The following is a 71,884-nucleotide window of genomic DNA, read 5'->3' as shown; positions in this document are numbered from 1 at the left end:
GTTTCTTTATATTGCCTTGACCTCTTCTCCGTATGAAAAATCTATGTTTACATTTTTTAGTCCCTCTTTTTTGTTTTGATGCTGTCAACTTTTACATATTGACATCTCTGTTTCCCTATTTTCAGTGTTTTAGATTTGATTTATTTTTGTGACTTCCCTATCTGGGTGGATATCCGGTTGCTCTGTCATGTGATCTAGTCTTGGGTTGTTATCTGATGTTACTGATTTTCTAACTGGAGGACTCCCTTTAGTATTTCTTGTAATTTTGTTTTGGTTTTTGCAAATTCCCTCAACTTCTGTTTATCTGGAAATGCCCTAATTTTGCCATCATATTTGAGAGACAGTTTTGATGGATGTGTAATTCTTGGTGACAATTTTTTTCCTTCAAGGCTTTATATAGGTCATCCCCTTGCCTTCTTGCCTGTATGGTTTCTGCGAGTAGTCCGAGCTTAGTCTTATTGACTTTCCTTTGTAGATTGCTTTTCATTTATCTCTAGCCACTCTTAAAATTCTCTTTTTATCTGTGCTTTTCATTTATCTCTAGTCACTCTTAAAATTCTCTCTTTATCTGTGGTTTTAGCAAGTTTGACTATAATATGTCTTGGTGACTTTCTTTTGGGATCTACCTTATGTGGTGTTTGATAAGCATCTTGGATAGATATCTTCTCATCTTTCATGATATCAGGGAAGTTTGCTGTCAACAAATCTCTAACAATTTTCTCTGTATTTTCTGTTATCCCCCCCCTTTCTGGTACTCTAAACACTCGTAAGTTATTTCTCTTGACAGAGACCCACATAATTCTTAGAGTTTCTTTGTTTTTTAAAATTCTTTAATCTGATTTTTCCTCAAATAGTTTGGTGTCAAGTGTTTTATCTTCAGTCTCACTAATTCTGACTTCTATGGCCTCATTTCTGCTCCTATGACTTTCTATTGAGTTGTCTAATTCTGAAATTTTATTGTTAACCTTCTGGATTTCTGATTGCTGTCTCTCTATGGATTCTTGCAGCCTATTAAATTTGTCATTATGCTCTTGAATAACCTTCTTAAGTTCCTCTGTTGCTTTGTCTGTGTTTTCTTTGGCTTCTTCTGTGTTTTGCCAGATATCCTTCCTCATCTCCTGAAAGGTTCTGTAAATTAATCTTTTGTATTCTGTCTTTGGTAATTCCAAGAAATTCTCTTCCTCTGGAAAATTTACTGATTCTTTATTTTGGGAGCTTGCTGAAGCCATCATAATTTGCCTCTTTATGTGATTTGATATTGACTGTTGTCTCCATGACATCAATAAGTTATTATAATTTATTTATTTGATGTTTGCTTACTGTGTCCTAGCTTCTTGGTGTGTTTTGTTTTGATATGCCCAAATAGGCTGCTTATGTGAGCTAGTTTGATTATTGGCATCTTTGAAGCTCTAATGTCCTGTCACCAGGTTGTTAGACCTGTTACTAAGTATGTGAGCCCAGGAGTCCGTTAACTTTTCTTCTATGGATTCAGCTCAGGTGTCCAGGTAGTCTGTCACCAAGTGTGTGATGCAGGCTCTCACCTACAGTCCTAGACAGGCATGGGTGATTGGTGTAGGCACGAGTATCTGGCTGCAGTAGGGGTTCATGTGTGGAGCAAGGCAGGGGGCTGCCACCTGCCCCTGAGTGTCTGCAAGGTAAGTGTGTCCCTGTTCCATAAAGTGCGTAGATGGGTGGGTTTTGCAGCTGGACTATGGGCATCCAATGTTGTTGGCTGTAAGGACTGGGGGACTTATTCTTGGACCCCTGTCATGGGTGGCTAGGTGGCGTAGGTGGAGCCACCAGTCCTCAGGCCCCTGATGTGGGCAGGTGAGTAACCTGCTTAATGGGCAGAGCAGTATCAAATGTCACAAACATGACACTTCACAGCTGAAACAGTTGAAGTTAGATTTCAGGTATATACCCTGTTGTACTGTGGTAATGAGGGCCTATGCTTTTGAAATGGGCCTACACAAGTCTATGCAGGGGTGAAAGGCATTCAAATTCTGTGGACCCCTTCTGCCTGTGCCTAGGCTACGAGCTGTGCCAACCCTGATTTCCTGGCTATGGGGAGCTGGCAGCTTATTTTTCCCCTGTTAGTTAATTTGTTCCCTTTTCAAAGCCAGGAGAATGGCTCAGGGCGCATGACGGGTCTTACTTCCACCCACTGGACTCAGAAATTGCTGAAGCCAGCCTGGGACCCTATGCAAAGCAGGGAAGGGGGAGGTAAATGGGAGAGAGGTTTTTCCCAAATGGGATGTTTTTTGATCAGTGTGATAGGCCAGACACAAGTACTTATCTTTAGTGGCTAGAGTGCTGCTTTTCACTGTTTCTGGATGGCTGAGTAGACTCTCTGCTGCTGTGTCTCTCCCGATGTGGAAAATGCCTCCTGAGTGCTACTGCTTGCCTCACCATGTACACAAGCTGATCCAGCCTGAGGGGCTCTGGCTTCTGCCAGATCAGTTCTGGCAACTCCTGGCTACTTCTGAACTGTCTCTCCCTCCCTGCCACTCAGTCCAATTCCTCAACTTTGCCTTTGATGTTCAGGGCTCCTAGATTGTCATATATAATTAATTCACTTGTTTTTTTTGGTCTTTGTTGTAAGAGGGACCACAGGAAGCGTATGACTACTCCACCATCTTGGCCCCCACCTCCACAATTGTATTTCTTTAGGATAAATCCCTAAAATTGTAATTTTTCAGTCAGAGAGGTCCATATTTCAAAATTGTTATCAATTAGTACTCTTAGCAGAAATGTGTGTCTGTTTCTTAAACTCTTACCAACACTGAACATCATCAGTATTTTCTTCTGGTTTTGACCATGCTCACTCATAAGCACATAAGAATACAAAATACATATTATAAATAATATTAATTTGTGTGCTTAAGGGCCAAACACTGTGGTAGATCTGAGGATCCAGAGAAGGACACACAATCACCTGGCCTTGAAGATTCGCAGGAGGAAGACAATCCCATAAATACCAAGAAACAGATGAAAGTTGTCTAGAATGGGACTACAAGAAAAAAATAAAAAAATTACATGGGGGGGTGGGGAAGGAGATATAGAGTAAGTGCATGGTAAAATACAGTTTCCAGTATCATGATTTGTGCAATGACATTGAATATCAATTGAATGTCATTAAATGTGAATGACAATGAATTAACACTGCTTTATTAAGCTCCTACTGAATGCAAGGTGCTTTACTAAGTAATTACATAATCTCATTGTATCTTTTTAACAACCTTCTGAGAGGGACATTATTATGCTCACTTTGAAGATGAGGAAACTGAGTTACAGATTTAAATGTTTGCCCAAGGCCCAATACATCTTGGTAAGCATCTGAGCCAAACAGATCCACAGAATTCTGCCTATGATTAGAATGAAGAAGTTTTTGGACTCACAGATGATTTTGCAAATTGCCTCTAAGCAGTCCTAACAGAGGAGTGAGATAAATGGAAACTCAACGAAGAAGCAGTTATGGTGCCTTTGTCTTGGAGAAAAGCAACCTCCATCTCCAGCTTGGAAATGCCCTTTGAGATAGGCTGGGGCTGAGGCTCAGCAGTCCCACCAGGGGCTTATTACTAAAGGAAGGTAGGTAGGGAATAGCTGCCGATTGTGCTTTCTCATCTCTCAGAGTTTCTCAAAACTTCCGGCACATAATGATAAACAAACCAAATGAAACCCACTGCCATCAAGTCAATTCCGACTCATAGCGACCCTATAAGACAGAGTATAACTGCCCCATAGGGTTTCCAAGGCTGTAAATCTTTATGGAAACAGACTGCCACGTCTTTCTCCCTCAGAGCTGCTGGTGATTTCTAACAGCTGACCTTTCCGTTAGCAGTTGAGTGCTTTCACCCTTGTGTCACCAGGGCTCCTCCAACGATAGACAAGGGCCTGTCAAAATGCAGATTCCTGGGGCAACCCTAAGGCATTCTGGTTCAGAGGGTCTGGAGTGGTGTTATGGAAAAACGCAAGTCTGAGCCACCTGCTGCAAAAGCCAATACTGAGACAGGCGTGAGGTGAGCAGCAAGGGTGTTTTATTGTATATCAACATACAGGAGACAGAGGGGAATCAGCTCCTCCAAAATCTGCCTCCTCTTCTGGAGGCTGATCAGAGGATTTTATCAGGACAGGGTCAGGGTCCGAAGAATCTATGGAATGTTATTTCCCCTTTGAGGTGGGCACAATGATGTCGTTCCAGACATGTTGACCTTCTGGGGGTAGTCTTGAAGATCCTTTGTTCAGTTGTGTCACCTTCAGATTTCATCACTTGTTGTTCTACCTCCCAAAGAGGAACTTAGATTAATTTTTAAACTTTTACAAAATCACGAGAAAACAGGAGGAAAGAGTGAAGGAAAATAAATCAGAATCATAGGAACATGCAGAAGTGAACTATGCAAGCTTTGCATTAACAATAGCACAATACCCAGGATGCTAGGCCTACACAGCTGACAATAAATGTGAAATTCCCATGCAGCCCCTTTCAATCCCCGCTTTTATTGAAAGTTTCTCAATCTTGGGAAACAGGGTGCCCCTTCTTCTCTAACTACTTCCTGCTGATTAGGGCTGTCGACTTAGCTGAGAAACCTCCAGGTATCAACTAAGGGCTGTAGATGGAGGTGAGTTAAAGTGGAAGTTGGTTGCATCTTGGTGAATTAGATGACATGCATCTCCAGAGCCCGGAAAAGGGGTGTCCTGACTTACCAAGGTAAAAATTTGTCTAGCCCTAAGAGTATTTATAGTTTCTTTTGCTAATATTCTCATAAAACAGGGAACACAAAAACAAACTAGAATAATCACTATTCTTAAGATTCCTTTTTCGGGCTGTTCTATGGCCCACTTAACTGGACCTACTGGAGTTAGGGTTGAGACTATACGCAGGAGGGTTAGAGTGTCCCCAGCTTTCAGAGTCAGTGTCCCCTTTGCCTGTAGGATCACTGGCACCTTTTCTGTCCAGGTCTCCTGGAAAAATAGATAGAGGGAAATAAGGTTAAAATCATTGTACTGTAAGCTTCTTGAACTTGTACTTCAGGCTCTGAATTGGAGTTCAAGAATATGGTGGCTCTCTGTTTTCTGCTTCTTTCTCTTCCTCTGGCTGGGCTGTTTTTACTCTTGACTGATGCACACATGCGGCTACTCCTGCTAATTTCAGAGACAAGTTGGTGATCAGGAGAATTTCAAAACATCCCTCCCACTGAGGCGCAAGTTAATCTTCTGCATGTTGATTCTTCCAGGTTTCCAACAGGACCTGATCTCTGGGCTGGAAGCTGTGGTGGGGAGTGTCAGAAGGAAAAGACAAGCGAGAAGAAACATACTGATTAACAGTGTTTATGACAGCTGCCAGAGAATGGACCCAGTCTCTTTTCTCCACCTCGGTCATTACTGAGGTGGGCAAAGTTGACTTTTTAGGAATGGTCTCCCAAATATTAATTTATAAGGGCTCAATTTGAGCCCACTTTGAGGCGCTACCCAGATTCTGAGCGGGGCTGTGGGCAAAACTTGTATTCAAGTGGAGTTTGTCTCTTGGTAAAGTTTTGCCAAGGACTTTTTCAGAGTATGGTTCCCTTATGTAGAGCCCACACTGTACTGTATACTTGAGTTTCTGGTAACAACACTTTCCCTTCAGAGTTCAGCAGCCACTTCGAATGAGCAGTGGGATAATAACCCCATTCTTTAGCTCTATCCAAGTCCTGGGTGGTGTAGACAGGTGTGGGGAGGTCGGCAGGATCTCGATGAGGGATCAAGGCCATCTCTGTCCCTATCCCATCTCCTCACATTGCCATCTTCTTTGCCTCTGTGTCCGCCTTCCGGTTCTCTATTGGCTCAGGATATTGCCCCCTCTGGTGTCCAGGACAATATACCACTGCCACCTGAAGGGGATCATTAATTGCCTTCAGGAGTTCCAAGATTTCTGGTACATGTTTTATTTCCTTGTTGGCAGATGTTACAAGTCCTCTCTCTTTCCTCAAGTCACCATGTGAGTGAAGAACCAGATGGACATATTTACTATCAGTATACACAGTTATGTGTCTTCCTGCTCCTAGTCACAGGGCCCGCCCGAGGGCTATGAGTTCGGCCTTTTGAGCCAAAGTCCCAGCAGGAAGTGGCGCTGTCTCTAAAACTTTAGTTTATGTTACCACCGCATATCCTGCCTTGTGGTGTCCTTCATATCGAAAACAACTGCCATTCTATTTGGGTTACTCCAATAAGGGGGATTATGATTCTTCCAGTTATACAAGTTGGAGGTAGAGAAAGGAGTGTACACTAACATTGCTTCTTCTCTGGCTAGAACTTCTCTCAGAAGCAATTGCCCTGACTGAGCCCCGGCAGCACCCTCACCGGAAACAGTACCCTGATGGGTGTGGGGGAGGGGAGACAATAACTGATAAAGTCGGACTCTTACTTCTCGATTCTCTTTCTCATTAGTTACATAATTTAGGTGAAAGGAAAATGGTTTCTTATATCCAGAAAGTAGGGCCTTAAAACATTAGCAATATTTCCGTGTAAAACCCATAGTATTCTTTCATTTACTCAGTCTTATGTAGTCAATTTCTGTTCCACATTATTCTGGATCAGCAGCAGGCAGCAAACTCATTAGCTTCTGCATAAGAGTTCTGGAAACCTTGAGAGTCTAGTCACAGTCCTTTTTATAAGTCCAATATAGTTTGTCTTTTTTGTTGAGATATTTTGATCAAACGTTTTTAGCAAATCAGCAAAGTAAAAACTTATTTGCAGATGACAAAACTTTACACGGCCATGATTAACTTATAAAAATAATACTCTTATAGTGAAAGACCTGATAGAAATTAATTATAAGCCCAACGTAAAGGCCAAATAAAATTAGTTAAAAATATTTCTAAATATAATCATTAATCGTATTTTTAAAGAACTTTAGATATAATACATAATAATCTCGAGACAAAATACCATATAGTCAGGATGTATTAAGAATATACCAAGTCTCTAAATACCCCAGTAAAAAAAAGTTTCGTAGGTAAATGATGTGAACTCCTTAACCAAACTATTGGCTTTGATAATGCTAGATTCAAAAAAATAAATTTGTGACCAAGTTAACAATAAAGAGATAATAATAAAATTATGACATACTATTATGTATTTGCTGTCTAATGCCAGGCAAAAACATAAGAGGAAATACTAGCATATAAATTTTAACCCAATGAGAATCAGGCATGTCTATTGATTTTGACAACACTTTTTGTATAATTTATAGCGTGTTAAATAAACCTTTTTAGCACTTTTCCTTTGTAAAATTTTCTGTGGCTTTTCATGAAGTTTCATTAGGAGTTGATTACAGGTTACTGTGAAACAATACTTAAGTTATTTAACCAAAGTTCTTAAAGGTAAAAATCTTAGCTTTTTTTTTCCCCTAAAGCCCTGTGGCTTGGTTTTTTACTCAGGAATCTTATTCTAATGAGAAATCGAACCTTTGTCTTTGAGGCAGATTACACAAAGAATAAATTAACCCTTCATCTTGGAAATCAAAGAATATTTTGTTATTATAACACCAAGAAACTTGATTCTTTGTTTTATATGCTATTTAACATTAAAGCTTGTAAAAATCTCATAAATTATAAATTAAACCATTAAATTTTAGTCAGACAGATAAAACTTTTGACCATATTAAATAAATTTCTTTTTCAATAAATCTCTTAAGCATTGTCTCTGTTGCATACCTCTTACATTGCATTCTTTTAAAATGGCAAAAATGAACACGCTCCTTAGCAGCCTTAAGTATATATGCGTTCTTCCTCTTGTGGCATAAAAAACCAAAGTATGTAAGCTTAAATTATGACATATATCTGTTAACTCAGTTCAATATTAATAAGTTACATAAAATGTCTTAGGAATTATTTTAAGCCTGTATATAATAAAACATAACTGTTGTTGAAAGGAAGTCTGTTTAAATATTCTAATTTTCATTTAACTTTTACTATTTCTCATATTTTTCCCAATCTAATTTTAGCTCTTAAAGATTTTATTAACTGGTTTTGGAAATCACAAAGTCTCTGCTCAGTTGACCAATTCATTGATATGGATATAACCTTAAGTCTCTGACTACTGCTGGAAACATTTTTCCAGGCAATTTTAGGTGTGTCTCATTGTGATTTCTTTTTGACTTCTTAGAGGTCCCCGATAATAGGAAGAACTTGTTCACAGTTCTTTTATGACTAGGATCTACCCAGTTTCTGGTAACTATTGCAAAGCAGCAGTTTTTCTAATCTTTCGTCTCAAAAGGGTCTCCGCCTAGTTGGCAAAAGGTCTTTCAAAGTTTCCCTGGAGCTCAGCTGGGGGCTGAGGAGTCCTATAATCTTGTCCCACCCTCACTCTCTTGACTTATAGAAGACATTTATATATGTTTAAGTTGACCTAGGCATTTTGAAGAGCAAAAGGTAACTAATTTCATTCTTTTTTACTATTTTGGAACTGTTACTTTTACTTTAAGACAAAATTATTCTTTTTTTTTTAAATAAAACATATTTCATATAATATCTAGCTTAGGTCACTTCCTATTCTGGGCCCCCAACCTCCTTGGAGATGTTTTTCTCAGAACTAAAAAAACTGGAACCAAAAATATTCACAAATTTGGTGACAGGTTTTATACAGGTAAGGGTTAATGAGACGACGACACAAGAACACTGGGCTTCACAGGGACAAGTACACATACGCACAAACAGTGAACAAACACAAACCGGAGTGAATCCTTCCATCTCACACCTGGCCAGCCCTACACCAGAAAGCAGCTCTAGCCACTTCAGCCTCTCAGATACTCTCTGAGGGAATCATACACTACACACTGCAGACAAACAAATCCCTGAAAGAGTGAGGGAGGTAATCTCTGCAGCCTCAACCTCTCAGACAGCCTTTTTGGGTGACAAAGGTGATCTTGGCAGCCTCAACCTCGCAGACAATCCCAGGAGCATTCACACACCCTGAAACCAAGACTCTACAGTCACCAGGAGTCCCTTCTTGTGATCCTACTCATGGGGTCGATCAACTGAGGCACCTCCCACCTCAGAAACCAAGGCTCAGGTCCTGCTCTGGAAACCTCATGCCTGCCCTATCCACCCCACCCTGAGTGCAACTGGGAGAGGAGTTGTGCACTCACCTTGGGATCCCTCCTATGCCAGTCTTTCTTTCTTTCACTCACCTCTTTGGGCGCGGTTGGGGACTGGCAGTGCCATGGCAGGCCGAGGGCTGGCTGATGGCCCCTCCCAGAGGTAAATGAAACCTTTTGTGGCTGCTTGTCTGGAAGACTGTCGATCAGCCCCAGGCCCTGCCCCAGGGCCGCTGTGTATCAAGTGGCTGGGTCCCCATACGGGCCACCAAATTAGTTACCTCAAAATGCAAGTCTGAGCCACCTGCAGCAAAAGCCAATACTGAGATAGGTGTGAGGTGAGCAGCAAGAGTTTTTTATTGTATATCGATTTACAGGAGACAGAGAGAAATGAACTCCTCCAAAATCTGCCTCCCCCTCTGGAGGCTGATCAGAGGATTTTATCGGGACAGGGTCAGGGTCCGAAGAATCTGTGGAATGTTATTTCCCCTTTGAGGTGGGCACAATGATGTCGTTCCAGACATGTTGACCTTCTGCGGGTAGTCTTGAAGATCCTTTGTTCAGTTGTGTCACCTTCAGATTTCATCACTCGTTGTTCTACCTCCCAAAGAGGAACTTAGGTTAATTTTTAAACTTCTATAAAATCACGGGAAAACAGGAAGGAAGAGAGAAGAAAAATAAATCAGAATCATAGGAGCATGCAGGAGTGGATAATAAATCAGAATCATAGGAGCATGCAGAAATGAACTATGCAAGCTTTGCATTAACAACAGAACAATATCCAGGATGCTAGGCCTACGTAACAGACAATAAATGTGAAATTCCCACGCAGCCCCTTTCAGTGGGGCCCTGGAATCTGTATCTGTAGCCATCTGGAGAGACTGATGTAGGTGGTCCTTAGATCAAGCTTTGAGATTCACATCAAGTCTATTGTGCTGAAATACATGATCCTGAGATGAATGTGAGACGCCAGACCCTTCCCTGCCACAAGTGACCCAAAAGAAAGTCCATAGGAGTTGGGAGTTGAGCCCTTTATACTGATGTGTGTCCAGCTGATGGCTAGGCCATCTTACCTGGAGATAGCAATGGCCTCCTGAGGGTCCTGCCATCCTTGTAATACTTCATATAATAAAGAGCTGTCCCCAGTTCCTTGCCCTGACCTGTGCAGAGGGAGGGTTAGAATTCATGCATCAGTGACCTCTCCCTAGTTACTGCTCCAGGTTGTTGGTGACAAACCATATTAATTCTCCTGGAACCCAGATTTCAGGGTCCATGGAGTTGGGGTGACCCACCCAGGCTATTTGTCCTTAGGTGTCCTTTTAGACCTTGATCCTTGAAGAAACTGGTTTCCTAAAGTCACTTTTAAGTCAAACCATAGCCTAATAAACAACTTAGTGGAAACCATTTTGCCTTGGGCATTGGGCTCTTTTGAGGAATTATCTATGTACAGTCAGTTTTAAGAAACAGGAACTCCAGGGTCAGACTGGAAGTTGTGCTTTAAGGTGAATTGTTATTATAAAAACACTGTTCTGGCCCTGTTTCCATGACAATGTTGACGGGGTGGAATATAAGAGTCTTTGGAGGTTTTCTCATCTTCAGAACAGTTTTGACTCCCTAGTTGAAACGTTACCCCAATTTGCAAATCATATATTCAAAAAACTTCAATTAATTTCTTTTCTAGGCTTAATACGATTTTTATTTTAACATCACTAAGCCCTCTCATACGATTGTGAGGATGGTGCAGGACCGGGCAGTGTTTTGTTCTGTTGTACATAGGGTCGCTATGAGTCACAACTGACTCGACAGCACCTAACAACAACAACATATCACTTTAAGGAAGATTCCATTACAGTTTTATCCCCATTTTACGGATCAGGAGATGAAGGCATAGAGAGGGGAAATAATATGTCACAGGTCACACAACTAATAAGCAGTGGGGTAAGAATTCTACACAGGCCATCACTGGTGAAGAGGCGCAGAGGGGTCCGATGACTTGTAGTGGTGTCACTGGATCAATAACCAGGGCCTCTCCCTGTCTCAGCCTTTTCCACAGCCTCTGCTGATTCTAGACTGTGTTAGAAGTGACTCTGAAAAGGGGGGGTTTTGATTAATTAACGGCACTGGATAGGAAGCAAGCTGTGGTCCTTAGGGAACTAGGGCACTGTCATGTAAGCTCCTGGCCTGAGTGGTCAGGAAGCTGAGCCGCTCAGAGTTCTGCAGTTACATAGGTGTTAGATGCCTTCCATGGCTCCCAGAATGGGTTGTAAGGCCCCATCCAGCTCTGGTCTCTGTCTGGGCGCTGAGTGCCATGCTGCCCACCCTACGGTATTTTTGATGCTCTTTGCCAGCATGCTGGTGACTTGGCTTGAGGCTACTAAACTCATTGTGAGCTTCCAGTCCCCCTGGAACATCTCCCATCCATTCAGTGTGCAAAGACTGGGTGCGGGCCTCCAGATGGCCGTTGACAAGGTCAACTCAGAGCTGGCTCACCTGGAAAACTTCAGTTGGGAGTTCACTTACACCAGCTCAGGCTGCAGTGCCAAGGAGTCCCTTACTATTTTCATCAACCAGGTCCAGAGAAAACAGATTTCTGCTCTGTTTGGACCAGCATGCCCAGAAGCAGCAGAGGTAGAGTATACAGCCTTTTATAAACTTTGGTGGAGTTTCCATTGGAAGGGGGTGACCTTAAAGATGATGGCACAGATGAAAATAATCTCCTGACAAGGATACATTATTATAAGAATAACTGTGTAGCTCTTGGTACTGTTTCTTAGAGGTGTGATTAGACTACATAATTAGAACAGTTAACATTCTCTTTAAAGAAAGACTTTCAAATCAATAATTGTTAGCTCACATACTCTTTCTCCTTTTGTTGATTGTGTGAACTTGAGGTTGTGTGCAGACTCTTTTTATGATTCACATTAACATTGTCAGCCATATGACTCAGAAAAATTAAAAAGAAAACTAATGCTTGGTTTTAAATAGAAAACTATCATTTGTTTATGGTAGTTTGGTGCATATAATAAATTATGCACCCTTTGGTGCGTATAATAAATTATTCAGTGATGGTGAAAGTAAATGGGAAAAAACAAAACATGACAGATTGCAATAAGCTAGAGCAAGAAAATGAGGGAAATAAATGACTTGTATTTGTTGGCTAATGGGATTCAGTTTGTTGATGTCCTTGCGTACCACACGATCTGAGGGGTGTTGATGGGAAGTCTAAATGGGAAGGAATATCACAGTTCTCATCCTCCAAAATACTGTCAAACTGTCATTAATGTTGGTGCATTGTGGAGTTAAGTTACATTTGAATTTGAATCTTGGTTTCTCCTAGAATTCTCTGTTGGACACATCTATAACTGTCCAAAGCCTACCCATTCTTCAAAGTTAAGCTCCAATGTCATGAAGTCTTTTTTATCCCTCTATCTCTACCCTCCCCATCTCTAATTCCCAAATCAGAAGCAATTTCTTTATTCTCTAAACTACTATATGCCTATTGTCTATAAATCTTGAAGGTATATTTAATTCTAGAGATATTTTTATATGTACTAGCTCCCTTAAATGAAGTTCTTCAAAATTCCTTGTAAATAGTTGGCTCCTAATGAACAATGAATGAGAAATGAACAAGGAATGCATTAAGAAAGAATGCCCAAGAGAGTGAGCAGTGCTTATTTATGAGTGTGGGCTCTGAAACCAGATTGTCTGAGTTTTGATCCTGGCTCTATTATTTACCAGCTACGTGGCCTTAGGCAGGTAACTTACACCATGCCTCCATGTTTTCATTTATAAAATGGGGTAATGATAATACCTACCGCATAGAAATGTTAAGAATTGAGATGATATATGTAAGCTCTTAGTACAGTGCTTGACAAATAGTAAGAGCTCAACAGACACTTATTATTGTGATCCTTGCCCTCTGAGGTCTTGCATCTTCAAATTGTATCCAAACCATTACATCAATATTCCAAAAGATAGAGCCCAGTATGACTCATTGACTCATTGAATTCATGATCTATGCACACACTTTACTATGGGGCGTGAGTGTAGCATAAATTCAATTATGGAAAAACATTTTTTGGTTACTTTCAAGGTTGTCGGTTTGCTGGTCTCTGAATGGAACATCCCCACGTTTGACTTTGTTGGACAAACGGCAAAACTGGAGAACCACTTCTTGTATGACGCCTGTGTGAAACTTGTGTCACCTGTGCAGGAAATTGGTGATGTGTTCCAGAAAAGTCTCCAGTACTTGGGTTGGAAACATATTGGGGTGTTTGGAGGCCACTCCGGGGCTTCCTCTTGGGATGGAGTGGGTGAGCTGTGGAGGGTTGTAGAAAATAAACTCAAATCCCATTTCACCCTCACTGCCCACGTGAGATATACCAACATTGATCCAGCGCTCCTTCAAGAGAATCTTAGAAGTGTGTCATCAGTTGCCAGAGGTGAGTAGGAAAAAGTCTTCTGTTGGTTATGTTTGAAGAGTCAAACAGGAAAAGCAAATTGGAAAAACTAAGAAATCTTGATTTAACTATGGGTGGTAAAAACAGATGGAAATTGTCCAAAATTAATGATAAGCAATTTCCTTCTTCGCTCTACATCACCAAGAGAAAGTTGCTTTTTGTTTAAAGTGAGACTCCAGCTGCTTTAGTGTTATGATGCACAGAATAAGTTCTGGAAGCACCTCCCAGGTGGGCTGGGCCCTGGACTTCAGTAGTTGTTCAGAGCATGGGCTGTGAGCTCCTGGGCAATACCTTAACCTCTCTGTGCTTCAGGTAACTTATCTGTCAAACAGAGACAATCATCCTACCTACCTCATACAAGTATGAGGGCTAAATAAGATCATGCCTGTAAAGCACTGTGTCTAGACATAATACTTTGTCAACATTTATGTTAGCAATTATTTTTGTTGTGGTGCTTATAAGGCTCTACATTCTAGCGTGAATTAGCAACTGACTCCTTTCTGTTCCTTAAATAAACTAAAGTTGGTCCAGTCTTGGGAAGTTTGGACTGTGGATCCCTCAGGTGGAGTGCCTCCTACAGCCCCACTCCACCCCACCCTGTCCTCTTTCCATGAGTATCTTCCTCTCATCTTTCCAGACTCAGCCCAGAGTCGCCTCCTCAGAGAGGCCTTCTCTGACTGCTTGATGCAGAGTAGTTCTCCTTCCCCCGCTGGTATCCCAGCATGCTTGCCCCTCACTTATTAGAATCTTAAGTGATCTCTTTAGTCTGTTTATGTGTATATTGTCCTTCTGACTGTCTGCTGGAATGTCAGCTCCCTGAGGGCAGGGGCCTTTCTGCCTTGCTCACTGCTATATCCTGTGTCTAGCACAGTGCCTGGTACATGTTCAGAGCTCAGATAAACAGATTGTAATTTACCTAATTTAAAAATCAATTGCTACTTCATTTGCATGTCCTTAAAATGAGTGCTGGCGTGTTTGGGTGGAAGATAAGTACCATGGCCTCCTCCTTTTTTGCCTACCTTATCCCAGCTTAGAAAGTCTGAGTGCCCCTGATTCCAAGCCCTCTGCAAACTCCTCCTAATATGTGAACGACGAGTCACAAGCCAGGTCTGTTTTTCTGATTTTTTGGAGTCAATTTAACTAAAGAAACTAGAGCGCAAAAATGCTCTCAAACTTTTTTTGGCTTGTACGCTGGGAAGACTTCAGCTCAGTAGGGCAAAAGCTGCCAGTTTGTATACTGCTGGCTTGCTTCAAGAAGTATACACTCAGGGACTAGTTTAGACATTCCTGTTTCCTAAAGCATGCTCAAGGAGAGAAAAAGCGCACGTCTCATTTAGAGTGGCTTCAGGCTAGACTTAAAAAAAATGTGTGTGTGCGCGTGCACATGTGAGCGTGTGCAGTAGGCTGACTGTTTTCCCTTCCTACAGTCATTATACTGATCTGTGGCTCAGAGGATGCAAATATTATCCTGCTGGCTGCAGAGAGCCTGGGACTGAACACAGGAGAATTTGTCTTCATCATTTTGCAGCCATTTGAGGTGGGTGTTGCTGACCACTCTAGCTCTGGTAATAACAGGTTTGGAGTGCTTGCTACGTGCCAGGATGCATTAGCTCATTGAATATTCTCTATAACCCTGCGACGGAGGTGATCTTGATTCATGTCTTAAGATCAGGGGACTGAGACTGAGCTGAAAGGACTTGCCCAATGTTCTTTGCGCAACTAGTGAGTTATTCTTCCCTTTTGATTTTCTAACTTCAGGCCTTTGAACATTTCATTATAATACTTTATTTTGTCTTCTTGAGCTGCACTTTGAAATCTTTTGTTTAACTCTTTTACTTCATCATTTCTTCTGTTTGCTTTAGCTGTTCTATGTTCAAGAGCAAGTTTTAGAGTCTCTTCTGACATCCATTTTGGTCTTTTCTTTCTTTCCTGTCTTTTAAATGACCTTTTCCTTTCTTCACGAACCAACAAATCTGTCCTGGAAGAAGTACAGCCAGAATGCTCCTTAGAAGTGAGGATGGCGAGATTTCATCTCACGTCCTTTGGATGTGTTGTCAGAAGGAATCAGTCCCTGGAGAAGAACACTACAGTTGGTAAAGTAGAGGGTCAACAAAAAAGAGGAAGACCCTAGATAAGATGGAATGACACAGTGGCTGCAACAATGGGCTCAAACATAGCAACAATTATGAGGATAGTGCAGGACTGGGCAGCATTTCGTACTGTTGTACATGGGGTTGCTATGAGTTGGAACCCACTCCGTGGCACCTAACAACATCATTGCACTTGATATTCCCAACAGCCTTGTGAGACAGATAGTATCAGCATCCCATTTTAAAGATGGAAAAATTGAGGCTTAGATAAGTAAGATACTCTACCCAAGACTTCAGAGCTCCCAAGTGGCATAGCTGGTATTCCAAACCAGTCTGCTAGACTCTGGGGGCTGAGACTTTCACCCCTCACAGTTCTGCCTTATGCAGTGCTTACTGGGTGCCAGGTCTGCTGTGAGAACTTTACATATTAAAACCTCATTTCATGTTCACAATGACCCTATGGGGTAGATACTTTTATCATCCTCATTTTACAGATGAGGAAACTGAGGCTCAGAGAGGTGAAATAGCAGGCCCATGGTCACACAACTAGTAGTATGTTGTTATTGCTGTCAGGTGCAATCAAGTTAGTTCCAACTCATAGCGACCCTATAGGTAGGGATAACATTCCAACCCAGGTGGGCTGGTGTCAGTGTCTGTGCATGTAACCCCCACTAGCAGGCCCTAACTACACTAGCAAGCCATTTAAAAAGGCTGCTTGCATTTAGTTAGGGACACATTGTATAAATTCTCCAGTAGTTTTATCTCTCTAAAGTCAACTTGTTTTATATGATCATAAGAAGCTGAAATGAGACAAAAGGGAGGAAAGGAAGAAGTATACTAATGTTCCAGATTTCTTTTCTTTTTCATTAGGAAGTATATCACTTTGCCAACAGTGTCTGTCTCAGGTTTCTTTGGGCAGTTGCTGGAATTCTAAACATATGCTAAACTTCCCAGAATGCCCTCCCACCTGCCCTTTTCACTGCTGTCTGCCCTCTTTCTCTTCACATTTCTTCTCAGACAGATAAGACTAGGAGACCATGGACCAAGTCTTAGTATTGGCAGATAAACTCTTCTAACCCACTTGTCTCTTTCTCCTCAACTCTTGATCAAACTGATTGGTTTGTAGTGGCAGAGATAATATAGAACTAAGAATATACCACAGAATGTCTATGCAATTGAAATCCATGCCGCTTTAAAAAGAAGAGCATAAATCCACTCTATAGATGTCTTTCCAATATAGGTTAAGGGGGTGGGAAACCAAGCTGCAGAACAGCATTATAGTGTGATACCATTTATATAAAACACACCCACCCACAAGTAGACATGCATCCACTTCCACATGCAGACACACACCCACACCCACATGCAGACACACACCCACACCCACATGCAGACACCCACACCCACATGCAGACACACACACCCACATGCAGACACACACCCATATGCAAACACACCCATACCCACATGCAGACACACACCCACATGCGCACACACCCACACACCCACATGCAGACACACACCGACACCCACACGCAGACACACACCTACACCCACGTGCACACACCCACCCACCCACATGTACACGCACACACACACTCACATGCACACCCACACCCACACGCAGATACACACCCACACCCACATGCAGACACCTACCTCTGTACATGCCTACAACTGTATGGACACCTCAGAGTGGGAAAGGAGACGGAGAGAGGGAATCAGGAAGGGTCTTACTGTCTTTCATATACAGTAAAACCTGCGAAAGCTGGAACCAGTGTAAGGCATAAACCTGTCAAAGAAAGAAAATTTAAATATTTTCCACTAATAGAGAGCAATAGAAAAGTGCACCCTGTCAAAGGTGGAAAACTTGAGAGATCCGGAAAAACATGGCAGTCCTGGCGAGCTCTGGCTCTCACAGGTTTCACTGTATATACATCCAATGAGTGGGTGTTACTTTCATTATAGTAGTGATATAGATAATAATGATAATAACAAAACACATAAGCTGCAAGCAGAATCAAGAATCGACAGTCCTAAATGTTTCATGTTTTTGCCACCTATTCTTAGAAAATAAGCTTTCTGAATCTTAGCTGCTTAGAGCCCCAGATAAGTTTTTTATTTTGTGCTTACTTATTTTTTGGCTTCCTATCCACTGCTTCTATGCTAGCTAGTGACCCTTGTATTGCAGGTCTTTTGAAATCCAAGGATTAGAACGTGGTGGTTCAAATTCAACACTGATATCAAATGCCGTTATGTTTCCCAGGTTATTTCATACAGAAAGTTTACATTTATGTCATTACTTTTTAGGACAGCTTTTGGAAGGAGGTCTTGACAAATCAGAAGGTGACACATTTCCCAAAAGTCTATGAGTCAGTGTTTCTCATCGCCCTCAGTTCCTATGGTGAAAGCCCTGGAAATGCAGGTTTCCAGAAACAAGTCTACCGAAGGCTGAGGAGGCCGCCCTTCAACAGCTCCATCTCCTCAGAGGAGCAGGTCTGACTCGGGGTCTTCCTCCCTCCAGCCTCCCTTTCCTGGAGGATGAGATATTTGTGTTTGGCTTTTGCATTTCTCCCTCTTATTCCCCCTCTTCCCTCACCACCACCCTCCACCTCCACTGCAGACGCACGAGCACTTCCCATTCCTCCACAGCACAAAATAAATAGCACTTTGATGCTCTCTTGGGGGCAGAGGTTACTAGATGAAAGGCCACATGGCCTTCGGATGAGAGATCTGGGCTCCCATCCGAGTTCTGCTATTTACTAACCAGGGGACCTTGGAGTGAATTGCTTAACCTCCCTACACCTCGATCGCTTCGCTGTAGAATGGGACTGATGATGGCATCAACCTCCCCGGCTGTGGGGTTGAGTATCTAATAACTTACTGTACATGAAAATATCAGAGTGGATACTGGTGGGCCATGACAGTGACGCTGCCTAGAACAATCCCAGGACCAGGAACCGGAACAGAGTGTGCAAGCATGTAGAGTAGAGCAGGTCAAGGCAAAGAGATGTGCTGGAGTAGGGAAAAGACAGTTGAGAGAGATGAGCAGCCTGTGGTGATCCAGGTATGTGTGGGGTGATGGGCAGAGTTCCTAGAACCTTCAGAGAATCCCTTCCCAAGGGCCCATCAGCCAGAGCTGAGATACTTCCAGCGTGGGGCCCAAAGGTGATGACAGGCCACTGATGACGGGGGTTCGATGAGGAGTTGGGGATCTGTGGATCCCAAAACACAGGACAAGATGATCAATCATCAAATATCTGGGAAGCTGTTTATTAAGTGTCAGCTCGATTCCAGGTGCTGTGGGGAGAACAGTGCCTGGCACGTAGTAATTACTCATGTTTTGTTGAGTAAACAAACAGAAGAGGATAAATACATATTTAAGGCCTACTATGTGCCAGGTATTGCAATAGGTACTTTACCCAGTGTGCTTCATTTTTCCACCCTTATACTCACCATGACAGCTGGTTTTATCCCCATTTTATACATGAGGGAGCTGAGATTCAGAGAGGTTATGGAACTTAACCCGGGTCTCAGAGCCAGTAAGCAGCGGTAGGGGGTCAGGAGTTGAATCCAGTTTGTCTGGATCCAACGTCTACACTATTTCACATAAGTCATACTGCCTCCCAACTCTGTCCTCAAGAGCTTTCCTGACCTGAAGGATTACAGCGAAATCTAAGTTAATGGCGCAGGCCCTGGCTCACGGCAGCCCTCCCCTACTTGCTGGCTGGAAGAACAGGTGCTATGTTATACCATTAAGAGGATGGAGAGAGATTTCTCCTGACTCAGTGGTGACTGTGACTCAGGGGGCATGGGCCTTCTTAAAGCCCGCATTATGCTTTCCTTCTTGAAGGTGAGCCCTTACTCTGCCTACCTTCACGACGCAGCCCTGCTCTATGCTCAGACCGTGGAGGAGATGATAAATGCCGGGAGAGATTTCCGGGATGGGAGGCAGCTGGTCCACACTCTGAAGGGTTCTGATCAGACTGTACTGCAGGGTAAGTGGCTTTGACTGCTGGGGGCTTGGCTTTCTGACCTCAGGCCTGCTGCCCTGGCCCATGGTGCTTTGAGATGCCAGGCATGTGATTAAAGGCCTCCTTATGACTTGCCTCCCACCGAACTACAGAATTAATCTTTCTCATGGAGACTCTGGTCTTCTATAAGGGGTGATTGAGGTTAAACCTCTCAGCTGCCACAGTCAACTCATTCTTCTCTGCCTAGAGGGCCGCCTTGACCAGGTGGAGAGGCCACTGGGGCACCATGCCTCTCTGGAAAGTCTCCCCACAGCAGCTTTCAAATCGAATCCATCAAGAATAAAACTCAAGACTGTGAGACCTGCCTCCTGGGGTCATGCCCATGATCCTTCCACTCCTGCATTCCCTAATTGGGGGCCTGGGCATGACTTGTGACATAGGAACCTCTAAAGATGGGACCCATGCCCATCTTACTTTCCTCGCAGAGGCGAGTGTAGACTTAGAAGTGAGTTACTTTGACCTCTGTGTGGAAGCTGACCAACTACTTTAGCCTTTCTGCATACAAGTTTTTTTATTTGTAAGACAGAGATAACACCTCCTATCATATAGAATGGAGTCCCTGGGTGGTGCAAACAGTTAATGCCCTTGGCTGTTGACTGAAATGCTTGCAGTGCAAGTCCACCCAGAGGCACCTTGGAAGAAAGGCCTGGTGATCTACTTTCAATCAGCCATTGAAAACCCTATGGAACACAGTTGTACTCTGACACACATGGGGCCACCATGGGTTGGAGTTGGCTCAATGGCAACTGGTATTACCATGTTATGGTTGGGTGCTGTTGAGTGGATTCTAATCCACAGCAATCCTGTGTGACAGAGTAGAACTTCTCCATAAGGTTTTCTTGGCTGTCATTTTTACGGAAGCGTATTGTCAGGTCTTTTTCCTGTGGAGCTGCTAGGTGGTTTCACACCACCGACCTTTCTGTTAGTAGCCGAGTACTTAACTGTTGCACTACCAGGGCTCCTTGGTCTTACCATATATAATAATAAGAACCAGCATTTACTGAGGGCTTACCTTATACCAAGCTGTGTGCCAAGAGCTTAATGTATTCTCTCATTTAATCCTCACACAACTTATTAGGCAAGTAGTATTACTATTCCTATTGTAATATAGGTGAGTAAACTAGGGGTAGAAAGGTTCTGTTCCTTGTCCAAGATCACAATATTATTAGGTGGTGGAGCCAGGATTCCAAATGTGTTGTTGTTGCTGTTTGGCACTGAGTCAATTCCCACTCATAGCGACCCTATAGGATGGAGTAGAACTGCTGTAATCTTTATGGAAGCAGATGTCCAGATCTTTTCTTCTGCAGTGCAGCTGGTGGGTTCGAACTGCAAATCTTTCAGTGAGCAGCTGAGCTGCTTAATCATTGCACAACCAGGGCTCCTCGGATTCAAAATAAGACCTGCCTGTCTCCAGGCTCATGCTCTCCATGGCTGTGTGAAACATATCATGTGCCTGGCACATAGTGGGTGCTCATTATCTTTTCTTTGGCTTATCAGTGGCTTAATAAATCATGTCCTAAAATTTGTCCTATAATTTAAAGAGGACAGTCAAGGCCTGTTGTTTGGAGTTTTTAGAGACTTAGTTCATGTTTACCCTGTCAATATGCTTTGCAAGTGGAAGTATTAAACTGCCTCCCTCCCCTCCCTTCCTTCCATACCCTGAAGCATTTGCTTTAAAAATATGGGGTCATCCTTCCTGCTCTCAGTTTGATCTTCTCTGCCAGATCAATGTATTTCCTCTCTCCTGCCCTTTTAGAAACTCCTAACGCTGGAATAGATGAGGGTGTGAAGGACAGCGAAGCCGTTTAACAGGGTCGGAGTTTCCTCAGATGGCAAGAACCTCAAATGTGGTTGATGGCTATTTGAAGGGAGGGGGAAGGGGTTCTGTTGATCTGAGGCAGCAAGTTGGCGTTCTGAGCTCAAAGTTCACCTTTGCCCTCCTTACCTTGTTCATTCAATCTTCCTTCTTTCCAGGAATTACAGGCCCCGTGTTTGTGGACTCCCGGGGAGAAAGGCACATGGATTACCTGGTCTATGTCTTACGGAAATCCAGAAATGGGTCCACTCTTCTTCCCTTTCTTCATTATGACAGCTATCAGAAAGTGATCAGGTACCGGTGGGATATATATGCGAGCTTCAAACAGTTAACGAGCTTGACCACTAACTGAGAAGTTGGAGGTTCAAGCCCACCCAGGGATGCCGTGGAAGAAAGGCATGGCAATCTACTTCCGAAAAAAATCAGCCATTTAAACCCTATGGAGCACAGTACTACTCTGGCACACATGAGGCTGCCATGAGTTGGAATCAACTGATGGCAACTGGTAGAGAGGTAGAGAGAGATCACATTACAGGAAGATGCCTGGGGGGGGGGGGGGTCCTGCTGGGGCCCGGGGATACTTTTCATCCATTTGGGATCCAGCTCCCAGAATCTGTCATCGAGTTGTCCCCTAGTGCTCAAACTCATCATGACTGATGTTGGGCCTTTAAGGAGGTCTTGCCCTTGATTGTGGGTGAGGCTTGGCCACTTCAGATGATAGTTTAGAACACAGCACCCATAACTGCACCTCCGCTGGGCCTGGGCCTGCTGTAATGCTCCAGCCTGGGCTGGTCCCCATTGGCCTGTTGTCTTGGGGCTTCTTTACCACACAGAGAGGCCCTGGGCCCAGAGGGGGTGATGGAGTACAGTGCCCCTACAGGGCTGGCAGTCAGAGAAACGGATTCACCTAGACAGCCTGATGCCAAACTGGACACATGGACACCAGGACCTGAATGCCATCCTGGGCTCTCCACCCCACAAAAAACCCAAACCCACTGCCCTCCAGCCAATTCCAGTCATGGCAACCCCATGTGTTACAGAGTAGACCTGCTCCGTAGGGTTTTCTGGTCTGTAATCTTTATGGAAGCAGATCTCCAAGCCTTTCCTCTGCAGTGCCACTGGGTGGGTTTGAAACTCCAACCTTTCGGTTAGTAGGTGAACGCAAACAGTTTGTGCCACCTGGAGACCCTGGAAAAAAATCTCTGTTTTTGTTCTTTCAGCTATAAATCAATTAGAAGACAAAAAGAAACCTAAAACTTCATTCAATTTATAATTGCTGCCACTGCCACCACCCCCGATTCCGATCAATTTGAGACTCCCTCTACCTTACTCGTATGGAATTTTAATGTACCAAAATGGGTCAGCCCAGGAAACAAAATAAACCAAAAACCAATTGCTGTGGAGCCAACTTGACTCAGAGCGACCCTATTAGGGCAGAACAGAACTGCCCCATAGGGTTTCCAAGGAGCAGCTGGTGAATTCGAACTGCCGATGTTTTGGTTAGCAGCCGTAGCTCTTAAGCACTGCACCACCAGGGTTCCATAGGAAACAAAATAACCATGGCAAATAGATCCCCAGTATTACAGGAACAGGCATACAGCACAGGCTTTGGTCTGTGAAATGTCAAGATGCTATACAACAAGATTTGTCTATATCAAGCATGCATGAAAATCGCAGCAACACTGGAGAATTGGCATGACCTCTTTTAAATTGGGAGAGACATGCTTTCAATCAAAAGATTGCGTCAGCTATTCTACCCGGCAAGAAGATGTTGCTCTTCTGTGAATTAGATTATCTGAAGGCTGGATTTGGAGAGTTTAGGTGAGACGGAAAAACTGGATGGGTCAGTAAAAGTTTGAATTAAGGACCAAGGTCCACTTTTTTGCAAATGACATGTGTATTTCAGTTGTCCCTGCCACACCTGGGGTAGCGACAACTGGAATAAATTAAGTGGGCTCTGTCTTTTGTTTGTTTTTTTCTAAGACCCATGAGGAATTTCTCCAATATTACTTGGCCCCATGGCTCCCTTCCTGAAGACAGACCTGGCTGTGGATTTTACAATGAGCTCTGTGATACTGAACCTGCTTTTACAGGTAAGTGTGGCCACTTAGAGAAGGTAGCAGGAAGGGCAAGATTTCTCAACAGAAGCACTGTTGACATCTGCGGCTGGATGATTCTTCGTTATGTGTATAGGGGCTGTCCTGTGTATTATAGGATGTTTAGCCGCATCCTGGGTCTCTATTCACCAGATGCCAGTAGCACCCTTCTGGTTGTAAAAACCAAAAATGTGTCCAGACATTGCCAAATGTCCCCCAGGGAGTAAACTCTGCCCCCTTCCTGTTGAGAGCCACTGCTCTAGGGAAACCTGGCTCAGGAACTTCATTTCTAGGGAAGAAGAAAGAATCTGGGCAGGGGAGTGTTGCCAAATGGTTAGGAATCCAGCCCCTGGAATTAGATGGGTCATGCCTGAGAAGGATCCTAAAGAGATCTCATAGTAGATGGCTGATCAAAGGTGGTGATGGCATTAGAAGTCACCATTACTATTATCATCTCTACAATGCAGGTTTCTGTGCAAAGAGAGGGGAGTGCGGCTGCTATGGGAGCCAAGGGGTGGTCAGGGCAGGATTCCTGGGAGAGATGACATCTGAGTGGACGCAGTGTACCTAACCCAGCCCCATGACTGGGCAGCTTAGGAGGCATCTGCTTGGTAGGACGAGGCCAGGGCAAGGATGTGCTACTTTCTTCTGCTGTTAGGCTGACCCAAGTCATTGTATGTCTCTACCTGCCAGGTGCGACTGTTGTGACTCTCATGCTGACAATCCTGATGACTGTTCTAGGTGCTGCTAGCATAGGCCTGATTTTAGGGATGCAGAGGGAAAAACGGCAGAGGCAACATAAAGACATCTGGTGGCAAATCAATTACAAAGACATCACCGTTCTGCCCCAGAACAAGGTGAGGCTACACATGGCCCAGGCACCCACTTTCTTGTTCACTGCTGGATACTTCAGAAGGGACCTTGTCTAGGAGCTTAGGGGAGCAGGAGGCTGGCTCATTATCAGGTGAGCACTTAATGAGGATGGAAATGGTGGTGGTTCAGTGGCCTTCCATGCAGGAGACCCAGGTTTGATTCCTGGCCAATACACCTCATGCATAGCCACCACCTGTCTGTCAGTGGAGGCTTGCATGTTGCTATGATGCTGAACAGGTTTCAGTGGAGCTTCCAGACTCGGACAGACTAGGAAGAAAGGGCTGGTGATCTATTTCCAAAAATCAGCCAATGAAAATCCTATGGCTCTCACCAGTCCAATCTGCAATTGATTATGAAGTTGGCTCAGGACTGGGCAGTATTTCATTCTGTCGTTCATGTGGTTGCCATGAGCCAAGGAAGGACATGGGGGGAGCTGACTCAACAGCCGCTAACAACAACAATTTAATGGAGCGTCTTGATACCTGAGTTCTGGTTCTGCCACTTACTTGCTGAATATCTCTGGGAAAGTCATTTAACTTTTCTTGGTCTCTGAATACATAAATGTTATTGAAGAGTCTCTGAAATCCTCTTCAGCTCTATTACTCTGTGGCTATAAGAACCCACACATCCTCCTCAGATATTAAAGTGTCTCCTGGGGAGAGTTTAGTTTCAAAACCACAGAAACTCCATTAATCCACGGATGACTTGTACATTGAGGCTTATTTGCTCAACAAACACTTGTGGAGTGTCCACTGTAGGCCAAGCCAAGTGCCGGGCACGTGGGTACAACCACAAAGGAGATGGGGACAAGTGCTGAGAACGGTGAGTCCTGCAGGTGGAGTGACTACATGTCTCCCACAAGGAAAGCTTCAGAGAGGAGGTGGCTTTTGGGTAGAGTGGGCTTGCTGGATGGTAAAAAGGAGAGAAGTAACCCAGGATATACCAGGACTTGAGGTGCTCAGGGATTAGAGACTGGGCTGCAAGTTTGGCAGGTACCAAGTCAAGGGGGCTTCCAGATGCTGAGCCCAGGAGACTGAGATCTATTGGTTAATCATTTTTAAATGTTTCTGGGATTTTGGGACTCATTGGGCTGGTTTTGGGGGTGAATGATTATTATTGGGGGTGGGAAGGACTGAGCTCAGAGGATTCTGAGCCTCCTGTTCCCTCACCAGCCAAAGCAATTCTTCTTTGATCTGTCTGGTTTCTACATTAGGGTTCCATGCAAGATTCTCTTTGAAAAATAGGGTTCCTCTGCTTTAAAGACATTCTTTAGTTGTGATTAAGCACTCAACTGCTAACTGAAAGGTTGGCGGTTCAAACTCACCCATTGGCTCCACAGGAGAAAAGACCTGGTGATCTGCTCCCATAAAGATTATAGCCTAGGAAGCCCCTATGGGGCAGCTGTACTCTGCCCTGTAGTGTCACTATGAGTCAGAATTGACTTGATGGCACACAATAACAACAGTTGTAACATGGTTAGGTGTTTATTTAGGAAAATGACAAGGACACACAGGCAGTTAAGTGATGGAGCTGGGACTTGGATCATAACCACTACACTCCACCACCCACGGTGGTCAAGACACCAAGAATGTTGAGTGTAGCAGTTAGGCACTCGCACTTTGGGGTCAGAAAGATCAGGTTTCAAGTTCTGACTCTTTCTTTTATTAACTGTGTGAACTTGGCACTCAGTTTCCCCCTCTATAAAATGTACAGTTCCTTCAATACTTGGCAATACCTCTGAGAGCAGCCACCTTCTGTCCTATTTTATTTACCCCAGAGAGGCATGCCTGTGTCGAGAGAGAACCACAGTAATGCATCTAGAGTGATGATTTCTGGGGACCTCACCTCCTTTGTCAAGAGTCAGCAGGGGGAAGAGCTCTTCTATGCTCCAGTAAGGCTTTACCAGGTACATCTAATGGCAAGATGGCGGCATATGGCGCTTAGGGCGTGTCTCTGTCCTGTTCTCTGCATATCCTTTCTGTGGGGCAGGGCGAGCTGAATAGCCCTTTCATGGGCCAATTATTTTCTGTTTGGAATTTTTTGGTGATGGTTTAGCCATGTTTTTTCACTAATGGAATGGATGCTGAATCACTGTTTGTTGGTAGATTTTATTATTTGAAAAAATGGGGTGCCTATTGCAAGTGGGATGTATTGGTCCCATATTCCACGAAAAACATCACACACTTGGGACATATTGGTTCTGTGGCCCAGGAAGTGCATCACACTTCCTGGCTACACTTGAGCCATAAAATATCTTACCCAACTTTCCAAAAATACACATAAAATACTAAATAAACATTGTACTTGCTACACATAATTGTTATCAGTTTGATTTAGAGGGGGCCGTATCGGTACCACATTCCATGAAGCATATCACACTCGCTGGACTCATCAGTCACATGACCCAGTAAGTGCATCACAAACTGTTTTCACCCCCAAAATAACTCATTTACTTGAATATTTCTGATTGCTGGTAACCGCACCTCCCCAATAACACAAAGGAAATAGTAAACGTACTTGCAAGCCTTATCTCACTGTACAGCAGCCAAAAGACACTAAAGTTTCACACAATCACTACTCTGGGAGGCATCCCCTCATGTGAATGGTTCTCAACACTCACATGTGGTGCAGACCAACTTCCTTGTTTTTTAGGCAGTTGCACCAGTATCTACCACAATGCCAGAATGTACTAAAGTGGCTCAAATGCCTGCTAATAAACCTCCAGGGGAGGAAAATGTAACTGGGACACATATGTCCCAGAGACTGTGAAAGGGATAGGGGGCTATTCTTGGCGCAGTGGTTAAGCTCTCAGCTGCCAACTGAAAGGTCAGCGGTTCAAACTCAATAGCCGCTCTGCAGGAGAAAGACGTGGCAGTCTGCTTCTGTAAGATCACACCCTTGGAAACCCTAGAGGGCAATTCTACTCTGTCTTATAGTATTGCTATGAGTCAGAATCGACTTCATGGCAACAGGTTTGGTTTGGTTTGGTTTCTCCATGCAAAAGCCAAGATGGTCTTGAGACTCCATATCAGTGTTTCTCAAACTTTAATGTGCATGTGAATCACCTGGGGTTCTTGTTAAAATGCAGATTCTGATTCACTAGGTCTGGGTTGGGGCCTGAGATTCTTCACTCTAACAAACTCCCAAGTGATTGCTATACTGTTAGTCATGACTACATTTTGAGTAGCAAGTCTTCTAGACTAGACTCAGCTCTGTCCAATAAATCTTTCTGTGATGATGGAAATGTTCAAATCTGCATTGACCAACAGGGCAGCCACAATCTACTAGTCAAGGAACCCTGGTGGCACAATGGTAAAGCACTCGGTTGCTAACCAAATTGTTTGTGGTTTGAACCCACCCAGTGGCTCTGCGGGAGAATGACCTGGCGATCTGCTCCTGCAAATGTTAAAGCTCAGAAGTTCAAGTCCTTGTTGGGGCAGAGGGAGGGATCATGTAAAGAAAAGAAATCTGTGTTATCTCTTTAAAATTGATGCCCTGGAGAGTAGGGGCAGAAAGCTCCAAGCAAGGGAAGATTTGTTCATTGCTGTATGTGGGGTTTAGCAAAGATTAGGGCCAAATTATTCCCTAGGCAAACTGAACTTATTATTTCTAAATGTTTACTTACTTGAGTTTCCAGACTGAAAAACCTCCTGGGATACTAGCCAATACCATAAGAACACCATTTAGACAAAAGTGTGTATTGTGGTCAAACAGCCTTTAGAGAAGGAAGCCAGCACATCCACCGCATATCACATTCCCTTCCCTCCCCTCCTTCTAACACCATCAGTGGCTTCCCTACCTCTATGGCTTGCACAGTAGTGTTGTCCGAACTCTTTAACAAGGGACTCAAGTCTCTCTATCACCTAGTCCTAACCTGCTTTTAGAACTTCCAAATCCTATGTTCATCGAATTGGTCTTGCCGATCATGATATGTATATTTTACTCTCTGACAATGCCATGACTGCTCCCCCTTATCCCACCCATCTGGAATCTTCTTACGTGTCAAGGTTCAGCTTAAGGATCATCTCTTCCAAGAAGCCTTTATTTTATCCCACAGGGATCCCTTCCTCCTTGGGACTCCCATCACAGTTGTGCGTCCTTTGCGATTAATCTTATACTGCCAAATGGTAGATCTTGGGTTGGTTGAATTTTAATTTGTACTGAGGCTCACCTTTTCTTGTGCACAGATTCTGTCTCTTCTACCAAGCTCTTTCCACATTGTTGTATGTTATGGTGATGATTGATTAAGTGACTCTCTAAAAGCAGACTGCATAGATAATGACAATAAGAGATGCCATTTACTGAAAACTTAGTATGTGCCAGGCATCGAGGTCAGAGTGCTACATTTTAGCTCATTGGCTCCTCATAACAATCCTATGAGATGGATATTATTTTTCACCTGCATTTTACATGTGGGGAAATGGAGGGTTGGAGAAGGCTCTGTAGGTTGTAAGTGGTAGAGCTGGGCTTTGAACCCAGGCATCTGCCTCCAGACTTATACTTAGGACCTAAACTCAATATTGTCTCAGCATAATCATGAACATGATTATATAATAGAAATAGTATAGCCTTGGAGGAAAGAAAAAAAAAAAAACTAAACCAGTTGCTATTGAGTTGATTCTGACTCATGGCAACCCAATGTATCGTCAGAGTAGTACTGTGCTCCATAAAGTTTTCGGTGGCTGATTTTTTGGAAGTAGATCCCCAGGCTTTTCTTTTGAGGCACCTCTGGGTGGACTCAAATCACCACCCTTTTGGTTAGCAGCTGAGCACTTAACCATTTGCACCACCTAGGGACTTCGGTCTTAGAGTCAGAGGCTCTAATTCTGGCTACTGTTTGCTATCTACAAATGTGTGGTTTAGACAAGTTATCTAATCTCCATAATCCCATCCAGAAATGGGCTAATCATACCCACCTTGCAGGGCTGTGCTACCAGTTAAATAATATCTTTTGTATTTAGCACCTAGCACAGTGCCTGTTTTTGGGTGGTGCAAAGAGTTAATATGCTCAGCTGCTAACTGAAAGGTTGGAGGTTCAAGCCCACCCAGAGGTACCTTGGAAGAAAGGCCTGGTGATCTACCTCCAAAAAATCAGCCATTGCAAACCCTATGGAGCACAGTTCTACTCTGACAAATGTGTGGTTGCCATAAGTCACAACCGACTGGATGGCAATGGGTAGCACAGTGCCTGGATGTGGCACGGTGCCACCATAGGTATTGGTTTGGGCAGTGAGGAGCTCAATGAGCCCTCTCACTGGTGGGCTTCTTGCCAGCCTTCCTGCTCCCCTTCCTAGCCCTTTCTGGGTGAAGCTTTGTCTGCTTTGTGTCTTGTTCCAGGGAAACCATGTGGCCATCCGCTATGTTGGTGAGCAAGCTGAAGCCTGGATTAGGAAGCCATCTGTACTGCAGGAAATTCAGCTGGTGAGGCCCTGCCCTGGGGGAGGGGACCAAGCAGCATTGCCCTGTGCTCCTGACTGCCCCACCTGCCACCTGCTGTTCCCACCTGTGAGGAGTGTCTCCCACCCCGAAGGAGTAAGGGTGGGAGCTATGTCCTTAATGTGGTGCTGACCCTGCCCCTTCCCATTGATGGCCCAGGTTTTGGACCTCAGATTCTTTGTCATCTGAAGCCTGGGATCCTTCCCAGCCTTGCTTTTCCTCCATGAATCCCTCCTGGCCTTAATCTTTGTTCTTAATCCTCTGTTTGTGGTGGCTGCTCACCTGCCTTGAATCTGGTCCTTGGAGAGAGTCAAGTTCATGGGTCTGACTTCTTGCTCCGTATCTATGATCTGTCATGGCCCACATGCTGGCATTGACAGCCATAAATACCAGGAAGCAAGGCTGGGTCTACCCTTGGTGATGTGGTGTAGTCAATACCGATGACTAAGTTTAGACTTTGGTTGTCCTCTGGTTTATTTGCCGGATGTCAATCACCTGGGTTTACATCCCAGCTCTGTCACTTATAAGTTGTATGCTTTGAGATAAGTTACTTTACCTCTTTGAGCATCACTTTCCCCATCTGTAAAATGGGAGCAAGAATAGTGTTTATCTCACAGAGTCTTTGTGAGAGTTAAATGAGAGAGAGGATGCAAAACACATAGTATAGTCCCTGGCATGAAAGATGCACTATATAAACCTGAGCTATTATTACCAGTATTATTTTCAAATGTGTGAATTAAGGCAGGACAACATTGTTCCTTTCTTTGGTATTTGCATGGACCCACCCAATATCTGCATTGCCACCCAGTATTGCAGAAAAGGAAGTCTGAAGGTAAGCAAAATAGTAAATCTTACCTCAGGTGTGATTAGCACCAATTAATAAGGAACCTTATCAGCACTTTCTCCCACTGCTCCAGAGATAGTTCTTCTCTGGTCCCATTGTAAGACCTGAACTATCATGTTGGATTGCCTGCAGGGGATCAGATTAGCAGCTGTGTTGCCAAGTGCCTGGTTTCCTTTGTCCTGGGTGGAAACAGAGCTTCGTTTTGTCTCCTAAGATGTCACGGCTACTCTTGAATTATGACCCTGGGCCCATCCTACACATGGTATGTGACAATCAGCTTTATGTCAGGAACAAGAAAGTGTTTATAAAACTCAAGACTGTATTTTCTCAATATTGAGTCAATACATGGTACAGTGATTCTGGAAAGATGTTCGGATACTAGATTCAGACAGCTCTGCCTCAGGTGGTGTTAGTTCTGGCCAAAAATATCTGATGTGTTGGAGTCAAATCCATTCAATGTATGAAGCTCCCTCTGCTTCGGGTTGAGTCACTGGTGATACTTTGAATAACTGTTTTTCAGGATGTTTTGAGAAACTCAGATATTGAAATGGATTGGATATTCAAGATGTCATTTGCATATGACATAGCCAATGTGAGTATAATTTAAGCTTAGTTAAAGAACAAATACCACAGCGTTTCTGAATTGTTCTCTGTCTTGGATTAAAATTGAGCTATAATCTTTTCTAAAAATTCTCATCCTCCTCCAATCTCCTCTTCAAACAAAGCGGCTCCAGCTCTAAAATCTACCACTTCAGTCAGATTTTCCATGCTTTTCTGCTTCTCTGATCTCAAGTAAAGATTGAGAGAGGAAAGTATTTTACACTAAAGTTAGAATAGATGCTAGGCTTACCCAGTCGGTGAAGAGCAGGGTAATTTACATTTTAGGGTAGGACTTTTTATCCCAAAGAGGATATAATTACTAGACCACGAAGTGCGATGGGAAGGTGGATCCCTAATACTCCAGAAAATGGAGATCTGTGCCACAGTAATCACAATACTGCTAACCTGAGAGGTGGGCTATGAATGCAGATGTGAAAAGGTATATAAACAGGCAGAAGCAGGCAGGGTGCTGTGGTGGCTGCAAAGTAGAGGATAATAATAATAATAGCTAAAATATATTTAGTGTGACTTTGGGCCAGGCACTGTCTAGCACTTTCCATGTATTAATTTATTCAATTCTCACAAGAAAATGTAAGGTAGGTCTATTATTCTCCCCATTTCACAGAGTGGGAAACAAGGTACAGAGAATTTATATAACTTGCCCAAGGTCTCATAGCTACTCACAGCTCATAGCTAATAAACAGTGGAGCCAGGATTTGAACCTAGGCGTTTTTGAGTCCTACACCCTTAACCAATATGTTACACTGGTGTCCCTGGGTGATGCCCTCTGTACCTCAACCTCCATGTGTGTATAATGAATATGGTTGACCTGGTTGACATCGAACGGCTTTTCTTCCTCAAGGTAATAAATGCTGTTTGTTTCTAATGAGCTAAATCTTAATGGCCTTGTGATACTTTGATTTCCTAGGCCTTAGCAGGAAGCCAGCATATTGCTACCAAGCAAGGTAGACAAACAGAAACTTCCCTGTGATTGGGTCTCCATGGGTGACCCTGGGCCTCCACCGTCATTATTTCAGTGAACCTTCATTGAACATCTGTTTAGGGTTTATTCTAATCTGGGCACTTCTGTAGGAAAACAAAGGCTTGTTTCTGGCTGTGAATGGCTTAAAATCCAGGTAAAGAAAAAAATAAAACAGCAGTCAAGAAAAGTACATATGAAATGACTTAAGTGGCAGTGGAATGGTTGTCAGTGGGAGGATCTGACAGGCACCCTTTCCCACTGTGGGCTCCCCTGTCCTTCTCTTCAATCCTGTCTCTTGCCTGCCAGGCCAGGGAAGTAGTCTAGACTCCAATGATCCAAGTCAAATCAGTCCCTGGGTGATGCAAACCTTTAACGTGCTCGGCTGCTAACCGAAAGGCAGGAGGTTTGAATCTACCCAGAGGTGCCTTGTAAGAAAGGCCTGGTGATCTACTTCTGAAAAATCAGCCACTGAAAACCATATGGAGTACAGTTCTAGTCTGACTCACATGGGGTCACCATGAGTTGGAATCGACTTAGCAGCAGCTAGCTGGTTTTTGGTTTTGGGTTTGCCCTGATCAAAACAGTTGGTATCATTCATGTTGGACATGATAAGTAAATTCACATCAAGGTGTAAATGATCAGTAGATTTAACCTTTTCAGGGTGGGTATTTGGTTTTAACCCTATGGTTTCTCTGGAGAATGCTGGGATGGGTGAGAGTGGCACTCTGAAGGGGGAAATCTCCCAGGCAGCCATCACCTACCCCAGGTCACTGAGTCTATCCTGACTCCATGCCCCAAGAACAGAGAACAGCTTGACACCTTGCTTTGGTAGGATTGCTGCCTCCGGAAGTGGAGTGTGCACATTACAGGGTCATGCAAGGAAGTCACTGGTGACAGAATGGGCTAGGTCAAGGGCAGAAGAACTTTAGGTCCTTCAAGTCCAATTTCTTTGCCAACACTCTTTAAAAGGGGACTGAGAGTAACAGAAAATGGTAGAATAAATAAGGCAAAGGATGCTCATTTGTCACTGCAGCCTCTTAGAGTTTTTCCATGTAACTTTGACATGAACATGCGCACACTGGCCCACACTCTGTGGGTCAGGTTACGCTTCTGGCCATCACATCCTCATCATAAAACAATTCCTCTCCCCATGTTTATTTGAGCCGCACCTCCTCTATACCAGGGACCCGAGAGGTTCTGAGACACCCCAGGCATCTCAAGCCAACAATCGTGTATTGATTGAGCCCCTAATTTGGGTCAGGCCTGATTCTGGATATGGAGGGCACAGAGGAATAAGGCCCCCTGTCCTGTTCTCAAGGAGCTCATGCCAATGGGGCCAGCCTGGAAAGGGGCTTCGAAGCTGAGAATTCCAACCTCTTCTTTAGTGAGAGGATGAACCTTCATTTCTTTTTCTTTCTTCCTTTTTTAAGTTTTAAACTACACTTTATTTTCTGGATCAGTTTTAGGTTAACAGAAAAATTGTGCAGAAAGCAGAGAGAGTTCCTGTATGTCCCCTCCTCCCCCTGCATAGTTTCTCCTGTTGTTAATATCTTGTTGTAGTGGGGTACATTTATTACAACCGATGAGTCAATATTGATACATTATTAATAACTAAAGTGCATAGTTTACAGGAGGGTTCACTCTGTGTGTTGTGCAGCACTGGTGACACAGTGGTTAAGAACTCGGCTGCTAACCAAAAGGTTGGCAGTTCGAATCCACCAGCTGCTCTTTGGAAACCCTATGGGGCAGCTCTACTCTGTCCTATAGGTTCACTGTGAGGCAGACTTGACTCAACGGCAACGAGTTTCTTTGTGTTCTATGGCTCTATGGGTTTTAACAAATGCATAATGTCATGTTTCCACCATTATTGTATCATACAGAATAGTTTCACTGCCCTGGGTCTTTATTTCTAAGGAAAAGAAGCCCTAATGAGTTAAGAAAATGAAGGGCATAGAAGTTGGCTTGGGGGTTTAAACTCTTGCTTGGCCACTTACTGGCCAGGTGATCTTAACCATCCAAAGCCTCAGTTTCCCTGTGTATAAAAGAAAGATAACATCAGTACCCACCTCATAGGGCTGTGAGGATTAAGGTATGGAAAATGCTTAGCACTGTACCTACCACATAGCAGGTGTCTAATAAATGTTAATTGTTAGTAACAGGAGTAGGAGTAGTATTACTATTACCACAGATAACTCTTACCAAACCCAACCCGTTGACGTTGAGTGGATTCTGACTCATAGCATCCCTACCGGACAGAGCAGAACTGCCCTATGTGGTTTCTAAGGAGTGGCCGGTGGATTCGAACTGCCAACCTCTTGGTTGGCAGCCAAACTCTTAACCACTGCGTCATGAGGGCTCCAGATAACTCTTTACTAGCGCTAAAAAACATACATTATCTTATTTAATTCTCCCCCCTTTCCTATGACATAGGTCTGCACTGTCCAGTATGGTACCCACTAGCCACATGTGGCTATTGAGCACTCGACATGTGGCTAGTCCAAATTGAGACATGCTGTAAGTATAACATTGACACCGGATTTTGAAGGCTTATTAAAAAGAAGAATGTGAAATGCCCTCATTAATGGTTATTTATATTGATTACATGTTGAAATGATAATATTTTAATATTAAAATTAATTTCTCCTGTTTCACTGTTTTAATGTACTAGATTAAAAATGACACATGTGGCTTACATGATGTTTCTATTGTATGGTGCTATTAATAATATTACCAGTAAACTCCATTATTCATTACTAACTCCAGTATTAAAAATATTAACTCCATTTTAAAGAGGAAAAAAATGAGGCTTACTGAGGTGAAGTCAACTGCTCGGCTGGTAAGAGGCAGACTGGATTTGCAGCCAGTATGTGTCAAATGTTGCTCTCTTTCTACCATGCTAAGTACCCCCTGCTAAGTACTAGAGAGCACCAAAAGAAAAAAGAAAAAAAGACCCCAAACCCATTGCCGTGGAGTGGATTCTGACTCATAGAGACCTCATATGTTACAGAGTAGAACCGCTACCCAGGGTTTTCTTGTATGTAATCTTTTCAGAAGCAGTCACCAGGTGTTTCTGCCATGGAGTGGCTGAGTGGGTTTGAACCACCAACCTTTAGGTTAGTAGTTGAGAGCAAACTGTTTGTGGCATCCAGGGACCTTTACCAGGGGTACAGATGTGGGAATTGGAGGTAGGGGCCCTGTGAGCCTCCCTCAACTTCCCAGTAGAGAAAGAGGAAACACCATTAGCAGACTGATGATCAAACTGCCGAAAGTGCGTGAAATCTGGCACATAAATTGTGAATTTCTTATAGTTCTATTTGTTCTCTGACAATATACTGAAAAATCACACATTGTCAAGACAGAAAATACAGAGATGCGTGCCATTGCTTGGAAAGGCCCACACATGGGAAGCTTCTACATGCCCCTGAGCATGTTGTCTGCACATGACGGAATGAACCTCTACCAGTGGTGGCCAGAATGTGAAATCTCTCATGCCTGGTGGGTCTGGCACTGCCCAGGCAGGGACGGAAGCAGAGTGATCTGGTGTGTGTCTGGCTGTCCTGGCCCCAGATTCAGAGGAAGGCTTTAACTGGGGACTGCAGCTGCCCTGTGTTTGGATGGGAGGTCTCCATGAGGTCATAGAGGACTTCCTGATTGGACACGGCTCTCACCAGACTTCAGGCCCTGTCCTTAGCCTGCTGGAGCCTGGCTGGGGACATTCCAGAGGCAGCTTCCGCCAGGCCCTCCACTCCCGCCTGAGAGTGGCCTGCCCCACTTTGTCCGGGCACTTCTGTTGGGTCCAGTTGAGTGGCCTGTGTTTCCCACATGTGATTCAACCTTACTCTTTCACAAACACACAAGCCACACTGATAAAGGAATATGGTCTCCTGGTTTTTATTTATTTATTTTGGAGAGGAGGTGGTGGGGGGTGGGGAGGGGCGTCAGAGAGGCGTGTATATCCACTGTCCTGGACATTTCTTTTTGTGTCTGTATCAGCCCATATTTCAAATGCACTATTGCCTGAAAAGCTCTCCCTAGGGCGGGACAGTGACTCAGCCTCAGGACCACTGGAGGAACAGGCGAGTCCCTGATCTGGTGTCCAAGAGGCCAAGGACTCTGTCCTTGTATGCAGTGGTCAATTCAGGATGCCCTCCTCACATCCCTCCTCAGAGCCACACCCACGGGTGACTTCATGCCCCCTTCTCAGCCAGGTCTGTGATTCCTACGAACCTGGCTGTTCTTGTATAATGGTGTGGGGGAGTATAGCTTTGACCTACCCTCCTCCCCAACCCTCTCCTACAATCACCCAGGGCACAGGGAACAGTAAAATTGAGTGGTTTAGAAGAGACTGGGCTTTGAAGGCAGTCCAACTTGGTTTTAAATCTCAGCTCTGCCACCCACTCCCTGGGAGCAATTAAAAACCCTAGGTGCCTGACCAGGCAGTGCTTCATTCTGTTGTACATGGCCTCGCTATGAGTTGGAACCCACTCAATGGCACCTAACAACAACAATAGATGCCTGAAACTAGGAAACAGAGAACGAAAATATTAAAAACTCATTTGCTGTCAAGTTGACTCCGACTCATGGTGACCCCATGTGTGTCACAGTAGAACTGTGCTCCATAGGACTTTTAATCACTGACTTTTGGGACATAGATCACCAGGCCTTTCTTCTGTGGCACCTCTGGGTTGCTTCAAACCTCCAACCTTTTGGTTAGCAGATGAGCATGCTGATGGTTTGCATCACCCAGGGATTCCTGTACCATATGTAACCTGTAGCTTATATAGGTTCTTTACTGATCTTGTAATATTTGGGGCCCGAGCATTGGTATGTTTTTTAAGCCCTCCAGGTGACTCTAATATGTGGCCAAGGATGGGAACAATTGATCTAGGTCAGGGCTTCTCAAACTGCAAGGGGCACATGAATCCCCTGGGGTCTTGTTAAAACGCAAAGTCCGGTTCAGTAGTTCTGGGGCAGGGCCTGAGATAGCGCATTTTTGCCAAGCTCCCAGGGGATGTGGATGCTGCTGGTTCACAGGCCATTCTTTGAGTAGCAGGGATCTGGGCAGTCTCATCTCACAGGGGGGAAAATGGAGTCCCAGTCAGGTGAAGTGACTTGCTTGAAGGGACTTAGTGGCAAAGTCCACACTTAAACATGTGTCTTCTGACTCTAGTGTTCTTCCTGTCCCATTATATATAATAGTGCTTTATTCTTATATGATAATAATAGTATCTAACCCTTCAAGAACGCAATAGATGACATAAGAATTTTTCAATATTCCCTATTTTATTGCCTTTCCCTATGAAGTGCTCAAACAGGACCCTTAAATGAATGCAGTAGTATATAATTAACAATATATAGGTAATAAAATAATATTCTTAATTACATAACATTGTTTCTAAATATTGATATTATTTATCATATTTATATAATTTTTTCATTATAATTTATATTGGGTATTTACTATGTCCCAGACATGGTGAATTCACAATTCATGTGAATTGTCACATTTAATCTCCACAACCACCTTATGAGGTAGGTATTGTTGTCACCTCCATTTTGATAGGAAAAATGAGGCTTACTGGAGTAAAGTAACTTGCCTTCTACTAAGTGATTGAGCTAGGATTTGAACTTGGGAGTAGAACAATAGGTTGTACTAATTGTTAAGGGGCCATACCTTCTTAGCTTCACACTGAATGGCCAGAAATAGCTTTCTCCTTTTTTGATGTCCTGCCCAGGACTGATCTTCTCCATCGAGTTAAGATGGAGGAAGGACTTGCCAGTGGCTCGTAAACAAGGGAACATAGAGATGGGCACGTCCCGTGCCCCAGGTCTGTCTGTGTTTCTCTCCATCCGTCTCTCCGCCCTTGTTTCCACCAGCGGGGTCCAGAGCACCTGCTCGGCTCCACTGGCTCGCTTTCACTCTTCCAGGGCATGCTGTTTCTCTCCAGGAGCCCGCTGAGATCCCATGGCAACCTAAAGTCTTCCACCTGCCTGGTGGACGGGCGCACGCAGGTGAAGCTGTCAGGATTTGGGCTGTGGACGCTCAAGTACAGAGGGACAGATAGGAAGTACGATGACAGAAGGACGGACTATTCAGGTAACCATGGAAGGTTGTGAGTTAGCCCCCGGGAACATGTCAGTGCACAGCCTTCCCGATTATTTTCTTTGTTCACACACACGGACCTTCTTTGCCCTTTAGGTCAGGCATCATCAAGCTGATTTCTCAGGGGCAGATGCTGTTGTTTCTCCTGCTTCCTGAGAAAGAAGGGGCGGCTTTTCCCGTTCTGCAGTGCTGTTCTCACTCCACACGACGTCTCCTTGCTTTGCAGAGCTTTACTGGACGGCCCGGAGCTGCTGCGGCTCCCGGGGGCGCCCTGCACGGGCACCCCAAAGGGGGACGTTTACAGCTTTGCCCTACTGATGAGGCAGCTGATCCACCACCAGGACGGTAGGTTCTTCGATGACCTTGACGCAAGACCTTACGGTAAGTCTGGGACAGTCTCCCTGGAGGCTTCGGTCTTCTGAGCTGGCTTTTGAAAGTCCATTTTTATTAACTATTTTATTATGTGCTTATTAATTTAAATTTATTCCATTCTTATTTTTTATTTAAAAAATTCTTATTCTTTTCAAATTTGGAAACAAGTTTCATTTTGGCTACAAACAAAATCAAGAAAGTAGGTTTACAAAGCTGGACAAGGAGACGGAACATAGTGGTAACGTTTATTGTTTATTAAAAGAACTTTTATGTAACATATGGAATGCAAAACTGCATAAAGCACCCTTTGGGAATTTTCAGCACCAAATGTTTATACACCCCTAAAGTCCTATAGCAGTGTGCCTTACTCCAACAAAAGTTGATCTATTAAAAAAAAAAAACTTGATCCCAAAACAGATTAATTAGGTAAGTACTTATTTGCTTTGGAGCCCTGGTGGCACAGTGGTTAAGAGCTCGGCTGCTAACCAAAAGGTAGGCAGTTCAAATCCCCCAGCAGCTCCTTGGAAACCCTATGGGGCAGTTCTACCCTGTCGTATAGGGTCGCTGTGAGTCGAAATCGACTTGACAGCGACAGGTTGGTTTTTTTGCTTTACATTAGGATTCTTCATTTTTTAGGAGGATTTTGAATATTTCTCTTAAAATACCCAGATTTCTCAGAAATTCTAGTCTGCTTTGATTTACTTAAAAATTTAATTTACAAATTCTAGAAGTTCAAACACTTAACAAACTAAGCCCAAAATGAACTTCGGAAATCATCAACCGAATCAAAAACCCTACGGCAGGAGTTCCATTGAGGCCTTCCCTGTCAGAAGAGAAGGGCAATGAAAACATCATGGGCATGGTGAGGGCATGCTGGGATGAATCTCCAGCGAAGAGGCCCACTTTCTCTTCCATCAGGAAAATTTTACGAGAAGCTAGTCCTAAAGGGTGAGTTAGATGTGCAACAGGTATTGGTATTTTCTCCTCATCATTGGATCATTAGAATATTAAAACTGTGATGTGCTGTGATTGGTGCCAATGCCAATGGCTCAGTGCGTTCATTCATCCATTCATCGTACACTCACTCACGGCCTGCCATATGCAAAGCACTGTGCTACATGCTGGTTAAAGTGGAATAATAAATTCTCCCTTCATTTCATAAATATTTACAAAATGCATCAGGCATTAACGTTTCTACTTCTTTCCTTTGTTCATGTCAGACATCCCTAATCAATCAAGGCAGTGTATCCCAGAGAGTTTTGACATGGCCTCAGAATCCTTTTCAACCAGCGTGCCAAGAGTCATAAGTAATCAATTGAAATTGAACTAGGCGATAAAAATTATTCACCAACCTCAGAGTAGATTATTGGCTTAAAATTATTCAAGCCTGTCAACATTTTTTTCTCCATAGTAGCTTGCTTCACATCATGATAATGGCTTCCGTCTCCTTTTCTGAAAGACTAGTTTAAATTATTTCTCCGAACACCCTTCTAACAACTTATAGGATCTAAAAGTACCTCTTACATTGGATACCCGGAAAAGATAAGAACAACTTGTCCTGAATTCTGCCAATTTTCAGTTGGGCTATGACGGTGGTATGGAGCATATTGAGATGTGCTGGCAGGGCCAGTGATGGCCACCATTTGTTAAGTGACTGCTGGGTGGGTACTAGCTAGGTACTTTATACACATCATCTTCCTGAATTCTCCAAACAACACTGCCAGGTATGTATTAGTATCCCCATTTGCCAGATGAGCAAACTGAGGCTTAGCGGAATGAAAGGTGCTGCCCAAGATCGCAGAGCTGGTAAATGGCAGACTGTGTCCCGCCATGTGGCCTTGTTGCCATTGTCATTTCAGTGCTGTACATTGGTGACTCTGAAGCAGGAAACCTTAAGGGTGAGAAATGCTTTCTTGGGATGTGTAGTTAGCAGTTCTACTCCACTGTGGCCCTAAAGTTCTTAGGAAAAAGCCACGTGAGCATACTAGACAGTATGGTGAGCAAGCTGGAAGTGTATGTCAATCACCTGGAGGAGGTGGTGGAAGAGAGGACCAATCAGCTTATGGCAGAGAAGAGGAAGGTGGAAAAGCTTCTGGCCACAATGTTGCCCAGGTAGTCCAAAGCTCTGTGGGTCTTGACAAAGGAACCCAGGGAGCAACAGCATCACCACCTAAGATGCCCTACAAGGAGAGAATATTTCCTTTTTTCGTCTCATAAGATGGTATGAGGCTCTTCTTAAAGAGGGCAGTCATTTTGTGTGTAATTTCATAAACTCTGAAAAGGGAGAGAAAGGCAAAAGCCCCTGAATCCATAGGCATAGACAACGTATTTTACATTGAAAATGGTGTACGTAGCAATATAAGAATCACCACTAGATGGCGCTCTAGTTTCATGAGTCCGATTAATCATTACTGCCCTAGTGTTTGATTGTCCCTCCAAAAGCTTTGCACAATACAGCATGAAATTATGACCGCGGACTCAAAACTTGTTTCATTTTGTGTCTGTTTTTCACTTGTGCACGTGCTTAACACTTGGCAGAAGCACTTTCTGTTCACACTCCCCTTCTTCCATGTCTTGACAAAAGAAATGAGGAGGACTTGAATGTGTTAACGTACTACTGGTCGACTGAAGCAAAAACTGGTTGCTGGATTGGTGAATGATTACATTTGTTTCCACATCTGCAGGCTGAGTCTTTACAATCAAATTCTATAACCAGCAGAGGAAAATGAGATGTCCTCGGGAGAAAATCTTTTTAGTAAATGCATTTATGTAACTCCCCATCTCCCCATTTTATACCAACCAATTCAAATATCTTCTTAGAGAAAACAAAGTTGGAGAAATGGATGTCCACAGAATCCCTCTAGATGGATGAATTTTGTTACCCCAAAACCTAATCCATTGAAGCAAACAGATCTGTGAGAGCAACTTTGTGGGGGCTTGTGAGAGACAAAAGGTCCCTGGGTGGTGCAAATGGTTGGCAGTTAGAACCCACCCAGCGGCACCACAGAAAAAAGGCCTGGTGATCTGCTTCTGTAAAGATTACAGTCAAGAAAACCCTATGGAGTAGTTCTATTCTGTAACACATGGGGTTGCCATGAGTTGGAATCAACTTGACGGTAATGGGATTTTCTTTTTTTTTTTTTGGTGGGAAACAACATGCCTAAGACGCTGTTTTAAAAAAGGACCATTTCCTCCGGTTTCAGCTTCATTGGAGAACAGCTCATAGCTGGGAGGTCTGTGGAACCAGAACACTTTGACTCCGTGACAATCTTTTCTTCGACATTGTTGGATACACAAAATTGTGTTCTCTCAGCTCCCCTTTGCAAGTTGTAAAGGTCCTCAGTGACCTGTACAGCTTATTCGACAGTATCATTAAAACGTATGACGTGTACAAGGTGAGCTGCCTGGTTCCTGGGTTGTGAGGTAGCACGTGCTCCTTGCTGGCCATCTTGGGACTTGAGTGAGGAGGAGCTTGACCTAGGCATCAGGCATGAGGAAGGCTCTGTTCCAGGCTGGCAGTCCATCTCAATTCATGGCAGAAACTCAATACTTTATTCTTGTCTATTTTCTTGGAAAAGGGCCTCGTTAATCAGAGATTCACGTGCTTGTCAAGATCACCAATTGGTTCCTTCGGTTTCCTTCTACTATTTTATCTAACAGTAAACACATTTTTAAAAGGTGTTGACCTTCTACTGGCTAATTCCTCCCCTCCTCTCTGAATAAATATTCCTTAGCTTTAGAAAGGCTCGTGTTTTCACTTTTTTAAAGGCTATATTTGGGTCTTATATGGGTCTCATTTTTGTTATCGTGATGCTTAGCAATTCAAGGTGGGGATCGACCTGCAGTTTTAGACTCTGAGACCTGTGGCTAAAGGCAAGACAACATATAATCACCTGCCCAGTGTTGCTCTGAGAACGTATGAATATGGCCATCTACAGTGAAAAACCCCCATGTGTCTGTCAGTTTGTTGTACTGTGGGAGCTTGCGTGATGCTGTGATGCTGGAAGCTATGCCAGAAGTTCAAGCTGGATTCAGAAGACGATATGGGAAGAGGGATATCATCGCTGATGTCAGATGGATCCTAGCTGAAAGCAGAGAATACCAGAAGGGATGTTTACCTTGTTTCATTGACTCTGCAGAGGCATTCAACTGTGTGGTTCAGAACAAATTACGGATAACATTGCGAAGAATGGGAATTCCAGAACGCTTAATTGTGCTCATGAGGAACCTGTACACAGATTAAAGGAGGCAGTCGTTTGAACAGAACTAGGGGATACTGCATGGTTTAAAGTCAGGAAAGGTGTGCGTCAGGGTTGTATCCTTTCACCGTATTTACTCAATCTGTATGCTGAGCAAATAATCCGAGAAGCTGGACTATATGAAGAAGAAATGGGCATCAGAATTGGAGGAAGACTCATTAACAACCTGCGATATGCAGATGCTGAAAGTGAAGAGGACTTGAAGCACTTACTGATGAAGATCAAAGAATACAGCCTTCAGTACGGATTACACTTCAACATAAAGAAAACAAAAATCCTCACACTTGGACCAGTAAGTAAGGTGATAAACAGAGAAAAGATTGAAGTTGTCAAGGATTTCAGTTTACTTGGATCCACAATCAATACCCATGGAAGCAGCAGTCAAGAAATCAAGCATTGGGCAAATCTGCTGCAAAATACCTCTTTAAAGTGTTAAAAAGCAAAGATGTCACTTTGAGAACCAAGGTGCACCTGACCCAAGCTGTGGTGTTTTCAGTTGCCTCATACGCATGTGAAAGCTGGACAATGAAGAAGGAAGACTGAAGAATAATTGAAGCCTTTGAATTGTGGTGATGGCGAAGAATATTGAATATACCCTGGACTGCCAAAAGAAGGAACAAATCTGTCTTGGAAGAAGTAAAACCAGAATGCTCCTTAGAAGCAAGGATGGCGAGACTGCGTCTCACATACTTTGGACGTGTTATCAGGAGGGATCAGTCTCTGGAGAAGGACATCATGCTTGGTAAAGTAGAGTATCAGCCAATAAGAGGAAGACTGTCGACGAGATGGATTGACACAGTGGCTGCAACAATGGGCTGAAACATAGCAATGTGTGAGGATGACACAGGACCAGGCAGCGTTTCCTTCTGTTGTACATGGGATCGCTATAGTTGGAACCGACGCACCAGCACATAACAACGGCAACAAGGTGAGAAAGAAGCTTTTTTGGGGGGAGAAATATCAAAAAAACAGTAATAATTTGGCTTCATTAAAGAAAAATGCTCTACTAACCAACAGAACAGTGGTTAAGAGCTTGGCTGCTAATCAAAAGGTCAGCAGTTCAAATCCACCAACCACTCCTTGGAAACCCTATGGGGCAGTTCTACTCTGCCCTATAGGGTCGCTCTGAGCCAGAATTGCCTCGATGACAACACGTTTGGTTTTTGGTTTGGAACCAACAGAAGAAGCAGGTGGTGGTATTGACGGCTGTTTTGTGTGTTGTCTGGCTTTTCAGATGGGGTCAGATCATAACTCCAGGGCCAATAATGTGCGCGCATACTCAGGCATGCCTGGTGGGCAGCCACAAGTGTGCCTGCCCACACGCGTGATCCCAGGACTCTGCCTCTGCCAGTGCCCCGTAGGCCAGGGAGACTTACGGGACAGTGTGGTCATGTCCCTCGGTGACACATCCTCAGTGGTTATCCCCCAATGTTTCCCATAAATGTTCCCCTCTGTTTAAGGGGGAAAGAAATGATGGTATGGGATAATCTCAAGGAACAGATTGTATAAACCAAGCAAACCCTGAATCTGCCCTGTTTAGGAAGGCATTTTCCTCTTAGTATTATCTTCTCAGAGTCCCTGGGTAGTGCAAATGGTAATGCACCTAGCTGCTGACTGAAAGATTGGAGGCTCGAGTCCACCCAGAGCACCTCAGAAGAAAGACCTGTTGATCTACTTCCAAAAAATCAGCCATTGAAAACCCTATGGAGCACAGTTCCATGCTGACATATGTGGGTTGCCATGAGTTGGAGTCGATTTGACGGCAACTCGTTTATTATCTTCTCAACTATGTTTTGCATGAGCTAATCTTAGTTTATATTCCTAAAGGATGTTCTCATGGAGGAGAGAGGCAACCTAGAATCAAGGTGGACTTGGGTACTAGTTGACTTTGTTTAATTTCAGGGTCACCAGGAGAGGGAGGTGTTTTTACCGCCTGGTTAGTGCCTAACATTCCACTGTTACCACATCATCTTTCAATTCTACTAAATGCAAATGTACTTGGACAGGTCATAACTTTAAGGTTCGATTAGTCATTGATTTCTCTATTGTGACTGAAGGATTAGAAAGTTGATTGTAGGAGGATTAGGGGAGAAGAGGACAGACCAGGCAGATACATTTATACACATAAAACCCAAAATCCCATTGCCGTTGAGTTGATTCTAACTCATAGCGACCCTGTAGGACAGAGTAAAACCACCCCATAGGGTTTCCAAGGCTGTAATCTTCACAGGAGCAGATTGCCACATCTTTCTTCTGTGGAGCTACTGATGGGTTTGAACCACAGATCTTTCGGTTAACAGCCAAGCTCTTTAGCCACTGTGCCACCAGGGCTACTTATTTATACACATGCATGAGCATAAATGTGCATAAGAGCCCTTACGTGGGGTGAGGACTTTTCAGGTTGGATTCCTCTTTATCTACCTGGTCCTTCCAGTTTACCTATCCACCCTACTGCCTGTCTCACTGTCCTGAGCTTGGGTTGGGGATATATGGTCACCACCACTCTCAGATTTCAGAGGAAGAAGCAGCACCTGTGGGAGGAGGGTCAGAGAAGGGAAGCTTTGTGGAAAACTAGGACAAGAGCAGAAACTTGAGGAAAAACTGGGACTTGGGTGGGCTGGAGGTGATGGAGTGTGACTCTTCAAAGTATGGATAGCAGGGGTCAGTAACAGGGACGTTGGTCCCTACCCTCCAACCCCCAGAGAACATGCGGTCACCCTATTTCTTTATTTTCAGGTTGAAACCATTGGAGATGCATACATGGTGGCTAGAGGGCTTCCCATCCGCAACGGGATCCGGCATGCAGACGAGATCGCCACAATGTCCCTGCACTTCCTCAGTGCCACCATCCACTTCCAGATTGAGCACACGCCTGAGGAGAAGCTCAAACTCTGGATTGGTTTCCACACAGGTAGATAGCACTGAGGGCAGGCTGGTCTTATGATCCAGGTGTGGCAGCAGGTAGTTCTTAGTTTGAGTCCTAGCTCTGAGGCTTTTAAGAACCCTGAAATTGAATGGCAACATCTTCAGTGGAAACAAAGGGTTGAATTGCCTTTGCAAATGTATTTCCAGTTAGTCAGATTGCTTGGTAACAACCAGGACACACAAAGACTACAAGATGTCAAACGAAAACGAGGAGGAGACCAAAATCTGGGACAGTTGTATTGGGCTGCTTTTCCTCCATGCCTTTGCCTCGAATACCCTTTGATCTGTTCTGCTTTTGTCATATTCCTACCCAGGGCAAGCTTCATGGGCACATGACCTGTGCAGAAGTGTCCTGCACTTGGTTTAATGCTCTGCTATCACTGTCTTGAAATTCTTTTTTTTTTTTTTACATATTTATTTATTTATTTTTAAACTTGTACTTTAGATGAAGGTTTACAGAACAGTACACATACTGTTTTATGACAATGGTTACCAACCCCACAACATGTCAACACTGTCTCTTCTCAACCTTGGGTTCCCTATTACCAACTTTCCTGTCCCCTCCTCCCTTCTAGTCTTTGTCCCTGGACTGTTGTGCCCCAGTAGTTTTGTTTAGTTTTATGGGGCTGTCTAATCTTTGGCTGAAGGGTGAACCTTGGGAGTGACTTCATCACTGAGCTAAAAGGGTGTCCGGGGGCCATCGTCTTGGGGTTTCTCCAGTCTCTGTCAGGCCAGTAAGTCTGGTCTTTTTTGGTGAGTTAGAATTTTGTTCTACATTTTTCTCCAGCTCTGTCCAGGACCCTCTATCGCGATCCCTGTCAGAGCAGTCAGTGGTGGTAGCCAGGCACCATCTAGTTGTACTGGACTCAGTCTGGTGGAAGCCGTGGTGGTTGTGGTCCATTAGTCCTTTGGACTAATCTTTCCCTTGTTTCTTGTTTTCTTCATTCTCCCTTGCTCCCGAAGGGGTGAGACCAGTGGAGTATCTTAGATGGCTGCTCACAGGCTTTTATGTCTTGAAATTCTTAATAATTTTTGAAGAGGTCTTACATTTTGATTTTGCAATGGGCCCCCAAAATTCTGTAGGTTCTCTTGCTCCTACCCATTTCCTCCAAGGCTCAACTAGAATAAAACCTGATCCCAGATCAGAATTAATTATTCTCATGTTTGTGCCACTGTTGGCTTTGTTTACATTTCTAGTGTATGAATGACATATTATCATTAATTGATTACTTGGATTTCCACCAAATCTTTCTACCCTAAGACTTATTGCCAAGCATTGCCCCAAGAGGGCGCTTGACAAATATTCCTTGAATTGCGTTATTTGACTTGATGGGCATGGACCATCCAGCCCTTGGGAAATGCCCGCTGATTATGCCCTTTGGTTCTTCACTTCATAGGTCCCGTGGTGGCTGGTGTGGTGGGAATCACCATGTCCAGATACTGTCTGTTTGGGGACACTGTGAACATGGCATCCAGAATGGAAAGCAGCAGTTTGCGTGGGTACCGCTTACAGCACTTTGCAAACACATTATCATCGTCCTTCCACTCCCCTATTTTTAACCAGAGGGTTATTTTTAGAAGATGAATTTGCATTTTGTCTATCTTTTTCCCTCTGGAGGATAAGTGCATTATCCACACAAGACAACACTAATCTCAAGCTTGGTAGACAGGGTTTAGCACTGTGCTCTTCACGGAGCCATGTAAACACATGCAGTTTCCTCCTTCCAAGACTTCCCGTTCTAAACAGTCAGGCTCACATGGAATAAAATCATTTTAATGTTGAGCAAAAATTGGCAAATATTTTCTGTAATGGGCCAGATAGTAAACAATTTAGGCATTACGGGCCATACGGTCTCTGTCACAACTATTCAACTCTGCCAGTGTATCGCAAAAGCAGCCACAAACAATACGTAAATAATGGGAATGGCCATGTTCCAATAAAACTTTATTCACAAAAATGGATGTTGAGCTGGAGTTGGCCTGTGGGTCATAATTTGCCGATCCCTGACGTGGATTGTATTCTTGGTTATGCAGAAGAAATCTATGACCAGGAAGTCTAGGGAACATCACATTCTTTTGCTTTATAGTAATTTTATTGCACTGACTATCGCTAGACACAAGTAACCATTTATCGGCTGAAGCATGGAAAAACAATTACTCAGTGATTTAAATGGCAAAGAGTTTAGGGTAAACATTCTTTTGAGTTTATAAATTCCCCATGATATATAAAAAAAACAAAAAAATTTTCCACTTCTTAGTACTTGGTTGTTTGAGTTAATCAACCAAGTCTCAAACAGATTTAAATCTGTCTCTTAGCTTGTAGGAATCCTGGTGGTGCAGTGGTTAAGAGCTTGGCTGCTAACCAAAAGGTCAACAGTTTGCACCCACCAGCCACTCCTTGGAAACCTTATGGGGCAGCTCTACTCTGTCCTGTAGGGTCACTATGAGTCGGAATCGACTCGACGGTAATGGGTGGGTGTAAGTAAAGGTTTTCCAGTTAAATTTTGAGAGTGGAGCCACTTTTGTAGGCTCCACACCTGATTCTGGTTGCAGTTCTGGTTATTAACAATATTTTCAGTAATATGTCCCAGCTCTGGTACCATCCCAGGCAGCCTTTCTTCTCACTGAAATCTGAGGAGACCAGTTCATCTCTATCCATGGAAAGTACCAACTTGCAAACTGAGTCAGTTCTACCTTCTATTTTCATACTGAACATACTGAAGCTTCAGCAGCACCCAGAAGTGTCTCAGCAATGCCTGGGTGGTTGGGAGTCCCAGCCCAAGTATCCCAGACTTCAAAGATTTGCTTTATAAGAAATCTTGGTGATCTGAGCAGTGTAGCATTGCCTCCCCAAAGCCACCCATCCCATTGACTCCTATACGAAAGGCATGACCTAGGTGATGACTAGACAATGACTGATTTATGGCAGCTCTCCGGATTCACGTCTCTCAGAGTACCGCAGGCGCCCTGCTGGCACTGGGAGGGTACGATCTGGAAAAGAGGCACCATTCCAGTCAAGGTAAGACCAGCCCAGCTGTACCCCACTTTCCGCATTTGGGTCTCTGATAGAGACGTTGAGGAGGTTGGCTGGATGCATGAATCCACTCCATGCAGTGGTGGACAGAGACCTATAAGGTCCCTCTCTGAAGGCTCTAGTGACTGCTAGGTCTTCTTCTTCCAGATGGGACTGTGTAGCCCTCTCAAATGGTCAAACATAGTCTCTTTGACAGAAAATAGCTACTGCCTAGACCAACCTCTGATGGGATGCCTTCTTTCTGTCTGCAATAAGTGATTCGCCAGCTTCTGCTTAGACAGACACCCACAGCCCAGTCCCCCAAATAAAGCAACACCAAATCCAATCCCAAGAATTACAACGCCTTTCTGTGTCCCTTCTCCCAGGTCTAAATGTCCAGGTAAAGGGGACAAAAGTCCACTGGTTTGGGCTTGGAGGTGCTAGGACTTCATCTCTATGCATTTAATTATCTCTTCCTTTTCCCTCTGCCTTCTCCTCCACCCTGGCCTGCAGTCTGTCACTGCAAGGTGTCATGGGTCATTCTCATCTTTCTGATAAACATTGCCCTTTCCTAGGGGGAAGGAGTGCTCCTCTTGAGGCGAGTCTGTTTGGGAGATGTTCATGCAAGTGCTTTAGGACAAATTCCTTCATCCAACCATTTTCCTCCACAGTGGGGTGGGGTGGTTACTGTGATGTTAGGTGTTTGGGTGGGTGTGGGGGTCCAGAGGAGAGAAATGAAAGGGGAGGAGGGTGCCATCAATTTCCCAGTTTGCTGACCCTGGCCCTGGCATATTGCATTAGACCAAATGACTTCAGGTCAAAGAGGATTTTCCTAGCACGGCAGCAGTGTAGACCAGGCTTTAAATCCTGTCCCACCACTTACTAGCTGTCTGATTTCAGGGCTTGGTTTTATCATCTTTAAATGGGGATGATGATAACACTATTCTCAAAAGTTGCTTTTGGGGATTAAATGTGAATATGTATGGGAGGCACTTCACGGGGTGCCCCAATTCATAGTAAGAGCTCAATCGATCTTATGAGCACTTTTAAGCTTTCCTTTTCCGCAAATGTTAGCGTCATTGGCTCTGACCGCCTAGACCATCGCTCTCTCTCCATCTAACTTATCAGCAATGCCCAAGAAAATCATCAAGATTTATCTATAGTGAGGCCTTTTGCTCACTGTCCCTGGGTGGCACAAACAATTAAGAACTTGGCTGCTTACAGAAGGGTTGGTAGTTTGAATCCACCCAGAGGTTCCTCAGAAGAAAGGCCTGAAGATCTACTTCCAAAAAATCAGCCATTGAAAACCCTATGAAGCGCAGTTCTACTTTGACACACATGAGGTTGTCATGAGTTGGAATTGAGTCGATGGCAACTGGTTGGTTCTCTCAGTGAGGTGGCTCCTGCTGTCTCAGCAAGTAAAGGAGCCCTGAGGTATCTGCTCAGAGGCTGTGCTTCCCAGGCAGCATCCTCTCTTCTCTGACACACTACTGCCTTCTTTGCTCTCCACAGGGCAAAGGAGAACAAACAACTTTCTGGTTGAAAGGCAAAGAAGGCCTAACTGTTCTGCTACCTGAGTTCACTGAGGAAGAAACTAAAGTCCCTGAGATCTTCTGAGGTGAGTATCTTCCTCAAAGACCTGTGAGGGGTCACACAAAAGTCTGTGGGGGACCATTTCTTTGGGACCTCCGATATATCCATTAAGGAGTATGGTTAAGGGAGTACTGAGTCAACCTCTCACTAGGGGGAGCCATCTAGCTGGCCGCCTCTTTCCACCCTAGAGTTTGCTCCCAGGTCTGTGGCCTAGAGCAAATGTGAACTTGGCCGAGCTGGACATGTTGAACTAATTTCCTAGGGGGCCAGGGGTGGGCTGTTACTCCCAGCCCTGGGAGACTACTGTCTTCATCTGCCAGTGAACCTGCCCAGCTGCCAGACATTTCCAGCTCATTAGCTCATGAATTCAATTTTATTCCTGGAGAGAAAAGTGGGAGAATGAAATCTGGGACTCATCCTTTCCTTCTGATTATACCTGCTGAGTTTGCGAGGTGCCTGTTCATTTAACCTTTGTGCTTATTTTCCTTATCAGCTAATCAGCCTGCAAGGAGATAGGAGTCCATATCAGAAGCCTTCTCAAATAAGTTCAGAAGGCATCTTCACTGTGCTCAGGGGAGAAACCGCTAAGGTGTGAGCACTCACTGAAATCCAAAAGGGTCGATGTTATTACAAGCAGGCTGCAGTGGCTGGAAAGGCCCAGTCCGCAACCCTGAATTCCTATGAGGGTTTCTGCTTCCAAGTGGATACTGTCCCATTCCCAATTTATTGCTCAATTTGTTTTCTAATCACTGAGCAAAAGATGCAGTCAAAGCCTGAATTTTAAGTGGAATTTTCCATTCATTTATGAAGACTTTGAAACCTTTTTTAAAAAAATTTCCAGCAAAGGTGAATCCATCCATTCCTGCTACGTATATCTCCCCTTTAAACAAAAAATAGGATTCCTGTGGTTTTATTCATTGTTATTTGTAATAGATTTTCTGAATCAATAATGCATTTTCAGTACCTTCGTTGTTTATTTCTTATAATTCCTCACACCCAAACATCTTCTGCATGGTTGCTCCTGAATATGGCAGGGCAATGTTAATGATATATTGTGCTAGAGACCTTAACCTACTGAGCTTCAACAGGGATAATCAATGCGAATGTTTTCTTTGTTGCTGGATTTCTGAGCTGCCTTGATGGCGAGATCTTTGAGATCCATACAAGGAGGTAAGTATATTAATACCTACTTTTTGGTTTGTTGAGAGCCTTTGCTATCAAATTTTACATTGGGTTGGTGGAATTCTTACCTTTCTGCAGGAAGAGGGACACTAACTCAGAGCCAGGGGAAGTGCTTTTGTGAGTAGTCCCATCCCATTGAGTTCCTAAGCATTTCCATCAGCAGAACTTTTCTCTGCCTAGAGGTAAATGACTAAACTCTATGACCTTCACAGTTACCATTTCTGTATCATGGGCTCCATTTTTGTGGTAGGCTCTGCTTCTCTCCACAGACCTTCAGTGTCATCAGGGACTCAAGCCTTTTGACTGATGCTTAAAAGGAAGGCAGGCAGAAGCAGAAGACATTTATGTGAAGGGGACAGGGATTTTCCCTGTTACACCAGAGTGGAGACAATGGGCCAAAGTCGATATCTTCATTCCTTGTAACTTCTCTTGTTTTAGATCAGGCTTCCAGAACCCTACTTTGCTTTATCATGAAAGATAACAAGGTGACCTCTGCTATGAGCCTCTTGGAGAGATGGGCCAGCTTCCTTCCTTTTTTCCTTCCATTCATCCATCCATCCATCCATCCATCCATGCATATGAACACTTCATTAATTCAAGGATAATTTATAGAACACTCACTCTGTGTCAGGTACCACACGGGGGGACATGAAAGAATATGAAATTTTCCTTGATCATTAACTCTCAGTTTAGTTGTGGAGAAGGAGGATAAATAGCAATAATGCAATGCATAAGGGACTAAAAGAGATACGGAAACCCTGGTGGCATAGTGGTTAAGAGTTTGGCTGCTAACCAGGCAGTTCACATCTACCAGGTGCTCCTTGGAAAGTCTATGGGGCAGTTCTATTCTGTCCTATAGGGTTACTATGAGTCAGGATTGACTTGATGGCAATGGGTTTAACAGAGATATGTGTAAAAGTGCAGACAAAGTGACTAAGAATTCCAGTATTATAACATTAAAATGTTATAAATGTTAGAAAATGATCTGGATGTAGGAATTGAGGTGGGTAAGACAATTGTCCATTATCAGCCCACCTTTGTATTTGTATTGAGTGCGTGTGTGTTCCCTTCTAGCCCTAGCCTACACACATACAGAAGTTGTTCATATAATAAAGACTCTGCTGGCTCTTCCTTTTTCATTGGACATTTTAACATAAATATTTGGCATCTATCTATACACACATATACACATAAAACCCATAATTACCTGTAGATTCACAGACAGTTTATATGTATGTATATGAATGACTCATATGAATTACAGAGTCTTTTAGGGATAGTAACTAGGAATTTTGATAAGAGCAGTTTCCTAAAATCTGTATTCAGTATTTTTTTCTATATCTATGAAGGAGATATATTCTTTTCTTCTTCTATAAATGTTTGTTTTATGTTTAGCACTAATGGGAATTTACAAGAGAGATTGTTTTGAGAGTGCCTTTTCTTGGTTCCCCAGTACAGAAGTTACGAGGCAGGAAGGACAACCCAACACCATTGGACTCTTAGATCACTTTAAGTCAGAAAACATCCAGTTGCCGGCAAGAGACATTAGGGCTTTACAGGCAGTGAGATGACCAAAGTGACTTTTTCCCCAAAATGTTAATTGTATGGAATGGTTTTACCTCCTGACACTGGAAACAAAAACTGGGATTTTTGAATTGTAAATGTAGGATAGAATGATTAAAAGTCTGTGGTATATATGTGTGTCTCAGAAGCTCTGGTTGGAGAAACCCGTGGGAAGGTTGAGGAATTGGCTATCACCCGTGATATATTTACACTTTAAACTGTAGTAATAGGTTATTTATTTTAAGACATTTTATTTATTTCATAGCACCAAGTAGAGATATAAGACCATAAAAAAATGAAGCAAAACTAACACAACATTATTTTATTCCGACAGCCAAGGATTTATGATTATGGCTATGAGTGTGCTACTAAGAATTTTTGACTAGAACCAATAAAATATTTCTTCTGTATTTCCTGACTACAAAAAGGTCTGAATTTACAGAAAAAAAGGTCCCACACTGGTAGGAGCACCAGCTTTGAGACCAAGGTTAGACTACATTGGGCAATTTTAATCTTGTCTATTGCTAAACAAACATGAACTCTGTGTCCTCAGAAATGTAAGTACTAGTTTAATTTCTGGTCCTACTGCCACAAGTTATAAAAGAATCATCAAACTATATATCTCAAAACTTCTCAAATACATTAAATACAGAGCAACATACTGGAGTGTTGTTTTCAAATTATAAGCCCACTAATTAAGTCTGTGACAAGATTAAGAGAAGAACTTAGAACTCTGGCATCTCCTACCATACTCTAGCCTCAAATTGGGGTCCCCAGTGCATTCTCAGGAGCCTCCCAATTCTCGATGATTTCATTTTTTTATCTTGTTGACAATGTAGATAATTGATGTCAGCATATTCTGGATCACTGGGATGGCCACATTTTCATGGTGCACTACCATGTGAGTTCATCGGTTGTGTTTGCCTTTGTGGTTCTGATTTTTGTTGGTTCCATTCTGATGATCAGAATGAGACAAACAGAGATGAGCTTGAATCTTTAAGTCAAGACTAAATGAGGTCAGACCATTCTGTACAAATGAGGATTTCTTAGCAGAGCAAATCGAGAAAAATAATGAGAGCATTGAGCATCACAAGGCACGTGGTGGGATCGCGGATGCCAATCAGACAGGCTGTGTCATGGCGGCCATGCCATAGCGGTGCTGTGAGTAGCAGTTTCATTTAGGCAAAACCACATTTTCTATGCATTAAATTAATGTTAGTGTGAATTTTATTCATCACGTAGTTTTATTTCTATTTAATTTGTATTTTTCATTTGATTTAACAAGTGTATATCAGCTATAAAAGTAATATAATGTTCATAGATATTTAAGAAATCTTAAAATAAAAACAAAATCTCTGGGTGGTGCGAACAGTTAAGCACTTGGCCACTAACTAAAAGGTTGAAGGTTCAAATCCACCCAGAGGCACCTTGGAAAAAAGGCATGGTGATCTAATTCCAAAAAACCAGCCACTGAAAACCCTACGGAGCACAGTTCTACTCTGACATACAGGCAATGGCCATGAGACAGAGTTGACTCAATGGCAACTGGTTTTAAAATGAAACAAATTAGGTTAGCACTGGTAGATCTCAAAAATCATCTGCTTCTACCCTACTCAAGTTTAGGTGAAACTTTTATTTTCCTCCCTGATTCCCATGTCATCATTTGAAGGATTGGAACCCCCTACCCGGTGGCTCAGCCCTGGTCCTTAGGCTGAATTGCACGGCATCAATGACAAAGCCCCTCTTCAGCAAAGCTGGCTATTCCTGTGCATGCTGTACTTTGCGTTGATTTTGCGCCTATACCCTACATGTGCCTCCAAACACTCAGCTGCACTTGATTGTATGCTGCTAGTCCCAACTTGAGTATGGGGGAACTTAAGTAGGCTCATCCTCCAGCTGCAGGGGAGGGACTGCAGGATCTAAGAGCCACAGGAAGTCACAAGAGAAAGTGGGGCACCAAAGAAAATCAATCATGGAAATTCACAAAACTCAATGGAACGCATATTTGGCAAAGCACTCTTCTCTGCTCCCCAACAATACAGTCTTCTGTTGTTTCTTTTCAATAACACCATCAGCGTGAGTTTGTTATCAGCAGAGGAGAGGACCTCGGGCAGAGTTGCTGCAGCTGCCTGGCTACCTCCTATAAGATGCCACAAATCCCCAGCATCATGATGAGGTGGTAGAGAACATCTGTGAATGGGGAAAAGGGGCAGACATGCTCAGACACAGGTCCAAGAGGGGCAAGGACAGCTACACAAAAGAGTTGACTCAGTGGTCTTAAGTGGATTTTCATAAAATTCTGTTTTATATGAAGTCAATTTTTTATTCCCTTGGGATTTCTGTAGCTCACTTTTATCAGTGCAAAGAATATGGCAGATAAATCTAGGTTATGGAGCTCTGACACATGACAATCTGCATTTCAGTGTAGCACTTTCACTATAGAACTTTCTCTGAAAATAAGAATCTAGGATTGGCATTGTGAAAAGCTGGTTCATATTATTTTCATGTAATTATGGAATTCAAAGCCCACACCTGTGAGGTTATTAATACAGTAAAAGGACCAACAGTCTTACCTTAGTCTTAGCTCTTAGCTGAAATGTTTCTTCCTCAAAGAAGCTTCCCTGGCTGCTATCTAAATTACCTCCACCCCCAAACACACACCCCTCACCCATAAGAGGAAGGCAGGGGCCTTGCTGTCTTGTTCACTCCGGCAGCCACCACGCCTAGAACCGGACTTAGTACAGTCATCATAATCCCAGCTGACCCTTACCAGCTGTTTGCTGTGTGCTGGGCATTGTTCTGGGCCCTTTAGCTGTAATATTGAATCCATGCAGCAGCCATGTATGATGTGGGCAATTATTAGCCCACTTTTACAGAGGAGGGACCCTTGTGGCACAGTGGTTAAGCGTTTGGTTGCTAACCAAAAGGTTGGCAGTTCAAACCCACCAACCGCTCCTTGGAAAGCCTATAGGACAGTTCTCTGCTAACGGGTTTTTGGTTTACAAAGGAAACTGGGGAGCGGGGGTGGGGGGAAGCTAATTGCCCAAGGTCATGCAGTTAATGAGTGGCAGAGCCACAGTAGGGACTCAGAGATATTCATCAAATGAACAGATCATAGCAAATCATATTCTCCACATGGAGAAACCTGCACGAAGCCCCCTGGTGATGGCTTTGCTGAGACTTGGGGGTGGAGGACCCAGTTCTACTTCATCCGATTTTGACCCCAGCTCCTCCCTCCCCTAAGAGCACAGGGGCTGGCTGGAGCCAGGTCTCCCTACTTGCCCCCTCACCCAGGAGTGCTCTCAAGTGTCGTTTTCAATTCTTAAAGGCTTTGCTGCAGCAGAAGACAAGCTTCTTTTAAAACACACCTCTGCCTTTTAAAAGCGTTACCCCGTGACATTCCCAGGTGTGCTCTTCTCCTTACCTGAGAAGCTATAGAAACTTGAGAATCCCCTACCTGTAGTGAGCAAAGAGAGAGAACACAGAAGGTTTAAGACAAGGTGAGGGAAGGAACAGACTCAGAGCTACATCTCTAACACACAAACCTCCCCTGATCAAGCCTCTGGGTACCCTATTGCCTTAAGGACAAAGCTTACACGGGCTTTACAAAGGCTTCCTCTCACATCATTTTCCCCTCAGATCTCTAAGGCAGGGGTGGGTATGCTTTTTCTGTAAAGGGCCAGATAGTAAATATTTTCAGCTTTGTGGGCCATATGATCATCATTACAACTACTCAATCCTGCTATTGCAGCTGAAAAGCAGCCATAGATAGTATATACATGAGTGTGCCTGTGTTCCAAAATATCTTTTTTTATAGACAATGCAATTTGAATTTCATGTAATTTTTATGGGCCACAAAATATTGTCCTTTTGAATTTTTTTTTCAATCACATAAAAATGTGAAAAACATCCTTAGTTTGCAGACCAAACAAAATCATGTAGCAGCCTGGATTGGGCCCACAGCTGTAGTTTGGTAAATGTACTTTCAGGTACAACTGGAGCTTCTGGGTGGTGCAAATGATTGATACACTTGCCTGCTAACTGAAAGGATGGAGGTTTGAATCCACTCAGAGGTGCCTAGGAAGAAAGGCCTGATGACCCACTTCTGAGAAGTCAGCCATTGAAAGCCCTGTGAAGCACAGTTCTCCTCTGACGCACGTGGGGTCACCGTGAGTTGGAATTAACCTGATGACAACTGGTTTATTGGTAAGGTAAACTGGCCCTCAGCCTTCCCATAGGGCTTGCTCACCCTTCAGGTCACACCAGCCCAAGGTCATACTTAGAGATACCGACAGAGGTCTTCCCTAAGGTTGAACCCCTTGCGATACACTCCCATAGACCCCTGGCCCTTGTCATGCAAATTCATCTCTCTTTCCATGAGTTGTTTATCATCTTCCCCATTGCTAGATGGTAACTTCCATGAGGACAGGGCTTGCATCCACAAAGCAAACCAAACCTGTTGCCATCGAGTCCATTCCAACTCATAGCGACCCTATAGTACAGAGTAGAACTGCCCCATAGAGTTTCCAAGGAGCGCCTGGTGGATTCAAACTGCTGACCTTTTGGTTAGCGGCTGTAGCTCTTAACCACTACGCCACCAGGGTTTCCAGGGCTTGGGTAGGTCTCATGTATTTCTGAAACCCCAGTGTCCAGCCTAGGGCCAGGTACAACGCTGGTTCCTCAAAGTTTCTTGACTTGGCCTGGACATTCCCAGCTCATTTCATCCTCTATTATTATTATTATTTACTGGGTGCTCTGTTTGGAAGCTCAGAACTTCTTAATTCCTTAGGAACATTTGAATTTAGGCCATGGGTAGAGCTTTGCAGAATCGTGAGCAAACCTCAACTCCTTAGCTTGGGCTAAGCTGCCGCTCCCAGCTGGGAGGGCTTAGTAGCAGGTAGAGGCTGTGTCTACAGGCACAGCTGGTTTGGCAAGTCAATCAAAATGCGCAGACCGGCCGTGCCTGCGGACACAGCCCAGAAATGGACGCAAACCATTTGGGAAACAGAGGAGCTTACTGCGGAGGGTGAGCTCCACCACCAGGACGCCCCCGGTCTGGTCCCGGAGGAGGCGCTTCCGCTTATTGCAGGTCTGATGACCCAGCCGGGAGAGAGTGCCGGGGGTGGGAAGGTCGGATGAGGAAAAGAGAGAGAGAAAAGAGATTAAAAAAAAAAAAAAGAAAGAAATCACAATCCGGATGGAGTCATACCCGCCCAGTCAAGAGATGTTAGTTACCTTATCTTTTTGTGTAACCAAGAGAGACATTTTTTATCCCTTCTCCAACTTGAGAAAAGGAAGAAAACTTTAATTTATTAACTCTTCAATCTAATAAAGAGGGCCTGAGAGAAATCATGCTGGAAGGGGTCAGTGGACATGGGAGAGACTGACCCTGTTTCTTTTGATGGGAAGTAAGGCTTTTATCTACTGTTACTCTCGTCCCAACGGTTTGATGAGAACATTTGCAGAACGTGTTCTGGTTCATTTTCTTTTTCTTTTCTTCCTTTTTAATGTGGTGTCAATACTTATCCCTTGGTGAACTATAAAATATCTCCCTCATCCTTTCCCTGGCCCTGTGCCCTCTAACTTCTTTCTCTTTCTCTATTTGGGCTCATAAATGACCACTCCTGGTCAAATGAATGAATAGGAATAGAGGTTCCAACTTTATTTCCGGTGGTTACCATAAACTGTGTGGGCAGGTAGCCTCTGCAGAGACACTGTGCCCCTCCCCACCACAGTCTCTACACCAAATGGACCTGAGAAGGTAATAGTTTGAGGTTTAGCACTTGTAAGTGTATGAGGCAGTGGTTCTCAAACTTTGATGTGCATCTGAACACCTGGAGGGCTTGCTCAAAAGTAGGTTGCTGGACCCACCTGGAGTTTCTGGTTCAGTAGGTCTAGAGCAAGGAACCCTGTTGACTCAGTGGTTAAGCGTTCAGCTGATAACCAAAAGGTTTGGTGGTTTAAAACCACCAGCAGTTCCGTGGGAGAAAGATGTAGCAGTCTGCTTCTGTAAAGATTTACAGCCTTGGAAACCCTATGGGGTAGTTCTACTCTGTCTTATAAGGTCACTATGTGTCAGGATTGACTCAGGGGCAATGGGTAGGTCTAGAGTGAGGTCTGAGAATTTGCATGTTTCCCAAGTTCCCAGGTGGTGCTGATGCTGCCAGTCCATGGATCACATTTTGGGAACCGCTGCTCTAAGGGGCAGGTACATAGCAGGTCAAAATGGAAAACTGCCTTTCACCTAAATTTGCTACGTGATGGAATCTGCAGCAACTTTTTGGTGGGGGATCTGGAGGCAAAACTGAGTCCCTGGCTTGAGCCTCACTGAACACGTCTGGGAAGCCAGAGCCCCGGCTGCTGGGCCCTTCCCATCACCCCCTACATCAGTCGTGACCCCAGTGTTGGAATTTCTGCAGCACCTCTCTGAGGTTGGAGAGAGGGACCCTCAGTCGGCCCAGTCAAGAGCTAAAAATATCCAGCTTTGGATTTTACCCAGAGCCCATCGTTGCCACCTAGACCATTAATTTCCATTGTGCTTGAACTTTTTCTAAGCATTTCTAAGTCTGTTATCACTTTCATTTTACCTAACATTGCCCTCTGAAAAGGGAAGGACCACTATCACTCATCACCACTCTATCTTTAAAGATAAAAAGACCAGGCCCCAGAGGGTTAAGTGACATGTGCCAGATAGAGTAGCTTGTCTGTGGCAGGGTGGACAGGGCCAGGAGCATGTGCTTCCACACCCAGCACCCTTTCCTCTGGAATGTCCTCAGCACCCATCTACACCCAGCTAAAACTATAGCTCCCCACATGCGGCTTTCTGAGGGTCACCTTCTCCCTCCGGGGAAAGTGGGCTCACCACTGGGCAGGACAGCTTCTCACTGTCGCAGATGAACGTCTCACAGTGTAGCCAGACCTTGGAGAGCTTGGGGATGTTCTGGAACCGGAAGGCGTTGAACTGGAAGGTTGCCCTGTGATCTTTCCCGTTTTCATGCACGAAGACTGTTTCATCCGTGGGGCAGCTGAGGGGCACAGGGAGAGGGGAAGTGAAACGTTACCTCATCAAAACTCAAGCAAGGGCTTCAGAGGCAAAGGTATACACAACAACAACAACACTCCCCTAGGTTTTTATACTCCCTTAGGGGTACTTGGGTGGTGCAAATGGTTAACATGCTTGGCTGCTAACTGAAAGGTTGGAGGTTCAAGTCCACGCAGAGGTGCCTTTGAGGAAAGGCTTGGCGATTTACTGTACTTCCGAAAAATCAGCCATCATAAACCCTATGGAGCACAGTTTATATACTGGTTGACTATTTAAGTGCCAGGCATTCAACTAGGTGTTGGGAGCAGACCCAGTTGTTCTTGGGAATGGACAATGGAGGCCCACATGAGTGTAGGGGCTTGTTACCTGCAGATGTGCAGTGCAGGCAAGAGTAGGTGCCAAGGAGCACCAGAGAGTCTGCTCCTCTATGGAAAAAGGTCTATGGGTTGAAGTGCTTCAGTACCAGTGGACAGCACCAGGGTGGGCCCCCAAAGCAGGGTGGACCCCAAGAGTTAATGCTGCTCCCAAAGCATCTCTCTGACTCTGCAGTAGCTCCAACACAATACACAGCAGAGAGTGACCCAGTTATGCCGAAGACCCTTCATGCTATACCCTGCCCCGCTCCCATTCTAAGAGAACCAGAACGTCCCCTCTGAGCTCTAGTGGGTGAAATGAGGAGTAACCACCGAGCCTTGATCTCTGCACCAGTGGTCAGAAGTTCGGTTCTGTTTGTGGTGGCTTCTGACCAGTGATGCTGCTATGGACATTTTCCAAATTGTGAAACACAACCCTTGCAGGATCATTTGGTAATAAACCCGAGATCCTTGGGTGAACTCAAGACATGAGTCCTTAAAATAGCTCCTTGCAGCTGGAGTGCCCAAGACCTGGTGTTAGCCAGTGGAAAATAACGTAAGCAGACCTTTGCTAGGGGGCGGGAGGAGGCAAATAATAGGCAATCCTAGAGCCCTTGGCACCACTGCCTCTTGGCACTGGCCACAGCATCTTCCTCTCACTGACAGATATCTCTGGAAGGCGTAATAGTCCACACTGACGCTTTCACACCATTGCCACATGAGTCTCCTTCCCCAAACCAGACCACCCTTTGAGATGGTTGTGCTATTTTGATCTACTCACGGGGACAGGAAAATTCCTGATAATACATCTACCCTAATCTTTCTAGATGGGTCCTGGGTGGTGCAAATGGTTAAGCATTCACCTACTAGCTGAAAGATTGGCAGTTCAAAACCACCCAGAGGCACCTTGGAAGACAGGCCTGGCGATCTGCTTCCAAAAGGTCACAGCCTCGAAAACCCTATGGAGAGGTCCTACTCTGCACACATGGGGTTGCCAGGAGTTGGAATTGACTTGACGGCAACTAACAACAATAACAACAACGATCTCTAGGCACTCTCAGGAAACTGGGGTCTCCCCCAAAAGGGCCAGTGGGAACAAAAGCATCTGGGAGGTTGCGGGAGTGGACTTTCCAATTCTCCTCTTTGACACTGGCTTTTGTGCATACGTCTCCAATCTTAAGGTGTTGTTTCAGATATAGACAAACTACGTAAATAGATCAGGGCTTCTTCAGTTTGGCTGTACTTGAATGCAGATTCCCAGGTTCCACCCAGCAACCTTCTGATTTGGTAGGTGACAGGGGCCCTACCTGTTTAACAGGCACCCAAGGTAATTCATGTGCACGCTAGAGTTTTAAGACCACTTGTAGCAACTACCCCAAAGCCCCAGGCATTGCTTCATCTGTCATATCATACATGTGTCAGGGGGAGCAACAGTACCAGAATTATCTACAGGGATATGATTCCACGGTGGGGTAGAAGCCTTTGCCCTTGTATGGCCATTACCTGAGAGAGAACCCTCATGCCTGATGGTAATTTCAGGTCCCAAGTCAATAATTCATTTCAGAATCTCTGAAGTAATTTGATTGTACCCTTGTCAACAGAACACAAATGAATCATTCAATGGTAGATGTGAAACAAGTACTCAAATGACACCCGAACTCCCATCTCTGTAGGGAGCTTGGCTGGTATGTATTAAGTGCTTGTAAATGTTTGTTAAATAAAAATAAGTACTTACATGTCCAAGGTGGCTATATCTTTGTTATCTACTCACCTTTGCCCTCAGCCCCAATGTATACTTAGCCCTTAAGAGTTTAGCAATAACACTGCACACTGGTCTGCTTTGCTTTTGGGAAGGCCTCTTCTTTATTTAATGTTAATTGCACACACATCTGTAGTCTAGTTAAAACTCTCTGTTTTCCCGAGTTACAATTTGAAGTGCTTCTTGGACAATTGTCATCTCAAATTCAACATGGCCAACACTTAACTCATTGAATCCATACCCCCTTATCCAGAAAACTTCTTCTCCAACAGTCAATAACAAACACAATTACTCATCTTAGCAATACACAGATTCACAATCTCAGAGCCATCTGTGACACACATTCCTCCACCTTCTTATCCTGTCCTTCCCTCCACCCCATATTTAATTAGTTGCTAGATTTTTATCTGTATCATAAACAAGAAGCTGTAGAAGTTTCTCCCAAACTTTTATTACCTTCTTTCCTTTCACTTGGCTACAGCCTCAGCTCTGGCCTTACTATCTTTTGCCTCAATAGCTGCTATAACCTCTGGACTCATCTTTCCACCTCTACATACTCCAACACATATGACTTCCAGAATTGTCCTCCCCGGTGCAATTGAATACTAACTGTGTACTATGTGCTAAGCTTTTCACATGGATTATCTAATTTAGTCCTCATCATAGTTTTGGTGTCAGATTGACTGGATTTGAGCCTAGTCTGCCCACCTCCCCATAAACACATACACAGACACACACTATGTGACATTACTTAATCTCTCTTGTGCCTCAGTTTCCTCATCTGTAAAATGGGGATGATAATAATAATACCTTGCTGTAAGGCTTAAATGAGATAATCTATGATAAAGCTCCTAGAATAGTACCTGGTACCTGGAAAACATTATATAAGTGTTTCCTAGTTAGTACTTAGCCTGGAAGCCCAGAGACTTTCCCTGATGTGACCCCCACAGGCCTTCATGTCTTCTTCCCAAGCTGTCCCAAGCCAGAGCAAGGTAGCCATGGATACACCCGGTCCCGCCTCTCAGCCCTGTCTTCCAGTGTGGAATACCTACCCCTTGCTGATCAGCTGCCACTGCAAGGGAAACATGAAATCAGCCGAGGGTGTGGCCCAGCAGCTATTCAACACCACCTTAAACCTGCGAATAAAGCAAAAAGAGTGTCACTTCGAGCCGGAGAGTCTTATGCCTAGAAACATCTGGTGATTAAAAAGTCTTTCAGTTAGTCTTTATTCTTTTTCTTTGTATTTAAAAATAAAAAAAATGGAGGAAATGTACTTACCGAATGCTTAACCCTTTGGCTTCTACTCCTGCAAAGAGATCTGAACCAATTTCGGATGTCTCCAGCACAAAGGGGGCTTCTTTCTTAGTGGAGAACTTGGCATTCTTTGGAAGGAAATTGACACTGGGCATTATGAAATCTCCGACCAAGAAGCTGAGTCCAGAAGAAGCAGATGAATTGGAATTGGAATTGGGTAGGGGTGGGAGTCGATCCAAAGGCACAAACACAAGAGGCCACAGAGAGACCCTCCAGGTCCTGAGAAGCTGTACCTCCCAGGATGCTGGTGTCATCTTAGATGGGATGAGGACAACTCATGTTCTAGATCTTCTGGTCCCTGTGAGACATATACTATGTCTCATCTCATCTATGCCAATGAGGAACAGGATTTAACTGATGGAAAAAAATCGAATCCAGGAACGCTGAGACAGTGTGCTTCACTGAATCACCCCAAGGCATGGGGACCAAGCAGATGCAGCCCCTCTCAGCCCTTGCTCACCTCTGCTTGTTGCATGAGCAGATTTCAGCCTGGGTTGGAAAGTTTATAATCTGATTCCCAGTACATTTAACAACAATGACAATAACAACCACAATTTATTGAGCAGCTACTAACTGTTAGACACTCTTTTGTGTATTGAGAAAGTCTCTATATCAGGATATTCTGTATATTGGAATATGTCAGTGAACAAAGCAAAGACCTCTGTCTTCAACAACTTGGCATTCTGGCAGGAGAGAGAGACAATAAACAATGAGTAAATTATGGAGTATGTTAGAATAGAATATACTATGTTATATAGAAAAAAGATAAAATATGTAGATCAGGGTAAGGCAGATGGGGAGCATGAGGAGGTTGCAATTTAAAATGCAATGGTTGGGGAGTTGTCACTGAGGACGTGACATTCAAGCAGAGACATGAAGCAGGTGAGGAAGAGGACCATGGAGTCATCCAGGAAAGAACTCTTCAGCCAGGCAAAGGCACTGGGGAGAGAGTGTGTCCAGCAAGACAGTGAGGAGTCTAGTGTGGCTGGAGCAAGTGAGTGAAGGGGGAAGGTAGAGAGTAGGGGGTCGGAGAAGGAGGAGACGAAGTCAGAGACACATTGGGGTGGACTGAGACTGAGAAGGATTGTGGCTTCAACTCTGAGTGCAATGGGGAGTCATCACCTTGATTTTAGTGCAGGAGCAACGTGCTCTAATCATAGGCTGAGTCTGTATGGTCTTCACCTGCTGCCTTCCTCAGGAAGTTCTGGGTGAGTTATTAGGAATAATAGCAATGTTCCCAGTTGACTTACCCAAAGGAAGCTTATTTCTCCATTCTCAGAGTCTTGGATTCATTCAACTCTGGTAATGGCCATGAACTACCCCTGTGTTTAGCCTCCAGAGACAAAAATATCACGATGAGAGGACAAGGATCCTGGGCTAATCCTAGCTCTACCACTAACTCGGGACACACTATTGGCAAGTCAGCCTTTGGGTACTCAGTTTTACCATCTGTAAAGTGGGAATAACCTTTGCCTTTACCTGCCTTACAGTAGTGTTTTTAGGATGATGAAAAGCATGCCTTCTAGTCCTTTCACCTGTCCAAAAGGTCGAGTCACAACTAGCTAGTGACACAAGTTAGGGATGGATACACCTGGTTTAGCAATAGTTTATGTGGAAAAGATCTAGAAGTTCCTTTTGCTCACAAGCTCACTGTGAGACAGTGGTGAGAGAAAACTGCTCTAAAGATAATATTACCCTAGAACAGGCTCCTAGAATCTTTCCAGAACCTAGAATGTCACCTCTAACCCACTATGGCCTGCATTGAATCGACAAGGTCCAGAATATAACAATTTAATTATGGGCTTTGGAAGAGGGGCACTGGCTAACTGCAGCACAGTCAGAGAGGAATGACTAGGATGGCAAATTGACTGCCAACAGCCGGAAGGTGTTTAGCTTGGGAAAGACTGGAGATGGTGGTTGCCTTGAGATGTTTGCAGGGCTGTCAGCAACATAATTACATGGTATTATTTCAAAAGACAGAACCAGGACCAATGAACAGGTATTCAGGGTGGCGAATTTCATATGCTTATCTGTCTAAAATGGGAAGGCCCAACTCATGCCCTTGTCTTTGGATGAGTCTTGGGAGCCCACCCCTCAGCAATCTTGCAGAAGGGTTTTGGGCTTTGGGTGGAAGGTCAAGTCTGATGATCTCTGAGGTTTGTTCTGACTCTGGGAGTCCATGATTTTGGCCTCTATTGCTTACATGTATTCCATTCCAAGCTTTTTCATTTCTGTCTAAGAGGAAGGGTCAGTTTGGTTTTGATTGAATAAAGGTCAGCCTAATCCTACCACTGATGTTCTTGTTCATCCCTATGAAGATAATGATGCTGGTTGCTAGTTCCTCCCAGAGCCACTTTAAATGGGGTCAAAGGCTGCAATCATATGAGAATGGCTACTTTCTCAGGCTTTTGCCTTAAGCCAGCCAGGCTCTGTACTAAGCACTTTATAGGATTATTTGATTTAATCTTCATGACAAACCTGTAAGGTAAGTGCTATTATCATCCCTGTTTAACAAATGCAGAGATACAGAGATCCAATTCACATGACTAGAAAATGGCAGAACCAGGCTTCAAAGTCTGATAGCAAGACCCCTTCTCTGACCCACAGTATTAGGCTGTTTCTATACGCCAGACTACCTTCCTTTATTTTGGATTGGGAGTCAAAATCACTTTTTGCTTGGAAAACCAACCGTGGCACTTGGCAGGAGTGAGTGAGGTAGGGATGGAGAGAGAAGAGAAAGGAAGCATAGGGGTGGAACTCATGCTTTTGGAGTCCAGCATTAGGAGCGCTCGGAATGCTAAGCAATTAGCCAAGCACTGATTCCATTGTGCTATCTAGGGCATGGCTCTGTCTCTGGTAATTTGATGGAAATATATGCAGGGAGCAGTTGTTGCTTCAGAAACACGGAGAATGCTCTGAAAGCAGAGTTGAGGAGAAGAAAAATACCAACTGCATGGGGCAGGCATAGGAGACTGCACCCACAGTGGGAGTATTAATCATGCACAAGTCTCTGCTGCAAAGCAGAGCCCTCTCTTTGCCATGGTCCGTTTGTCCTGGAGGGGGCTTGGTGGACCCTAGGGTAGGCCTTAGCCTCCTTTCCAGAACAGTTCAAGGACATATCCTGTTCAGTCTGTCTATCCAGCCCTCTTAACTGGTTGTTTTATTTTTTTTTCCTTGAAAGAGAATAGTTCCTTTCCAGTTCTAAGATTTGATATTTATGTCTTGAAACTCAGCCCTACATGGCTGATGGTAGGTGATGATTTTCGACAATCCTGGTACCTCTCCATTTCCAACTGCTGTGACACCTGCTGAGTCTCACACCTATAATTGTATCTGGTTAAAATAACAGCTATGCACTTCTGGACAGGAATTCAGTAGTCAACGCAGTCTGTCATCAGGGCATCCCCTGAGAGTGTTGTCAATGGGTAGAAGCCTATTCTTCTCTCTGGACAGCCTTTATCAGTTACTACAGTCATGTCACCATCCTGTCATCACCCTGGAGTCCCACACTGTATTTACCCACCCTGATTATAGGTCAAGGGGTTTTTGTGGAACTCCTTGTCTTAGGCCCTAACCACTGCCAAGGGCAGATATACATTTTGTGAGACCTTACACAGGAGCCCTGTTGGCACAGTTGTTAAGCGCTCAGCTGATAACAGAAAGGTAGGCAGTTCAAACCCACCAGCTACTCCATGGGAGAAAGACATAGCAGTCTGCTTCCATAAAGATTTACAGCCTTGGAAACCCTATGGGGCAGTTCTACCCTCTCCTATAGGTTACTACGAGTCAAAATTCGCTCGACAGCAGTGGGTTTGGGTTTTTCATAAGATTATACAATTTGAGGAGCCCTCTTTAATAAAAAGAGTAAAAATTTTGGATATGAGATGAGACATGGGAACTTAAAAGGGGTCTGTGAGAGTGAGGGGCCCTGAAACTTAAGCTTCGTTACGATCATAGTATGTACGTTTGAGTAAACCAAGAAACTAGGGTTAAGAGTTCTGTGTGCTAGACTGGACGCTGGAACTGCCTGTAGGTTCTTGGGTAAGTCACTTCCTCCCTCTGGCCTTCAGATCCTGGTCTGTGAAATGGACTAGGTTATTCTAGGATCCTTCTAGCTATCACCTTCTGAGTTCAGCAGGATTAATAGCTTCTGGGAAGCGGGTAAAGTAAGTTCAAAGAGTTCAAAGTCAGTGGAGTTCCTGGTCTGATGTTTTCATTTGTGAAATGAGAAGGTTGGACACAATGCCCTCAAAGGATGACTTCCTGTCCTAATATTCTGTGTGAAGCTTTCTATTTCTGCCTTCATCTTCCTCTAGCCAGCTGGGCCAGTGTCTCTGGGCACACGCCTGATCACTAGAAGCTGTGGGTTTAAAAAACAAAGCACCCCCTCTAAACAGCAGGGCAGCTAGGCTAACAGCCATTGCATATTTAGTTTCTCTGGAGCACTTTGTTTTGAGAGAAACCAAAGTGTGCCCCCTAACTTCGATGTCAACATAGCCAACATGCCTGAATTAGACACTGAGGAAACCCACTAACTAAAGGGCTTCAGAGACCAAAGAACTAGGCAGCAGAGGCCGGTTCCAAACCCTCTCCTTAGCCCTGTCCCAGGCAGCAGAGGCTAAATGTTGTAAACAACAGCTAGATCCTAAATATGAAGCTCTGGAGTGGGCTGTCGTGAAACTTATCTTGATTTAGAATGAGAGACACTGACTGTTTTCCTGTCTCTTGATCTAAGGCAAGTCACGAGATTTCACTAGACTCAATTTTTCTCATCTGTAAAATGGGAAGCTTGGCCTTGTATTTTCATGGTACGTTTCAATGGTTCCATCCGGTCTATCAATCCAAGTTCCTGCTGCATCCATTTTATAAAGAGGTTTAAAGCTAGGCTAAAGCTTACATCTCAACCTAAATTAAAGAATGAGGCTCTGCACAGAAATCCTGCTGAAGGGTCCCGTCATCTCCTGGAAAAGACACAGGGCAGGAAAAGGAACCTGGAGACCACTTACAGTGTAGAAGTTGAGAGACAATTGGCTTTCAAATGTGCCCATGCTCCCGTTCTTCACATGAACAGTGGCCACTCTGAAAAGGGGAGAGAATTTTGCATAAGGACTGAAACATGCCTGATTGACAGGGACTGCAAGACACATGTGAGGCAGCCAGCCCTCCACTCCACAGAGCAACTTACCTCTGGTCAAAGGCAGCCTGATTCACCAAGTAGGTAGAGTGGTAGGTACAGGAGAAAGAGTAGTTCACGGGCTGGTTCTTCACGATAACCGTGCTGTCATTGGAAACAATGTGGTTGTAGAAGTGGTAGATGGGGGGCTTGTACTGGAGAAAAGAAGAAGGCAGTTAGGGTAGCCCCGAGTCCCATGAGAAAAATGAAGGTTCTGGGAAGAGTGGATGAAGATGGCTTGGGAGAAAGCCCAATGGGGAGGCATGAATGTCTGCCATTGGCAGTAGCACCCTCTGTCTTGCTATGGGTGAGTTGATAACTTTTGTAGAGTTCTGAGTCTGTTCAACTGAGGTTGTTTAAAATAATGTAAGTTGAATACTGTACACTTGAAAAAATCCATATACCCATTTGGCTTCTGACTAAAAAGAACCAGCTCAAGACTCTCTATTTCCCAGCATTAACTATTAATTCATTTCCCCTGTCCAAGAATCCCAGTGCATGCCTTCACCCACCTCCCAATTCTAGAATGTTACTGTCTGGTTCTTTACTTTTTTCTCTTTCCAACCTTGGGCAGTATTTCTGAGATGCTCTTCTCTGACTTGCTGGATTCTAGAATCACAGAATATTAGAGCTAGTAGGGATCTTGAATGTCCACAAGGGAAGTGGTGTGCCTAAGACTACAAGGTGATGTCTAGTTCATCCTATTAGGATACTCATATCTTAAGCGATTCCCCATTGTGTGGCCTGGCCTTACCTCGGACTGAGTTCCACAGTAGGACTTGTTTTTAGGCGACAGATCTGGGATTACAAATTGGTAGTATCCTCCTTCGTGGACCCCATTGTAACACAGCCCCCCGAGGGCCAGCTGATGCACTTCCCATCCATAGGGACACTCGGGGATTTTGGTGATGATGGTTTTCGGGTAACAAAACACAAGAATGACATCTGGAAAGAGGACACACATGGCTTGAAATCAGATGTGGTATATATTACTCTGCCTGGAGAATGATGGTTTTCAGCCACGCCTGCCCATGCAGAACAGTTGGATGAAAACACTTTCTCCTCTATTCTTCAAGAGCTATGATGGAAGTTTTCTTGAAGCATCAGTCATTGAAGTTCCATTTTCATTATTCCATTTTGCTAGTTCTGTGTAATATCTGCACCGTACTTAAGATGTTGTTAAAATTGGTCTACTTTTAAACTTTAAGCTTATTTGAAGGAATATATCTGTGAAACCTCAGATTGGAAGTATTGGCTATATATATAGAATATATATTTTTTCAAATGCCCATGAAAATTAGCACACAACTTTAAAAAAAGTCCATTTCATGTGTAGCACTGACTTACGACACAGGATTGAAATTCAATAGTCAAATAGAAAAAATGTGGAATGAATGAATATATGTATATATTAAAAACAAAACAAATAAACAAAATCCCACTGCTGTTGAGCTGATTCTGACTCATAACAACCCTATCGGACAGAGTAGAGCTACCCCATAAGGTTTCCAAGGCTGTAAATCTTTACGGAAGCAGACTACCACGTCTTTCTCCTGAGGAGCAGCTGGTGGGTTTGAACTGCTGACCTTTTGGTTAGCAGTCAAGTGCTTTAACCACTGCACCACCACGGTTTATATATATATAATTTTTTTAAAAGTCTAAGTGTATTCAATACAGATTTACAGGTCTTTCTCTCGCGGAGCCATTCGTTGGGTTCGAACCACTAACTTTTCGGTGAACAGCCGAGAATATAACTGTTGCTCCATCAGGGCTCCATATATATAAAATTTTTTAAGTCTAAGTTTATTCAATTCAGTTTTACTTCCTGTGTAAAATGTCTGACCAGCATTGGGGGGTTTCAGTGCTTCTTGGCTACATTAATGCATTTTCATAACAAACTAGCACAGAGTTCGGAGTTTTGTGAAGGGAAGCTGCAGGAAACTTTCCTTTCCAGGAAAAGGGACAAGCACCAGCACATACCTGCTTTATTTGGAGTGCATGATCTTGCAGAGGCTTCCGCAAAGACGGCCAACAGGACAAAAGCCCTCATCACCATTGCTTCTCAGAACCTGGTCTTTGCTGGGTGGTCACACCAAGCTGGCCAGATGTTCACGATCATTCTAGATCAGAAACATGAGTGAGAAGTTAAAATCAAGGGTGAGAACAAAGCAGCACACACAGTTTTGGGGGAAAATTCCAAGGGAAATCAGCAATGCTGTCTGTCTCCCATTCCTAATCATTCCGTCAGTGCCCAGAGGCAAGAACTGGGGCTCATACCACTGGAAGTGTCAATAGCACACGCGATTCCTCACGTTTCTGACTGTGTCATTCTCTTCGAGACTGGACGCTGCCTCCTGGATGCTTCCCAAACCTCCGGCCCCAGTCCTTACTCGACTTTATATAGTACAAGAGTGTAAAATGAACCGGCTGCAGATAAACCACAATGAACACGCGTCATCCACCCTGGAGGGGACAGAAAGGGGGGCTTGCACAATAAACCAATGGGAAGCTTCGTTTCAGCCCCTTGAATCTAATTTCTTTTACTACACAGAATTGGAGAAACTTTTTTTCTTATTAACTGCTTCAATCAGAATTGGAATAATAATTGGAATCTTCTTCCCTTGTACAAAAATAACTCCAATTGGAGGCTAACTATTTTTGCACAGTTCTAGGTACCAAATTTCTCTTTATTCCCTGCTTTCTTGTTTTTAATCGTAGACTACCTAAAATTTGAACTGAAGAAGTCTCTCCCGTTTAGCAGGGCTCCACCTGATACTCAAAACAAACAAAAAATAGGCTATTTGTGTTAATGCAAATATTTGAATGGTTTTCTTTCTTTAACATTTTTAAATAAACTCTAATGTCTAGAACTTTGTCCTAAAATACTACTTTTAATTACAGACCCTCTGTGTGTCTAAAGCTTTAT

At 43.9% G+C, this 71,884-nt stretch overlaps 2 protein-coding genes across 2 annotated transcripts; one reads left to right on the top strand and one right to left on the bottom strand.

The window, feature by feature from the left end:
- Nucleotides 1–11,332: 11,332 nt before the first annotated feature.
- LOC101346990 (guanylate cyclase 2G-like) lies at nucleotides 11,333–50,596 on the top strand. Its single transcript, XM_004374950.1, is given in 24 exon segments — nucleotides 11,333–11,704; nucleotides 13,170–13,518; nucleotides 14,964–15,073; nucleotides 17,937–18,122; nucleotides 19,480–19,624; nucleotides 21,635–21,770; nucleotides 23,460–23,569; nucleotides 24,314–24,429; nucleotides 26,223–26,351; nucleotides 29,783–29,866; nucleotides 30,597–30,713; nucleotides 31,246–31,317; nucleotides 38,236–38,404; nucleotides 38,637–38,648; nucleotides 38,651–38,795; nucleotides 39,536–39,730; nucleotides 40,754–40,894; nucleotides 41,986–42,050; nucleotides 42,053–42,177; nucleotides 45,778–45,952; nucleotides 47,364–47,462; nucleotides 48,896–48,959; nucleotides 48,961–48,985; nucleotides 50,492–50,596. Coding segments are annotated over 24 exon segments (3,246 nt in total).
- Nucleotides 50,597–55,425: 4,829 nt separating this feature from the next.
- On the bottom strand, nucleotides 55,426–71,078 carry TECTB (tectorin beta). The gene is made up of 10 exons (XM_004374849.1): nucleotides 70,939–71,078; nucleotides 69,713–69,903; nucleotides 68,971–69,113; nucleotides 68,792–68,864; nucleotides 63,750–63,853; nucleotides 63,524–63,607; nucleotides 60,180–60,342; nucleotides 58,336–58,408; nucleotides 56,742–56,774; nucleotides 55,426–55,507 (listed from the first exon to the last, which is right to left on the bottom strand). Exons 1-10 carry the CDS (start codon nucleotides 71,012–71,014, stop codon nucleotides 55,458–55,460), a joined length of 990 nt encoding a protein of 329 aa, XP_004374906.1. The 5' UTR covers nucleotides 71,015–71,078; the 3' UTR covers nucleotides 55,426–55,457.
- Nucleotides 71,079–71,884: the final 806 nt, after the last annotated feature.

Source organism: Trichechus manatus, unplaced genomic scaffold (genome assembly GCF_000243295.1).
Source record: "Trichechus manatus latirostris isolate Lorelei unplaced genomic scaffold, TriManLat1.0 scaffold00031, whole genome shotgun sequence".
Classification (NCBI taxonomy): Eukaryota; Metazoa; Chordata; class Mammalia; order Sirenia; family Trichechidae; genus Trichechus; species Trichechus manatus.
This window is presented reverse-complemented; position numbering and strand designations above follow the sequence as displayed.

What these genes read in the sequence shown, in the direction of transcription:
- TECTB (XM_004374849.1), bottom strand. Translation starts at nt 71,014, where the DNA reads ATGGTGATGAGGGCTTTTGTCCTGTTGGCCGTCTTTGCGGAAGCCTCT. An exon ending in ATGCACTCCAAATAAAGCAG is followed by an intron (nt 69,904 to 70,938) that starts GTATGTGCTGGT and finishes TCCTCTTTCCAG; the next exon opens with ATGTCATTCTTGTGTTTTGT. An exon ending in AAGTTTCTATAGCTTCTCAG is followed by an intron (nt 55,508 to 56,741) that starts GTAAGGAGAAGA and finishes CCCCATTCACAG; the next exon opens with ATGTTCTCTACCACCTCATC.